Below are 72089 nucleotides of genomic sequence, written 5' to 3'. Positions count from 1 at the left end.
AGCTTTGCCTGGGTGATAATCTATAATGCAATCATAATCTTTCAGTAACTCCAGCCATCTTCTCTGTCTCAGGTTTAGCTCCTTTTGTGTGGGTAAGTATTTCAGACTTTTATGATATGTATAGATGTAACATTTCTCACCATATAAGTAATGCCTCCATATCTTTAGTGCAAAAACTATGGCAGCCAACTCTAGATCATGGGTAGGATAGTTCTTCTCATGTAGTTTTAGTTGTTTAGAAGCATAGGCAATCACTTTACCTTCTTGCATCAAAACACATCCAAGTCCATTGTGAGAAGCATCACTGTATATCTCAAATTTCTTGCCAGAAACAGGTTGTGTAAGTATAGGTGCTTCAGTGAGCATAGTCTTTAATATGTCAAAGCTTGCCTGACATCTATCATCCTAAACATGCTTAACATCCTTATGTAGTAATTTAGTCAATGGAGCTACTATAAGTGAAAACTCTTTCACAAATCGTATGTAGTACCTAGCTAGACCCAAGAAACTCTTGACCTCTGCAACATTCTTTGGTGGCTTCCAGTCCATAATAGCTTTAATCTTCTGTGGATCTACCTTGATTCCCTCTGCTGATACAACATGTCCCAAAAATGTTATTTCATTAAGCCAAAAATCACATCTACTGAACTTAGCATAAAGTTGCTTTTCCCTCAGAGTCTGCAATACTACTCTCAGATGCCTGTCATGGTCTTCTCTAGTTTTAGAGTATACTAGAATATCGTCAATGAATACTACAACAAACTGGTCTAAATATGGATGGAAGATACGGTTCATCAGATCCATGAATGATGCAGGTGCCTTTGTTAACCCGAATGGTATAACCAGGAACTCATAATGTCCATATCGTGTCCTGAATGCAGTCTTAGGCACATCTGTCCCCTTAACTCTCAATTGATGGTAACCCGATCTCAAATCTATCTTAGAGCAAATGCTAGCCCCTTTCAACTGATCAAACAAATCATCTATTCTGGGCAGTGGATATTTATTCTTTATAGTTACCTTATTCAACTGTATGTAATCAATACACAATCGAAGAGATCCATCTTTCTTTTTCACGAACAACACTGGTGCACCCCATGGTGAAACACTAGGTCGAATAAAGCCCTTATTAAGTAACTCTTGTAACTGTATTTTCAACTCTTTCAATTCTATAGGAGCCATTCTATAAGGAGCAATTGAAATAGGTGCAGTGCCTGGAATAACTTCTATAGCAAAATTCACTTCCCTTTCTGGAGGTAGCCCTGGCAACTCTTTAGGAAATACACCTGGAAAATGACATACTATGGGTAGGTTTGATACACTAGGACCTTCCTTCTTAGTTTCAATCACACTAGCTAGATAGGCTATACAACCTTTTCTAATCAACCTCCTAGCTGTAGTGGCATATATGACATTAGAGAGGTAATCTGACCTCTCACCCACAACTATAACCTTAGAACCCTCTAATGTTTTGAATGTAACTCGCTTTAACTTACAGTCAACTATAACATGATGTCTAGACAACCAATCCATACCTAGAATCACATCAAACTCTCTAAAAGGTAACTCTATCGAGTCACCTAAAAAGGTGTGACCTTGCACACATATAGGACAATCTTTGTAAACCCTATTCATAATCACAAGATGTCCTAAGGGATTGGTCACTGCTATGTCATGTTCCAAAGGTTCTACTTGAATTCCCTTCTCATTACTGATGGGTATGCTGATGTATGAATGTGTGGTACCGAGATCAATTAATGCATAAACATATTTGCCAAAGATAGAGAATTTACCAGCTATAACATCTGGTTTGTCTTGGTCTTCCTTTGCACGAATAGCATATGCCCTAGCAAGTGCTCTAGTGTTTGGTCTGTCTAGTGTCTCTGATACTTTGTGACTCTGAATATTACTGGATTCACCTCTACCTCTACCTTTGCCTATAGACCCTGTCGACATAGATCTCTCTATCTGCATAGGCTGCACTGACTGGCCTCTAGGACAATCCCTCATAAAGTGAACTGAGCTTCCATATAAGTAGCAAGCCCCAGTTAATCTCCCGCATACTCCGCCATGTCTCCTGCCACAATGCTCACATACTAGTGGCAACCCTCTACTTGGTCCTACTGTACTAGATACTGAGGTAGTCTGCTGTCCATACCTCATTACTGAACTCTGCCTAGGTCTCTGAATCTGCCTAGGTGGCCCTCTCTGCTCTGTCTGCTGAAATTCCCTCGGTCTTTTGCTAGTTGTCTGAGATGCAAAGGATTGTCCCTGATACTGACTCTGGCCCCTCTTCTATTGCCCTTCTGCTTTCTACTTTGCTATTCTTCTTAAACTCTATCAAAAAGAATTCTCAAGTCTATCGCTCTAGTCGAACTGTCTGTATTAATATTGTCCACCATTTATAGGCTTCATCTTTTAGTAATGATATTGCGCACATTAAACTCTTTACTGGTGAATACTGTAACTGCTGTAAAACCCTTTCTGTACTTTCTAACCAGAATTCTGCAGCTGAAGGATCATCTTCCTTTTTACCTCTAAAATCTATAGTACCATACTTCCTGAGTTTTTCTAATGGAGGTTTAGATTGTGCCTGGGCTATAACAGGTGGGGAAATCAGGACTGCTATAGGTGGTGGTGGTGGTACCTCTGGCACATTTTGTGTAACCCTCCTAAGCAACTCAGCTATTTGCTAAAACAATGCATCCTGCGCTGGTTCGCCAGCAACAACAGGTGCAGCTACCTCAGAGGGAGAATGACTCTCTACCTCTTCATTGACTACTCTCTGTGACTCAGATGACATCTTCTATCATACTTAAAGACACAAAGAAGAGATTTACATCAGAACCATGTTGTAACTCATTATGGCATGTACATATACGACACATATACATATACATACTATGACCTAGAATCGCCTAAACCTTTGCTTTGACACCACTAATTGTAACACCCCTTAGCCTATCAAAGTGTAGGCAGAGCAAGGACTATCACAAACTATACATTTTTAGACATATCAAGACTAAAAAATTTCTTTTATCTATAATTACCAAGTTATTAAGTAGTTCAAGTAAATTTCATAACATTCACAAGTAAACAATGACAAATTTTACTCAAATCTTCATGCACAAATAGATGTTATTTTCAAGCTAGCATATGCGAAAATCAAATATGATAAGCAAGCATGTGCGTAATTCTTACCGTTTAAGCAAGCATGTCAATTTTTATACATTCCAATTTGAGAGAACTGTATTCTGCCATATATTGCATAAATTTTTCAAGCAGTTTAGAGCTACAATTTGACTCTAAATTTCTTCATAACAAATATACATTTATGTCTTATCTTTTCAACAAGATATAATTCATGCAAATCTAATCACCCTAACTTAAGTTATGAATTTTTCTTTACAAGCTGCTCAATAAGGTCTTAAACAGTCAAGTATTGATACTTCTTTATAGTATCAAAAAACATATCAGATTCATACTGTAACATCCTCTGGGCCCACAACAGTAGATATTGTTCGCTTTGGGTTCGAGGGCCTTAGCCCAGCCTTCCCCTTACGGTTTTGTTTCTAAGGGTTCACGCAAGCGTCCTTCCCCTCAAAACGCGTCTACTGTGGTCTCTTGGGGCTTGCCCTTATAAGGCGTCCCCCCTCCTTACCTCTTTCCGATGTGGGATACTTTCAATCCACCTCATAGGGCTTCTACCCCCCATAAGGCCTGAGCGTCCTCGCTCAGCACACCGTACTCATGAGGCCCAGGCTCTTATACCAATTGTAACATCCTCTGGGCCCACAACAGTAGATATTGTCCGCTTTGGGTTCGAAGGCCTTGGCCCAGCCTTCCCCTTACGGTTTAGTTTCTAAGGGTTCACGCAACCGTCCTTCCCCTCAAAACGCGTCTACTGTGGTCTCTTGGGGCTTGCCCTTATAAGGCGTCCCCCCTCCTTACCTCTTTCCGATGTGGGATACTTTCAATCCACCTCATAGGGCTTCTACCCCCCATAAGGCCTGAGCGTCCTCGCTCAGCACACCGTACTCATGAGGCCCAGGCTCTGATACCCATTGTAACATCCTCTGGGCCCACAACAGTAGATATTGTCCGCTTTGGGTTCGAGGGCCTTGGCCCAGCCTTCCCCTTACGGTTTTGTTTCTAAGGGTTCACGCAAGCGTCCTTCCCCTCAAAACGCGTCTACTGTGGTCTCTTGGGGCTTGCCCTTATAAGGCGTCCCCCTTCCTTACCTCTTTCCGATGTGGGATACTTTCAATCCACCTCATAGGGCTTCTACCCCCCATAAGGCCTGAGCGTCCTCGCTCAGCACACCGTACTCATGAGGCCCAGGCTCTGATACCAATTATAACATCCTCTGGGCCCACAACAGTAGATATTGTCCGCTTTGGGTTCGAGGGCCTTGGCCCAGCCTTCCCCTTATGGTTTTGTTTCTAAGGGTTCACGCAAGCGTCCTTCCCCTCAAAACGCGTCTACTATGGTCTCTTGGGGCTTGCCCTTATAAGGCGTCCCCCCTCCTTACCTCTTTCCGATGTGGGATACTTTCAATCCACCTCATAGGGCTTCTACCCCCTATAAGGCCTGAGCGTCCTCGCTCAGCATACCGTACTCATGAGGCCCAGGCTCTGATACCAATTGTAACATCCTCTGGGCCCACAACAGTAGATATTGTCCGCTTTGGGTTCGAGGGCCTTGGCCCAGCCTTCCTCTCACGGTTTTGTTCTTGGATCAAGGGATTTGATACCCTTTCTTCCCAAAACGCGTCTACTGTGGTCTCTTGGGGCTTGCCCTTATAAGGCGTCCCCCCTCTTTACCTCTTTCCGATGTGGGATACTTTCAATCACCTCATAGGGCAAGCCCCAAGAGACCACATTAGACGCGTTTTGAGGGAAAGGATGGTTGCGTGAACCCTTAGAAACTAAACCGTAAGGGGAAGGCTGGGCCAAGGCCCTCGAACCCAAAGCGGACAATATCTACTGTTGTGGGCCCAGAGGATGTTACAATTGGTATAAGAGCCTGGGCCTCATGAGTACGGTGTGCTGAGCGAGGACGCTCAGGCCTTATGGGGGGTAGAAGCCCTATGAGGTGGATTGAAAGTATCCCACATCGGAAAGAGGTAAGGAGGGGGGACGCCTTATAAGGGCAAGCCCCAAGAGACCACAGTAGACGCGTTTTGGGAAGAAAAGGTATCAAATCCCTTGACCCAAGAACAAAACCGTGAGGGGAAGGTTGGGCCAAGGCCCTCGAACCCAAAGCGGACAATATCTACTGTTGTGGGCCCAGAGGATGTTACACATACAAATTCTAGCTTAAGTGTCTTCTATAAAGTTTTAGGTATATATTCATTTGGCACTGGTCTTAACAAATTTCACTAGGTACATAATTAGTTATGGTCTAATCAATACACTCTGTTCCGAATACACTATCACTGTGTCCAGTTTAGGTTTACTAGCAATTTACATCATCTTACCTACAGATTCAGAATTTGATCAATTCATGAAAATTTTAGCTCTTTGTCTCAGATTTCATTTGGTATATTTTAGGTCTAATTTCAATAACTACACAATAAGTTATGAAGTTACTAATACATGCTGCCCTGTTAAAACCTATCTTGTCAGGTTTGCACTTTTAGCTCTCATGTTAGGTTTCTTTACTTTAAACCTTTCAAACACCATTTTAACTTTCAAATAACATATTTATACAATCAAAGAAACATTTCCAGCAAGTAAAATCAATCCCTAACTTCACGTATCCATGAGAAAATCAAAGGAAAACATAAAATCATACAAACATCAAACCTTTCTTGAAATTCTCTTCCTTTTCCACTTCTACTCTCTAGGTATCTCCTTTCCCTTTGATGTTCCTTCACCTAGGTCAATTTATATCTTAGGGAACGATTGAATAAATTGTAAATTAAAGCTTTTTAATTCAAATTCATGCATGAAGAAATGAGAAGATGATATTTCGTGTACATTTCTAAGCTCACCTTTGATTTTCAAGCTTGGTGTATATGGAACCCTAAACTTTTCTTCTTCAATTCTTTCAATATTTGGCTCTTTCTTTAGCTATTGATTTTAGGGTGAATTTTGGTTAAATAAAAAAGTTGATTTTGTGAGATTTTGGCTTGGATTGGGTGGAAGAAAGACAAAACAAATTCTTGGTCCTTCAATGGTGTGAGCTACGGCAATGAGGTGGTGGAGAAGACAACGCACCTTTTTCACTTTACTTTGTCATTTTTTTCATGCATAGTCAGGTGACACATGGAGGGTTTCGGTGAAGAGGTGGAAAATATGAAGGACTAAATTGAATTTTGTCATTAAACTTTTCATATTCACACTTTAACCTACTAAACTCTTTACCATGTTTCAATTTCATTTTCAAACTTTCAATAAACATAGATTGACTGTAATACCCGGCTAGACTCCGGTGTCGAAATTCCAACCTTCCGACAGAATCTCTGTTGGAATCTGGAATCTCGGATACCGGAACCTCTGGAAGGGTAAAATATGTTTTTACAAATTGCTTTTCATGGTTTTAATGCTAAGTTTTTAAGTTAAAGTTTTAAAAGTGAAAAGAAAATATTTTTGAGGGATAAGCCCAGGCTTGGCCACCGAACCTCATGTTCGGCCGCCGAACATGGAGTTGCCGCGGGAGCTCTTTCGGCCCCCGAAGGTGGTCTAGCCAGCCACCTATAAGAGGCCCCCAGTCCGAAAACGGGCTATCTTTTCTCTCCATTTTTGGGCAAAGGTGAGTTCACGCCCTCACTTTGATGATTTTATGATTTTCTTTCAAATCCTTCAATGTTTTTACGAGTTTTCATCTTGTCTTGAAGTTTTTAAGCTTAAATCGAAGTTTGGAAGCTTTGGAGACCGTTTGACTCATCTCCACGTTGGGGTTGCTGTCACTCCTAGGTCTTCAAGAGGTAAGCCTAGATCCTTACCTCTCTTATGTTTTTAGTTAAGTTTTATGAAGGGTTAAGGAGTAAAGATGCACGTTATGGTTGGATCTAGAGCTATAGGGTTGGAGCTGGGTTTTTGATGAATGTATGCTCCCTCTTATGTTTTGTTGTTGTTTGTTGGGGTTTAGGTTAGTTTTTATGCCCCTTATGCATGTTGGAGTGAGTATGCATGTTTTAGGAAGTTGGGTGTGAGGATTTGAGAGTTTGGGGTTGAAATGCATGTGGCAGAATCGGGTTCTGCCATTCTGGCGAACTCAGGTTCGGCAGTTGAACCTGCATGGGAGGCAGCCTTTTGGCTGTCTAACATGCCCCCGAAAGCATGCACTTTCGGACCTGGAAGGGAGTTTTGGCCGCCGAACCCTCCCCCGAAAGTTCCTGACTTTCGGATCTGTGGAGGACTTTTGGCCGCTGAACCTGCCCCCAAAGGACCCCGACTTTCGAATCTGTAGAGAACTTTTGACCGCCGAACTTGCCGCCGAAAGTCCTCTGCCCAGCCTTTCTTTGCTCATTTTATATGCATGTTTTGTGATGTTTTAGGGGGTTTTTAGGGAGATGTTTAGAGTCTTGCTAGAGTTATATTTGGTCCCTCACTTGAGTCCATCAATGTAGGATCGGACCTAAGAGACCGAAGAGACCAGCAGTGAGTCAGCTGCTTCAGTGTCAGTCAAGCGTCAGCCTAAGGTGACTAGAACTAAACTATTCTATTTTTTTCAAAGAAATCAAACTTTTAAGCATGTTCATGCATCATGAATGCCATGTATGTAATAGGTTGTGTGCATTAGAATTCACGAATATGATGCATTGCATAATTTGCTGTTGATGTGGATGGATATTGGATGACCCACTAGCCCTCGATATGATATGTTATGATATGATATGGAAGTCCAGGTCGAGGCCCATTCTACGTCCTTGGCACGATGTAAGAGAAAGTCTAGGTCGAGGCCCATTCTACGCCCCTGGCACAGTTGGACATGTTATGTTATGTTTAAGTGAAAGTCCTGAGGAGCTCCGTCGAGGGCTGGGCACATTGGATATGTAGAGGGTTACTGGTGACAAGTCCATCCTTGATGTGTATTGTTTGTGTTGTGATGCATTCCATATGAGCATAGTTTATTAAACTGTTTTTACTATTCTGCTCACTAGGCTCTTGTAGCTTACCCCTTTCCCCTAACCCCCAAGTTTGCAAGATCAGAGTTAGAGCGGGAAAGTCACCAAGGTTGTTGGTATATGTTATGTAATAGAATAGTAGTGGACATGTATCATGTAATGGTTTAGTTTTGTGCTTTGCCCTAGTTTATGTTGTAAATCCCAATGAACATGTTTCTATGTAAAAGGTTTCATAACAAATTATGTTAATCCAAGCTTGAGATATTTGATGTTGACCATGCTAGAGCATTTGATGAGGGCTCTAGCGTAGGTTTTATGTTTACAGGTTATGATGTATGCTCAGGTCAAGTTTGGTTTATGAAAAGTTTAAATTTTTATGAAAATATATGTTCATGTATGGGATTTTATCAGGTACACAGGATGCATAGTAGGCTTGCTATAGGTTCCAGCGACCTTAAGTCGATCAGAATCCTAGCGCCGGTAGCGATCCGGTTTCCGGGTCGTTACAGAGTTGGTATCAGAGCTCTAGGTTCATATGGTCGGACCTAGAGTGTCGGGCTCATAGATGTTATAGGAGGGCAAGCACAATAGGAAAAATCATGTCCACTAGGATAGGATGTAGAGTCCTGTCTTGATGATGATGTGTAATGCCATGATAATATGCATATGCATTAATGATATGTTATGTATATGATGTGGGTTCATGTGTATCTGCATGAACATATGATGCTGATGTTTATATGTTGTATGTCGTTTTTTAAAAAATAGAAAGTAAGGCACTCGTCGATCTGCACGATTGACTGGAGTTCCACCTGAGAATGAGGGCATGGATGCCTTACCACCTGTTCTGCTAAGAGCAAGGTCAAGTAGAACCAGTAGAGGTGAAACATCAAGGACCCTAGAAGGTCTTTTGATGTAAACAGGAGGAGAACTGATCCGGGAAGGATGTCGGCGGATGTGAGGGAATCAGAGGAAGATGATCAGAGGAGGGATGGCAGTTTAGGTGTGAGTATGTTAGAGGATGGTATGGGAGAATCTCAAGGAGGCGCTCAGGCCTCGGGTTTTGCTTATCCATCCCAACACCCACACTATCCACAGGGACCGAGATATTCGACGGGAGGCACATCGGATTTCTCAAGTTATAACCCATACCCTTCCTTCATGCCTTATCCTCCCTTCTACCACCCATATTTGCAATACCCGGCTAGACTCCGGTATCGAAATTCCTACCGTCCGGTGGAATCTCGGATGTCGGAAACCTCTAGAAGGGTAAAATCATGTTTTTATGAAATGTTTTAATGTATTTTACGGTTTTAAGCAAGAAAGAAATTGAGTTTTGAATGAAAAAGACCAAGGAGGCATTTCCAGGTTTGGCCGTCGAACCTCAAGTTCGGCCGCCGAACATTAGATAGTTTAGGGGGGCAGGTTAGGCTTCCGAAAGTTTCAAAGGTTCGGCCGCCGAACTTGCATGAGTTTTGGAGGCACTTTAGGCTGCCGAAAGTGGCATGGCCAGCCACCTATAAAAGGGTCCCCATGTCCGAACGGGTGAGCTTTTTCCCCGTTTTCAGCCAAGGTGAGTTCTCCGCCATCCCTCATCGATTTTGAGCTTCTTCCTTCGAATCTTCATGATTTTCTTATGAGTTTTCACTTGGTTTGAAGATATTTGAGCAAAAGAGCAAGTTTGGAAGCTTGGAGACCAAAGAGTTGATTTCTCCCCATCTCCAAGCTAGGATCGTCTTTTCTCTCGATCTTCAAGAGGTAAGCTTAGATCCAACCTTCCTTGTATGTTTTAAACAAGTTTTATGAAGATCTTTGGGGTAGAAATGCATGTTTAGGTTATTGTTGAGTTTATGGGTTTATGTTATGTTTATGAGCAATGTGGGTTGTTTGATGTGTTTTGGTTGGGGTTTAAGTTAGTTTGAGACCCCTATGTGCTTGTTGGCTTGAGTTTGCATGTTGTAGACTAGGTAAATGCATGATGGAATGGATTGGGAGGCATTTGTGCATGAAAGAGGCTGAGTTCTGCCCTTTGGAAGAACTCAGGTTCGGCAGCCGAAGGGACTTTCGGCCGCCGAACCAGCCTGTGGAGGCCAACTTTCGGCTGCCAAACCCTGCCCCCGAAAGTGGACTTTCGGCTCTAGAAGGGAGTTTCGGCCGCCGAAGGTGCCGCCGAACATGCATGAGTTTCGTCTCTGGAGGGAACCTTCGGCCGTCGAAAGTGCCGCCGAAGGTGCATGACTTTCGGCTCTGGAGGGACTTTCGGCCGCTGAACCTGCCGCCGAAAGTGCCCTGTTCAGCCTCCCTTTGCATGATTTATGGGATTGTTTTAAGGTGTTTTAGGGGGTTTTTGGGGAGTATGTTAGAGTCATGTTTATGTATGTTTGGTCCCTCATTTGAGTCCACCTGTGTAGGTTCGGACCCAAGGAATTGAGGACCCCAGCAATGAGTCAGCTGCTTCAGTGTCTTGTTAGAGCTAGCCAGAGGTGAGTGGAATAACTCTTTATGTTTCAAACAAATAAGGAAAGTTTTGGCATGATTCACGCATCATGAATGCCATGAGATATATTAGGGTGCTTGCATTAGAATTCACGAATATGTGCATTGCATATTATGTTGTTGATGTGGATGAATGTTGAATGATCCATTAGCCCTCATATGTTATGACATAATGATAGGATATGGAAGTCCAGGCGTGCTTGCTTTACGCCCCTGGCACTATGTAAGGGAAAGTCCGGGCGTGCCTGCACTATGCCCCCGGCACTATTGGATATGTATGTTATGATATGGAAGTCCAGGCATACCTGCTCTACGCCCCTGGCATGATTAGACTGTATAGAGGGCTAAATGGTGACAAGTTCATCCGTGATGTGAATTATTTGTGCGGTGATGCATTTCATGATATCACATGTTTTAAATACAATGTTTTATTATTCTGCTCACTGGGCTCTAGTAGCTCACCCCACTCCCTAATTTCTCCAGGTTTGCAGGTACGGGATAGACTAGGAGGTCAGCTAGAGTAAAGTCATGTCTATGTAATAGTTAGAAGTGGACATGAAAATGATGTAATGAAAAGTGTAATTCAGTAATGTAATGTAATGATGTTAATGAGGATAGAATTGTGCTTGACCCTAGTATGTTGTTAATCCCTTTTCGGTTACATGATCCTTTAATGAAATGTTTTATGATGTTTATGTCAACCAAACTCAATATATGTTGTCACCCCATTGAAGCATTGATGAGAACTCCAAAGAGGGGTTAATGTTTATGAATAGTGCATGCACAGGTTGAGTTTGGTGAATGAATGAAAAGAAAAGTTCAAAATTTTTATGTATGTGTTGATCATGTATGGGATTTAACAGGTTTACAGGATGTATGTCAGGCTTGCTACGGGTCCCGGCGGCCTTATGCCGATCTGGATTCTAGCGCCGGTAGCGGTCTGATTTCCGGGTCGTTACAGATTGGTATCAGAGCCCTAGGTTCATATGGTCGGACCTAGAGTGTCGGACTCATAGATGTTCTAGAAGGTCAAGCACAATAGGAAAATCATGTCCACTAGGATAGGATGTAGAGTCCTGTCTTGAATGATGATGTGAAATGCCATGATTCTATGCATGTGCATTAATGATATGCTATGTATGTGATGTATGTGATGCGGGTTCATGTGATTGCACATGAACCATTTGATGCTAATGTTTATGTGATGTGTGCTGTTTTTCAATAAATAGGATGAGAGGAACTCGTCGATCTGCACGATTGACTGGAGTACCACCGGAGGATGAGGGCATGAGTGCCCATCCCCCTGCATTGCCAAGGGCAATGTCTAGCAGGTTCAGCAGGGAAAGAGTAGTGAGAGACCCTAGAAGGTCTTTGGATCTGGGTAGAAGCAGATCAGTGAGGGGAACAGTTCAGGGAGGAATGTCAGAGGATGTGGAGGATGATATGGATGTAGACCAGAGGAGGGATGGCAATCTCGGAGTGAGTATGTCGGAAGAGGGTATGGGAGAGTCCCAAGGAGGCACCCAGGCCTTGGGATTTTTTCAGCCACCCCAGTACCCACCCTTTTCTCAAAATCCTGGGTATTCGATGGGAGCTACATCGGATTACCCCAGCTTTAACCCGTATCACTCACACATGCCATACCCACCTTTTTACCCACCATACTCACAGTACCCTATGTACCCACCCCCATCTTTCTATCCAGGTACAGCAAACCCTACCCCAGGGGATGTTGCACCTCCTCCACCACCAGCAGAACCTACTGTCCCAGTAACCCAAATGCCTAAGCCTAGCTCATCTGGAGGGAGCAAGGTCAAGATGACCGATTACATGAAGCTGGGTGCTCCCCAGTTTGAAACAGGTGATGACCCGTTTGTGTACCTTGAGAGGGTCAAGGTGATAACAGATGAGATAGGAGCTGATGACAATAGAGCCATTCAGATGGCTGGGTTCACACTGAAATGCAAGAAGGCCCGAGAGTGGTTTAAAAACTATGTGAACCCGAGGTTGGACAGCCTATCATGGGAGGAGTTTGCAAATGAGTTTGCAGGATGGGCTTTCCCTGACAGTTCAAGGGAGTTGAAGATGATTGAATATGAGCAGTTGAGGCAGTCAGATGAGATGAATGTGGATGAGTATACAGACAGGTTCTTGGAGCTGTTGCCGTTTGCTGGGCAGAATCTTGACACAGATCAGAAGAAGTCAAGGAGGTATATCATGAAGCTTCATTCCAGGTATTCCTCCTTGATCTAGTCAGCAGAGAGGGAGAGTTTCCATGCCATAGTGGATATGGCTCAGAGGATGGAGGCTAGTGCCATAATCGAGGGAAGAGTTAAGCAGTCAGTGGCACAGTCTTCTGGTTCCAAGACCCCAGGTAGGAGAAAGTTGGATCCTTCTTCCTTGAGTTCAGCAGCTTCAGGCAGTAAGAAGTGGGACAGAGGCCACAGGAAGTCTAAGAAGAACAAGTTCTGGAGCAAGATCAAGTCAGGTCTGGGATTGGGAAGTGGCTCAAGCTCAGGTGCAGATAATGCAGTATGCATGAAGTGTGGGAAGCCGCACAAGGGAGTATGTCTGGTTGGGACAACAGCCTGCTTCAGATGTGGGCAGGAGGGACACATGGCTCGGGAGTGTCCTAGAGCAGCTTTTATGGCACAGTCTCAGCAGATAGCTTCTGGTAGTGTGGCTCAGCCAGCAGCTCCAGCCGCGACTCAGGCTAGTGGCAGAGGCAGAGGGAGAGGGGCAGCCTCTTCTTCAGCGGGTTTCAGAGGTGAAGGTCCATCAGCTCCAACACGGATCTTCACCATGACACAGCAGGAGGCGAACACATCTAACACCGTGGTGTCAGGTAATCTCATCATTGGTTGTTCAGATGTTTATGCCTTAATGGACCCTGGTGCATCTCATTCTTTCATTGCTCGAGGGCCGTCGAGAGGTTGGGATTGATGGTCTCTGGGTTAGATTGTCCCCTATAGGTCAGTGGACCCAAGTGCGACCCATCAGTGGCAGAGTCAGTCTGCCAGTATAGTCCAGTTTTTGTTGAGGGAAGGTGCCTTTCCGCCGACCTTGTGGTTCTAGATTTGACAGATTTTGACGTCATTCTAGGGATGGATTGGCTATCTACCCATGGTGCTACCTTGGACTGCAGAGACAAGGTAGTCAGGTTCAGTTGTCAGGATGGGTCAGAGGTCGTCTTCAGAGGAGACAGGGGGAGTACACCTAGAGGTTTGATATCAGCCCTTCAGGCTCGTAGGCTACTCAGGAGGGGTTGTCAGGGTTTTCTAGCTCATGTGAGAGAGCTGGATAGTCATGTCAGAGAGCCCGCCTCAGTGCCGGTGGTCAGTGAGTTTTTGGATGTGTTCCCAGACAAGCTGCCAGGTTTACCACCTGCTAGGGAGATAGAGTTCGAGATAGAATTGATGCCTAGAACTAGACCGATCTCTATCCCTCCCTACAGGATGGCACCAGCCAAAATGAAGGAGCTTAAAGAGCAGTTGCAAGAGTTGGTAGATAGAGGCTTCATCCGACCGAGTACCTCGCCTTGGGGTGCTCCAGTGCTATTTGTGAAAAAGAAGGATGGATCCCTCAGACTTTGTATCGACTACAGGCAGTTGAACAAGGTCACTACCAAGAATAAGTACCCGTTGCCAAGGATCGACGATCTATTTGACCAACTAGCCGGAGCAGGTTGTTTCTCCAAGATAGATCTGAGATCGGGGTACCATCAGCTGAGGATAAGAGAAGAGGATGTGCCGAAGACAGCATTCAGGACCAGATATGGGCACTATGAGTTCCTTGTGATGCCGTTTGGGTTAACCAATGCCCCTGTAGCATTCATGGACCTCATGAACAGAGTATTTAGTCAATACCTGGATCACTTTGTTATTGTCTTCATAGATGATATCTTAGTGTATTCCAGGAACGCAGAGGAGCATGCCCATCATCTGAGGTTAGTCTTGCAGACCTTGAGGGAACATGGTTTGTATGCCAAGTTCTCCAAATGTGAGTTCTGGCTGAGGAGCATTTCATTCTTGGGGCATGTGGTGTCAGAAAATGGAATCGAGGTAGACTCCAAGAAAGTGGAAGCTGTAGCAAACTGGCCTAGACCCACTACAGTGATAGAGATCAAGAGCTTCTTGGGTTTGGCAGGTTACTACAGGAGGTTCGTTCAGGACTTCTCTAAGATTGCAGCTCCCATGACCAGACTGACTAAGAAGAACCAGAGGTTTGTGTGGACCGACCAGTGTGAGGAGAGCTTTGAGGAGCTCAAGAAGAGATTGACTTCAGCACCAGTGTTAGCTCTGCCAACTAGTAATGAAGACTTCTCAGTGTATTGTGATGCGTCCCGTGTGGGACTGGGTTGTGTGCTAATGCAGAATGAAAGGGTGATTGCTTATGCTTCTAGGCAGCTGAAGAAGCACGAGTTGAATTACCCTACACATGACCTAGAGATGGCAGCGGTAATCTTTGCACTCAAGATGTGGAGGCATTACTTTTATGGGGTAAAATGTGAGATCTTCACAGATCATAAAAGCCTGCAGTACATCCTGAGTCAGAGAGAGCTGAATTTGAGGCAGAGAAGGTGGGTAGAACTGCTTAGTGACTATGATTGCAAGATTCAGTATCATCCGGGTAAGGCGAATATTGTGGCAGACACCTTAAGCCAGAAATCACTTGGCAGTTTGTCCCACATTTCAGCAGAGAGGAGGCCAGTGGTGAGGCAGTTCTTCGAGCTCATTAATGAAGGTCTACAGTTGGAGTTGTCTGGTACAGGTGCTTTGATAGCCCAGATGAGAGTGGCACCTGTGTTTCTGGAGCAGGTGGCTCAGAAACAGCATGAGGACCCAGAGTTAGTCAAGATTGCCAGGACTGTTCAGTCAGGCAAGAATGAAGAGTTCAGGTTTGACAGCAAGAGGATCCTCCGCTATGGGAATAGATTGTGTGTACCAGATGACGTGGGTCTAAATGGAGACATTATGAGGGAGGCTTATAATGCCAGATACAGTGTTCACCCGGGGGCCACCAAAATGTATCAAGATCTGAAGAGAGTTTATTGGTGGCCAGCTATAAAAAGAGAAGTGGCACAGTTTGTGTCAGCCTGCGAAATATGTCAGAGGGTGAAGCTGGAACATCAGAAGCCGGCTGGAATGCTTAACCCACTACCTATTCCAGAGTGGAAATGGGAGAATATAGCTATGGACTTCGTGGTGGGGCTACCGGCGGCGTCCAACAGACTAGACTCCATATGGGTGATTGTGGACAGACTAACCAAATCTGCTCACTTCATCCCCGTCAGGAGTGGCTACTCTGTGGACAAATTGGCGCAGGTATATGTTGATGAGGTTGTCAGGTTGCATGGGGTTCCTGTTTCAATAGTGTCTGATAGAGGGCCCCAGTTCACCTTCAGGTTTTGGCGGAGTCTGCAGAACGCAATGGGTACCAGGTTGGATTTCAGCACTGCTTTCCATCCATAGACGGACGGACAGTCCGAGAGGACCATCCAGACTATAGAGGATATGCTCAGAATGTGTGTGCTGGATTTTGGCGATTCTTGGAGGCAGCATGTACCTTTGGTGGAGTTTGCCTACAATAACAACCATCATGCTAGCATCGGGATAGCTCCATACGAAGCTTTGTATGGAAGGAAGTGCAGGTCGCCTGTTTGTTGGGAAGAAGTTGGAGAAAAGGCCTTGGTAGGGCCTGAGCTAGTAGAGATTACCAGTAGAGTGGTACCCATAATCAGAGAAAGGATCAAGACTGCTGCAAGCAGGCAGAAGAGTTATACAGATATCCGCAGAAGGCTAGTAGAGTTTCAGGAGGGGGATTTGGTATTGCTCAAGGTGTCTCCGATGAAAGGCGTGATTCGGTTCGGAAAGAAAGGTAAGCTAGCTCCACGGTACATCGGACCCTATGAGATCTTGCAAAAGATTGGGAATGTATCGTATAAGCTAGATTTGCATGCTTCAACATCCGGTTTTCCATGTTTCCATGTTAAGAAAGTTCGTGTCAGATCCGGGCAAGGTTCTCAGTGAACCTGATGTGGAGATCCAAGAAGATCTCACTTATGTTGAGCAGCCAGTACGGATCCTAGACACCCAGATCAGAAAGTTAAGAAACAAGGAAATCCCGATGGTGAAAGTCCTTTGGAATCACCACAACATCGAGGAGTGTACCTGGGAGACACAGAAGTCCATGCTCCAGCAATATCCTCATCTCTTTTAAAGTAAGTGTTATGTGTTTTATGTAATTGTTTATGTTTTATGCCATGCTATGTTTGTTTGGTGAACATTCGGGGACGAATGTTCTTAAGGGGGGAAGAATGTAATACCCGGCTAGACTCCGGTATCAGAATTACTACCATCCGGTGGAATCTCGGATGTCGGAAACCTCTAGAAGGGTAAAATCATATTTTTATGAAATGTTTTAATGTATTTTACGGTTTTAAGCAAGAAAGAAATTGAGTTTTGAATGAAAAAGACCAAGGAGGCATTTCCAGGTTCGGCCGCCGAACCTCAAGTTCGGCCGCCGAACATTAGATAGTTTAGGAGGGCAGGTTAGGCTTCCGAAAGTTTCAAAGGTTCGGGCGCCGAACTTGCATGAGTTTTGGAGGCACTTTAGGCTGTCGAAAGTGGCATGGCCAGCCACCTATAAAAGGGTCCCCATGTCCGAACGGGTGAGCTTTTTCCCCATTTTCAACCAAGGTGAGTTTTCCGCCGTGCCTCATCGATTTTGAGCTTCTTCCTTCGAATCTTCATGATTTTCTTATGAGTTTTCACTTGGTTTGAAGATATTTGAGCAAAAGAGCAAGTTTGGAAGCTTGGAGACCAAAGAGTTGATTTCTCCCCATCTCCAAGCTAGGATCGTCTTTCCTCTCGATCTTCAAGAGGTAAGCTTAGATCTAACCTTCCTTGTATGTTTTAAACAAGTTTTATGAAGATCTTTGGGGTAGAAATGCATGTTTAGGTTATTGTTGAATTTATGGGTTTATGTTATGTTTATGAGCAATGTGGGTTGTTTGATGTGTTTTGGTTGGGGTTTAAGTTAGTTTGAGACCCCTATGTGCTTGTTGGCTTGAGTTTGCATGTTGTAGACTAGGTAAATGCATGATGGAATGGATTGGGAGGCATTTGTGCATGAAAGAGGCTGAGTTCTGCCCTTTGGAAGAACTCAGGTTCGGCAGCCGAAGGGACTTTTGGCCGCCGAACCTGCCTGTGGAGGCCAACTTTCGGCTGCCAAACCCTGCCCCCGAAAGTGGACTTTCGGCTCTGGAAGGGAGTTTCGGCCGCCGAAGGTGCCGCCGAACATGCATGAGTTTCGTCTCTGGAGGGAACCTTCGGCCGCCGAAAGTGCCGCCAAAGGTGCATGACTTTCGGCTCTGGAGAGACTTTCGACCGCCGAACCTGCCGCCGAAAGTGCCCTATTCAGCCTCCCTTTACATGATTTATGTGATTGTTTTAAGGTGTTTTAAGGGGTTTTTGGAGAGTATTTTAGAGTCATGTTTATGTATGTTTGGTCCCTCATTTGAGTCCACCTGTGTAGGTTCGGACCCGAGGAACCGAGCACCCCAGCAGTGAGTCAGCTGCTTCAGTGTCTTGTCAGAGCTAGCCAGAGGTGAGTGGAATAACTCTTTATATTTCAAACAAATAAGGAAAGTTTTGGCATGATTCACGCATCATGAATGCCATGAGATATATTAGGGTGCTTGCATTAGAATTCACAAATATGTGCATTGCATATTATGTTGTTGATGTGGATGAATGTTGAATGATCCATTAGCCATTGTATGTTATGACATGATGATAGGATATGGAAGTCCAGGCGTGCCTGCTCTACGCCCCTGGCACTATGTAAGGGAAAGTCCGGGCGTGCCTGCACTACGCCCCCGGCACTATTGGATATGTATGTTATGATATGGAAGTCCAAGCGTGCCTGCTCTACGCCCCTGGCATGATTAGACTGTATAGAGGGCTAAATGGTGACAAGTTCATCCGTGATGTGAATTGTTTGTGCGGTGATGCATTTCATGATATCACATGTTTTAAATACAATGTTTTATTATTCTGCTCACTGGGCTCTAGTAGCTCACCCCACTCCCTAATTTCCCCAGGTTTGCAGGTACGGGATAGACCAGGAGGTTAGCTAGAGTAAAGTCATGTCTATGTAATAGTTAGAAGTGGACATGAAAATGATGTAATGAAAAGTATAATTCAGTAATGTAATGTAATGATGTTAATGAGGATAGAATTGTGCTTGACCCTAGTATGTTGTTAATCCCTTTTCGGTTACATGATCCTTTAATGAAATGTTTTATGATGTTTATGTAAACCAAACTCAATATATGTTGTCACCCCATTGGAGCATTGATGAGAACTCCAAAGAGGGGTTAATGTTTATGAATAGTGCACGCACAGGTTGAGTTTGGTGAATGAATGAAAAGAAAAGTTCAAAATTTTTATGTATGTGTTGATCATGTATGGGATTTAACAGGTTTACAGGATGTATGTCAGGCTTGCTACGGGTCCCGGCGGCCTTATGCTGATCTGGATTCTAGCGCCGGTAGCGGTTCGATTTTCGGGTCGTTATAATATCCACCTTACCCCATGTTTTCACCCTTACCCTTCTATCAAAATCCAGCAAACCCAAACCTAAACCCAGGGGATGTTGCACTACCTCCTCCTCCCCCAGTAGAACCAGGGGTTCCTGAAACCCAATCATCTAGACCCAAACCATCTGACGGGAGCAAAGTAAAAATGACCGACTATCTGAAGTTGGATGCTCCAAAGGTTAAAACAGGTGATGATCCGTTTGAGTATCTCAAGACAGTGAAGATGATAACAGATGAGTTGGGAGCTAGTGACAGTAGAGCCATTCAGATGGTAGGGTTCACTCTGAAATGCAAGAAGGCAAGGGAGTAGTTTAAAAATTATGTGGACCCGAGACTGGATAGCTTATCCTGGGAGCAGTTTGCTAATGAATTTGTAGGATGGGCTTTTTCGGATGGTTCAAAGGAGTTAAAAGTGATTGAGTTCGAGCAGCTGAGACAAACTGAAGACATGAGTGTAGATGAATACACAGACAAATTCTTGGAGTTGCTTCAGTTTGTGGGACAGGCCTATGATATGGATCAGAAGAAAGCTAGGAGGTACACCATGAGGCTCCACCCAAGGTATTCCTCCCTGATCCTAGCAGTAGAGAGGGAGAGCTTCCACACCATAGTGGACGCAGCTAGAAAGATGGAGGCTAGTGCCATTATTCAGGGAACAGTAAAACAGCAGGTGGTACAGTCCTCGGGTTCTAAAACTCCGGTTTCAGGAAATATTGATCTCTCCTCTCTGGGTGAAGCTGCCATAAAGGGTAAGAAGTGGAGCAAGTCCAAGCCCAAGAAGAATAAGTTCTGGAACAGGTTAAAGTTTGGTCTGGGAATGGGTGGTGGTTCGAGCTCTAGATCGGATAGCTTCGGGTGCATAAGGTGCGGTAAACCGCACAAGGGGGTCTGTCGGTTTGGGACTACAGCATGTTTCAGATGCGGACAGGAGGGGCACATAGCACGTGAGTGTCCCAATGCAGCTATGATGGCTCAATCCCAACAGACAGATTCTGGTAGCGTGGCCCAGCCAACAGCTCCAACCATGTCTCAAGGCAGAGGTAGAGGGAGAGGGACAACCTCTTCTTCAGCAGGTTCTTGAGGGGAAGGTCCATCAGCTCTAGCACGGATCTTCACCATGACTTAGCAGGAGGCGAACACGTCAAACACCGTGGTGTCAGGTAAACTCATCATTGGATGTTCTAATGTGTATGCTCTTATGGACCCTGGTGTTTCTCATTCTTTTATTGCTCCGAGAGCCGTAGAGAGGTTGGGTTTGATAGCTTTTGGGTTAAAGTGTCCTCTTTGGGTCAGTGGGCCCAAGTGAGATCCATTTGTGGCAGAGTCAGTCTGCCGATGTAGTCCAGTGTTTGTTGAGGGTAGATGCCTTCCAGCTGACCTTGTGGTTCTAGATTTGACCGATTTTGACATCATTCTAGGGATGGATTGGCTTTCTACTCATGGTGCTACCTTGGATTGCTGAGACAAGGTAGTCAGGTTCAGAGATCAGGATGGGTCAGAGGTAGTCTTCAGAGGGGACAGAGTAGGGATGCTCAGAGGTTTGATATCAGTCCTTCAGGCTTGTAGGTTGCTTAGGAGGGGTTGTCAGGGGTTTCTTGCTCATGTCAGAGAGCTTAACAGTCAGGTCAGTGAACCAGCTTCAGTGCCCGTTGTTAGAGAGTTCCTAGATGTTTTCTCAGACGAGCTTCCAGGTTTACCACCTGCTAGGGAGATAGAGTTTGAAATTGAAGTGATGCCAGGAACCAGACCCATCTCTATTCCTCCCTACAGGATGGCACCTACAGAGTTAAAGGAGTTGAAGGAACAGTTGCAAGAGTTGGTAGATAAGGGTTTCATCCGACCTAGTACCTCACCTTGGGGTGCTCCAGTGTTGTTTGTGAAAAAGAAGGATGGATCCCTGAGACTTTGTATCGACTACAGATAGTTGAACAAGGTCACTACCAAGAATAGGTATCCGCTACCCAGGATTCATGATCTATTTGACCAGCTAGCAAGAGCCGGTTGTTTCTCCAAGATAGATTTGAGATCCGGGTACTACTAGCTGAGAGTTAGAGAAGGGGATGTGCCAAAGACAGCTTTCAGGACCAGATATGGGCACTATGAGTTCCTAGTGATGCCGTTCGGGCTGACCAATGCCCCTGCAGCATTCATGGACCTCATGAATAGAGTTTTTAGTCAGTTTCTGGATCACTTCATTATTGTCTTCATTGACGATATCTTAGTGTATTCCAGGAATACAGAGGAGCATGCCCATCATCTGAGGACAGTGTTGCAGACCCTAAGAGAACACGACTTATATGCCAAGTTCTCTAAGTGTGAGTTCTGGTTGAGGAGCATTTCTTTCTTGGGGCATGTAGTGTCAGAAAAAGGAATTGAGGTAGATCCCAAGAAAGTAAAAGCTGTAGCTAACTGGCCTAGACCCACTACAGTGACAGAGATTAAAAGCTTTTTGGGTTTGGCAGGTTACTACAGGAGGTTCGTTCAGGACTTCTCTAGAATTGCAGCTCCTATGACCAGGCTAACCAAAAAGAATCAGAAGTTCGTTTGGTCAGAACAGTGTGAGGAAAGCTTTGAAGAGCTGAAGAGAAGGTTGACGTCAGCACCGGTGTTAGCTCTGCCTACGAGTAATGAAGACTTTACGGTGTTTTGTGATGCGTCCCGAGTGGGACTAGGTTGTGTGTTGATGCAGAATGAGAGGGTAATCGCTTATGCTTCTAGGCAGCTAAAGAAGCACGAGTTGAATTACCCTACACATGATCTAGAAATGGCAGCCGTGATCTTTGCACTCAAGATGTGGAGGCATTACCTTTATGGGGTAAAATGTGAGATCTTTACAGAACATAAAAGTTTGCAGTACATCTTGAGTCAGAAAGAGTTGAACCTAAGACAGAGAAGATGGGTAGAACTGCTCAATGACTATGATTGCAAGATCCAGTATCATCCTGGTAAGGCAAATGTGGTGGCAGATGCCCTCAGCCGGAAATCACTTGGCAGTTTATCCCATATTACAGCAGAGAGAAGACCAGTGGTGAGAGAATTTTATAAGCTCATCAATGAGGGTTTACAGTTAGAGTTGTCTGGTACAGGTGCACTAGTGGCTCAAATGAGAGTGACACCCGTGTTTCTGGATCAAGTGGCGCAGAAACAGCATGAGGACCCCGAGTTAGTAAAAATCGCCAGGACTGTTTAGTCAGGCAAGAATGAGGAGTTTCGTTTCGACAACAAAGGGATCCTCCGTTACGAAAACAGGTTATGCGTACCAGATGACGTGAGTTTGAAGGGAGACATTATGAGAGAGGCTCATAATACTATGTATAGCGTTCACCTTGGAGCCACTAAAATGTATCAGGATCTAAAGAGGGTTTATTGGTGGCCAGCTATGAAGAGGGAAGTGGTGCAGTTTGTGTCCGCTTGTGAGATCTATCAAAGGGTGAAGCTAGAACATCAGAAGCCAGCTGGGATGCTCAACCCGCTACCGATTCCAAAGTGGAAATGGAAAAATATGGCAATGGATTTCGTAGTGGGACTACCAGCAACGTCCAACAGATTAGACTCTATATGGGTAATAGTGGACAGATTGACCAAATCTGCTCACTTTATCCCTGTCAGGAGTGGCTACTATGTGGACAAACTGGCACAGGTTTATGTGGAGGAGATCGTCAGGCTTTATGGGGCTCCAATTTTAATTGTGTCAAATAAGGGACCCCAGTTTATCTCCAAGTTTTGGCGGAGTCTGCAGAATGCTATGGGCACAAGGTTGGTGACTCGCGGTTGTCAAAACCAGTCAAAAATAACCTTTCCGGTTATCAACAATATTACTACTACAGGTAGTGGTAAAGGATCGAATCCACATAGAATTGAAAACTTATCTATTTTTCTTAACAAGACCAAGAGAATTAACTGAATGAGAAACTGAAAGCAATTAACTGAAAGCAAAATGAAAATAAAGTGCAATAAAATTAAAATGGGGGGTTTTGAGATTGATTGATTAAGCAACTACTGAAAGCAATTAAATAGGCAAAATATGAAAATAAAAGTGAAATCAATATGAGAAAGATCTAGTTGAAGAGTTGGATCCACTTTGGTTGTTTGGATTGATCATTGAAACTTATGTTCTTTTGATTGATTCAATAGATTAGTTATGGAGATGGAAAATGATTCTCACCACCATGTCTCTCCTTATGATTAAACCAATTAGGGAATGTCCTCTAATTAATTACTAATTAACAAATTGCCAAGGAATGTCCTTGGGTCTTAGGCATCAAACAATTGTTAATTGCATGAAGAAAGAGAGAGATCTAATCCTAACTACTCAAACGCATGAGATGTTGCTAGATTATACAATTCCTTAGTTGTTACACCAAGTGTTCTTATGTTTGAACAATTCAAGCAATTACGGACTTAAAATTATCCAAACTAGCAATTAATTACCTTGCAATCAAGAATCAAGTGGCCAATTTGATCAAAACAGCAAAGTAATAATAGATTTCAAGTATGAACTGTATGAATATTGAATAACCAAAAGACAAACAATGTGTGTTCAGATCTCACAATCCATTAAACAACCTTAGTTTCAACCAATCTTCAACTAGAATAAAAGGTTTCAGCCACTCATGGCTGAACCAAAACCAGAAATAAAAGAAAAGAAGAAAGGTAGAAGAAGAAGATGAAGAGAAGTTGGAGCCGGATGAGCAGTTGGCGCAGAAGGTGTTGCAAAAACGTGGAGAGAGAGTCGGCTGGCCTTTAAGGGGTCTTTAAATAGGTTTTAGATGCTGACCTTGCTGCCCTAGAGGTACTTGCTGCCCAAGTTATATCTGAAAAGAAAAGATTCGCGTTCCAAAATTATTCAGAAGGAAAGAGGCGTGCGCTTGCTCTTCAGATGGAAGGTGGCGCGCGGAATGGACTGCAGAGGGAAGGTGGCGCGCGGTCATTGAATGCACAAGGGAAAGTGAATCTGTCCAGTCTTTCCTTTTTAGGTGGAGCCTTCGTTTGAATTTTGAATGCTGAATGCAGGAGAGGCAAGTGCGTCTTCATGAAATCTTGTTGCCTAAATAGGAAGATATGACTGCTGCAGTGTGTGCACATCTTTGAACAAGGAAAGAAAGATCTGCGATTTGAATTTCAAATAATCTTCTGACTGAGCTTTCCTTATTTGCTTTTGCTTCTGCACTTTCCTTAATTGAAAACTTTCCTTAATTGAAAACTTTCCTTATCTGAAAACTTTCCTTTTTTGGCACTTTCCATATTTGGCACTTTTTGGCAGTTTTAAGAGCATTTTCTCCAGATTGTCTCTTTACACCTAATATCTGCAAAACATGATTAAAATCACAAAATTAGGCAGAAAAGATGTAAATAAACATCAAGAACATAGTGATAAAATGGACTAAAATATAATCTATCAAATACCCCCACACCTAAACTTTTGCTTGTCCTCAAGCAAATAAACTTAGTCAAACAAGCTTTCTTTGCTACTTGATCCTTATTTCCAATTAAGCTCTTACTCAAGACACCTATTTTGAATCATTGCAGTGAAGAATATATGCATGAAGATTTCTCACCTTCTTTCCTTGTTTTCCTTTACTTACCATGACTAGGATTTGTTTTACTCAAGAGATAGATTACACATGCACATGTTTTTGTTCAGTTAAGACTTTTTCTAGCTTTCAGAGTGATTTGCCCTTACCTTGAAGTACTATATTCAGCCTTTTGCACTTAAGTTTTGCTTGAAAAATTCACCAACCTTTTGACGTGAAGGTACATATTGGTGATACCCACCCCCAGTTACTCAGTTGGTCACCTGTCCAAGTGGCTACTAGCTCTGTTCATAGTCTTTCAGCCATTGGAACAGTTTTCAATTGTGCTTATGAAGTCTAAGCCTTTACTGAATTTCTTTAATCAATGCATTGGACAAATCAACACCAATTGCTAAATCAAGTCATGTTAAGTTCATTCACACAAATTTCAATTCATTCTCTCTAATGAGTGTCATCAATACATTTTTCACTATGGCAAGCTCAAAGATTCAATTCAAAAGGTAATTCTCAAACATGAATATAACTCACTGCAATTGATTCAACATAAGTTTAAAGAGTCATCACATCAATGGGGTCATGGAAAGAGAACTGATCTGAGATAGTCTATCAATTTGAGTAGAGCAAATAAAAAAGAAGAAGAAGGTTGTGGTTGTGTGTGTAATTGAAAGCATAAATGAAAACAAACTGAAAGAAAACCTCAAAAATCGCATGAACTGAAACAAAAGGGAAAAATCGCAATAAACTGAAAGGAGAAAGAAAATTTTTTCGCAATACTGAAAGCAGTGTAAAATTGCAGAACTGAAAGGAAAAGAAGAAGAAAAGAAGAAGAAAAAGGAAGGAGAAGAAGAGAGGTATGCACCCTCACACCTAAATCATGCATTCTCCTCAATGTATAAGAAAAATAAAAGAACAAAGGAAACTGAGTACTCCCTGGGGTGTGGTGTGCATGGTGTGATTCTCTTAGGCTGACTGAGATGGTTGATGTAGTGGAATTTCTTCCACTACTTGTACTGCAAATCCTTCATAGAAAGGTTTCAGGCAATGGCCATTCACCTTGAAGATTTTTCCTGTCTCTTCACTGCGAATGTCTACAGCTCCATGGGGATAAGCATGCTCTACAGTGAATGGTCCAATCCACCTAGACCGTACCTTTCCTGGAAACTGTTTTAAATGAGAGTCAAAGAGTAAGACTTTATCACCAACCTCAAATTGTTTTCTTGAAAGCTGATTGTCATAGGAGCCTTTGGTTTTTGCTTTGTAGTTTCAATAATTCTCATATGCATCTTGCCTTATTTCCTCTAGCTTTTGCAGTTGCAGCTTGCGATGTTGTCCAGCTTCCTTAAGGTCCATGTTGCAATTCTTTACAGCCCAATAGGCCTTGTATTCAAGCTGAACTGGAAGGTGACAAGATTTTCCATATACCAATCTATAAGGAGACATACCTATGGGGGTCTTGTAGGCTGTCCTGTAGGCCCATAAAGCATCTTCCAAACGTGCACTCCAGTCCTTTCAGTTGGGAGAGACTGTCTTCTCTAGGATGGCCTTGATTTTTCTATTGGACACTTCAGCTTGCCCATTTGTCTGAGGGTGGTAGGCTGTGGATGTTCTATGGATCACATTGTGCTTTCTAAGAAGGCTTTCCACTACCTTATTACAAAAATGGGTCCCTCTGTCACTGATGATTGCCTTTGGTACTCCATGTTTGGCAAAGATGTTGGTATTCACAAAGTCTACTACTGCTTTTGCATCATCATTCTTTGTTGCTCTAGCTTCCACCCATTTGGACACATAATCCACTGCAAGGATGATGTAAGTGTATCCAAAGGATGGTGGGAATGGTCCCATGAAGTCTATGCCCCACACATCAAACACCTCACAGACCATGATGGGGTTCTGTGGCATTTGATTTCTGTTGCTCAGATTTTCAGTCTGTTGACACCTAGCACATGATCTGCAAAACAGAAAAGTATCTCAAAAAATAGTGGGCCAAAACAGGCCACTTTCAAGTATTTTATGAGCAATCTTTCTTGGACCAAAGTGTCCACCACAACTATATGAATGACAAAAAGTAAGCATAGAAGCTATTTCTTGGTCTGGAATACATCTCCTTATCATTTGGTCAGCACAATGTTTCCACAAATATGGCTCATCCCAAACATAGTATTTGGCATCTTTCTTTATCTTGTCTTTGGTGTGCTTTGGCATGTCAGAAGGCAAGTTACCTGTGGCTAGGTAGTTCACCATGTCTGCGTACCATGGCTCATTAGATTGGGCCTGGAAGATTTGTTCAAAGAGGCCATTCTCACATTCTTTAGATTCTGAAAGGTATTGCAAGGGTGTTTGCATTGACTGTCTCGCAGAACTGGTTTCAGGGGCATCCTTCTTCGCAGGACCTGTCTGAAAGGGAGGACTGGACTGCGTTGGAAGCTAAAAGGACGCGCCTGAGAGGCTTTCAGGTGCCTCTTCTTGCGCAGGAGTGGTCTACGCACCATTCTGAAGTGGTGCAACTGGTTTCTGTACTTCCTGTAGTTGTCTGCAGTTCACCTGCTGGATGCTGCAGAACGTTTCCTTCAGTTTTGGCTCTTTTTGGCTCTCTCTCTGTATCTGGTCAGTATCCCTGCAAAAATCATCGTTCAGAATATCATCTTGATTTTTATAAAAAATTTCCTGGCTCAAGCAGTCAACAATATCAAGACCATAAACAGGGGACATATCATGTGGATATTTCATAGCATCATAAACATTGAATTTAATGACTTCCCCTTCAAACTCCATAGTTAATGTACCATCATGCACATCAATCTTAGTCCTAGCAGTACTCAAGAAAGGACGTCCAATAAGGATGTCAGAACTAGTATTGCAACTGTCTTCCTTAGTATCAATCACATAAAAGTCAGCAGAAAAGACAAGTTCATCTACTTGAACTAACACATCTTCTAGAACACCTATGGGATAAACCACAAATCTATCATCTAATTATATCACAACTCTTGTGTCTTTCAGTGCACATGCATTTAAAGAATTATAGATGGAAAGAGGCATAACATTTATGGATGCACCAAGATCACACATGGCTTTCTTAATCCCAATATTCCCAATCTTACAAGAAATTGCAAACATACCTTTATCTTTACATTTAGTTGGGAGTTCTCTTTTAATCACAGCAGTGACAACTTCACCTATACTCACTTTTTCTCTTTCAGCTAGCTTTCTTCTATTGGTACACAGTTCTTTTAGAAATTTTGCGTACCTGGGAATCTGCTTAACAGCATCTAGTAGAGGTATGTTGATTTCCACTTTCTGGAAGGTCTCAAGGATCTCCTTTTCTTCTTTTTCTTTCTCAGTTCTTTCAAATCTCTTTGGAAAAGGAGGTGGAATCTGAAAACATACCTGGTGATCAGCTTTCTGCGCAGGAGTGGTGTTAGATGGAGCTCGGCTAGTCGGCTCAGGTGGGTGGTGCGCAGGAATGGTTTCAGCTGAAACCCCTGGCTCTTGCACAACTTGCTTCTCTTCCTCATATCTGGCATCTTGAAGCTCTTTCCCACTTCTCAAAGTAATGGCACTCATATTTTGTCTTGGATTAGTTTCAGTTTGAGAAGGGAGCATACCTTGGGATTCAGACTTGCTCATGTATGCGGTCAGTTATCCTAGGTGTTGTTGGATGCTTTACATAGAACTTGCCATTGTCTCCATCATTTTCTCAAGGTGCTGGTTGGGATTTGGAGGTGCTCATTGGGCTTGATTCCTTTAATAGCTCTGATAGTTCTGGTTGTTGTTGGCCCTTCCATAGTTGAAATTAGGGTGGTCTCTCCAACTTGGATTGTAAGTGTTAGAAAACGGATCATCTCTTACCTGATTGTTGTATCCTCCAATGGCATTCACTTGCTGGCTATCCTCTTGCAGTGTAGGACATTAATCAGTTGGGTGTTCTACATATGCACAGATCCCACATGGCCTAGTTGGCTAGGCTTGTTGAGGTTGGCCTATGAAGAAATTTGTCATGGCAGAGGTTAGTGCAGAAATTTGAGAGGAAAGATTAGATGTACTTACCTCATTGGCTTCTCTCTGCGGTTGCTTTTCTTCTCCATATTGCCTAGATGAGGCTGCAAGGGTGGAGATCAGTTCTCTCATTTCCCTAGGTGTCTTGTCTGCAATGGATCCTCCACAGGCTACATCAATGAATCTCCTTTCTGATGAAAGCAGTCCTCCATAGAAGAATTCTATGAGTGCCTTATCAGAAATATCATGCTGAGGACAACCTGTACACAACCTTTTAAATCTTTCCCAATAATCATATAAATCCTTAAATGGTTTCTGTCTAATACTTGAGATTTCTCTTCTTACACCAATAGCCTTATGAGTTGGGAAATATTTATTTAAGAAGGTTATTACCATGTCATCCCAAGAAGTAATTGATCCAGGTGGTAAGTAAAATAGCCAATCCTTAGCATAATCATCAAGTGAAAAAGGAAAAGCTCTTAACTTAACATGATCTTTAGAAATGCCTTGAGGCCTCATGGTTGAACAAACAATGTTAAATTCCTTTAAGTGCTTGTGTGGATTTTCATTCTCAAGACCTCTAAATTTAGGCAGAAGATGAATCAAACCTGTTTTCAGTTCAAAGGGAACTGTCAGAGGTGGATAAGTGATGCAAAGTGGTACTTGATCACCTACAGGTATTGCCAATTCTCTCATGGTTCTTTCTCTTGGCATTGGAGCTCTCATAGCTGGATTTTGGCGTATAATTTCTTCATGGACAACATGTTCATTGTGGACAGCAAGTTGTGCCACGTTTTCAGCCATTTCAGAAACTTGGTGGTGCGTGGGAAGTGTTTTAGATGATGGTTCTGCGCAGGAAGGCTCTTCAGGCGCAGGTTCGGCTTCAGATGGCTCTTCAGGCCGAATTGCTTGCTTTCCTAGTCTCCTGATGGTGCGTTCAATTTCTGGATCGTAAGACAGAGTGTCCCTACATTCAGATCTGGTCATGAAAGAAAAATAAACAAGTTAGATCAAGTCCCTGGCAACGGCGCCAAATTTTGACTCGCGATTGTCGAAGCAAGTCAAAAATAACTTTTTCGGTTATCAACAATATTACTACTGCAGATAGTGGTAAAGGATTGAATCCACAGAGAATTAAAAACTTATCTATTTGTCTTAACAAGACCAAGAGAATTAACTGAATGAGAAACTGAAAGCACTTAACTGAAAGCAAAATGAAAATAAAGTGCAATAAAATTAAATTGGGGGGTTTTGAGATTGATTGATTAAGCAACTATTGAAAGCAATTAAATAGGCAGAATACGAAAATAAAAGTGAAATCAATATGAAAAAGGTCTAGTTGAAGAGTTGGATCACTTTGGTTGTTTGGATTGATCATTGAAACTTATGTTCTTTTGATTGATTCAATAGATTAGTTATGGAGATGGAAAACGCTTCTCACCACCATGTCTCTCCTTATGATTAAACCAATTAGGGAACGTCCTCTAATTAATTACTAATTAACAAATTGCCAAGAAACGTCCTTGGGCCTTAGGCATCAAACAATTATTAATTGCATGAAGAAAGAGAGAGATCCAATCCTAACTACTCAAACGCATGAGATGTTGCTAGATCATACAATTCCTTAGTTGTTACACCAAGTGTTCTTATGTTTGAACAATTCAAGCAATTACGGACTTAAAATTATCCAAATTAACAATTAATTACCTTGCAATCAATAATCAAGTGGCCAATTTGATCAAAACAGCAAAGTAATAATAGATTTCAAGCATGAACTGTATGAATATTGAATAACCAAAAGACAAACAATGTGTGTTCAGATCTCACAATCCATAAAACAACCTTAGTTTTAACCAATCTTTAACTAGAATAAAAGGTTTCAGCCACTCATGGCTGAACCAAAACCAAAAATAAAAGAAAAGAAGAAAGGTAGAGGAAGAAGATGAAGAGAAGTTGGAGCCAGATGAGCAGTTGGCACAGAAGGTGTTGCAAAAACGTGGAGAGAGAGTCGGCTAGCCTTTAAGGAGTCTTTAAATAGGTTTTAGATGCTGACCTTGCTACCCTAGAGGTACTTGCTTTCCAAGTTGTGTCTGAAAAGGAAAGATTCGCGTTCCAAAATTATTTAGAAGGAAAGAGGCGTGCGTTTGCTCTTCAGATGGAAGGTGGCGCGCGGAATGGACTGCAGAGGGAAGGTGGTGCGCGGTCATTGAATGCACAAGGGAAAGTGAATCTGTCCAGTCTTTCCTTTTTAGGTGGAGCCTTCGTTTGAATTTTGAATGCTGAATACAGAAGAGGCAAGTGCGTCTTCATGAAATCTTGCTACCTAAATAAGAAGATATGACTGTTGCAGTGTGTGCACATCTTTGAACAAGGAAAAAAAGATCTGCGATTTGAATTTCAAATAATCTTTTGACTGAGCTTTCCTTATTTGCTTTTGCTTCTACACTTTTCTTAATTGAAAACTTTTCTTTTCTGAAAACTTTCGTTTTTTAGCACTTTCCATATTTGGCACTTTTTGGTAGTTTTAAGAGTATTTTCTCCAGATTGTCTCTTTACACCTAATATCTGCAAAACATGATTAAAACCATAAAATTAGGCAAAAAAGATGTAAATAAATATCAAGAACATAGTGATAAAATGGACTAAAATATGCTCTATCAGTTGGACTTTAGCACTGCCTTTTATCCACAAACTGACAGACAGTCAGAGAGGACCATCCAAACAATAGAAGATATGTTAAGAATGTGTGTGCTAGATTTTGGCGGTTCTTGCAGGCAGCATCTACCACTGGTGGAGTTTACCTACAATAACAGCTATCATGCAAGCATAGGGATGGCTCATTATGAAGCTCTATACGGGAGGAAGTGCAGGTCACCTGTTTGCTGGGAAGAAGTGGGAGAAAGGGCTCTAGCAGGGCCTGAGTTAGTTGAGATCACCAGCAGGGTAGTGCTCATTATCAGAGAAAGAATCAAAACAGTAGTGAGCAGGCAAAAGAGTTATGCAGACGTCCGCAGGAAGCATGTTGTGTTCCAGGAAGGGGATAGGGTATTGCTTAAGGTGTCTCCTATGAAGGGGGTGATCCGTTTTGGGAAGAAAGGTAAACTAGCTCCAAGATACATTGGACCCTTCGAAATCCTACAAAGGATTGGGAATGTATCCTACAAGTTAGATTTACCTGCTTCAATGGAAAGAATCCATCCGGTTTTCCATGTTTCCATGTTACAGAAGTTCGTGTCAGATCCGAGTAAAGTTCTTAATGAACCAGAGGTGGAGATCCTAGGAGATCTCACCTATGTTGAGCAGCTAGTGCGGATCGTAGACGCACAAATCAGAAAGCTGAGGAACAAGGAAATCCCGATGGTGAAAGTCCTTTGGAATTACCACAATATGGAAGAGTGCACCTGGGAGACTCGGGAATCCATGCTTAGGCAGTACCCGTACCTCTTTTAAAGTAAGTGTTTTAAGTTTTATGTGTTTTCTTGATGTTATGTGTGCTTGTATGTGCTTGAACATTCGGGGATGAATGTTCTTAAGGGGGGAAGAATGTAATACCTGGCTAGACTCCGGTGTCGGAATTCCAACCTTCCGACGGAATCTCCGCTGGAATCTAGAATCTCCGATACCGGAACCTCTGGAAGGGTAAAATATGTTTTTACAAAATGTTTTTCATGGTTTTAATGCTAAGTTTTTGAGTTAAAGTTTTAAAAGTGAAAAGAAAATGTTTTTGAGGGATAAGACAAGGTTCGGCCGCCGAACATGGTGCTGCCACGGGAGCTCTTTCGGCCCCTGAAGGTAGTCTGGCCAGCCACCTATAAGAGGCCCCCAGTCCAAAAACGGGCGATCTTTTCTCTCCATTTTTAGGCAAAGGTGAGTTCTCGCCCTCCCTTTGATGATTTTATTATTTTCTTTCAAATCCTTTAATGTTTTTACAAGTTTTCATCTTGTCTTGAAGTTTTTAAGCTTAAATCGAAGTTTGAAAGCTTTGGAGACCGTTTGACTCATCTCCACGTTGGGGTTGCTGTCACTCCTAGATCTTCAAGAGGTAAGCCTAGATCCTTACCTCTCTTATGTTTTTAATTAAGTTTTATGAAGGGTTAAGGAGTAAAGATGCATGTTATGGTTGGATCTAGAGCTATAGGGTTGGAGTTGGGTTTTTGATGAATGTATGCTCCCTCTTATGTTTTGTTGTTGTTTATTGGGGTTTAGGTTAGTTTTTATGCCCCTTATGCATGTTGGAGTGAGTATGCATGTTTTAGGAAGTTGGGTGTGAGGATTTGAGAGTTTGGGGTTGAAATGCATGTGGCAGAATCGGGTTCTGCCATTCTGGCGAACCTGCATGAGAGACGGCCTTTTGGCCGCCTAACATGCCCCCGAAAGCATGCACTTTCGGACCTAAAAGGGAGTTTCGACCACCGAACCCTCCCCTGAAAGTCCCTGATTTTCGGATCTGTGGAGGACTTTCGGCCGCCGAACCTGCCTGTAACGACCCAGAAACCGATACCCCTCTGTAACGGCCCGAACCGCCACCGGCGCTAGGATCCAGATCGGCTTAAGGCCGCCGGGACCCGTAGCAAGCCAAACATACCTCCTATCACTTGGTCAAATCCCATACATGATCAAAACTTTAACATAAAAACTGTAACATATGATGTAAAGACTGAGCTTGACCTGTATGCAACGTAACTGAAAACATTAAAAACCCCCCTACTAGAGCCCTCATGAAAACTCTAGCTGGGTCAACACAACATACATCAAGCCGGAGTCACATTCAAAGAACTAGAACCTTACCTGTGCATGCATCAAAACCATAAACATAAGACCTCCACTAAGGTCCTCATCAAATGCCCTAGTGTGGTAAACAACACATGCCACAAGTTTAGTTCAAACATAGCTCAACATCTAAAACATTACTTACATCTTGTATTAAACAGGGACAAAAAGCCCAGTGAGTAGAAACAAGAAAAACAGTTCATTAATTTCATGCTTTCATGGGATGCGTCACAACACAAACATTTCACATAACGGATGGACATGACTACCAAAACTCCCTCGATCTGTAACATAACATGGTGCCCGGCCCTTCGGGCTCCTCAGGACTTCATTATGCCCGGCCCTCAAGGGGCTCCTCAGGACTTCATTATGCCCGGCCCTCAAGGGGCTCCTCAGGACTTCATTAACATAACATAGCTAGGGCTATTGGGGTTGCCTTGGTCCATCCACATCAACAGTAAATAATGCAATGCTTCATATTCGTGTAACTAGTGCAATCAACCTATTACATATAAACATGATGCATGAGCATGCTTTAGGCATTTGAATTTCGTAAAATAAAAGATTAAGTTTAGTTCTACTCACCTCTGGCAGACGCTGGACTGACTCTGCAACAACTAACTCTGCTGGCCTCCTCGGTCCCTCGGGTCCAATCCTACATAGGTGGACTCGAATGAGGTGCCAAACACACTCTAAACAACTCATAAACAACTACCCAAAAACCCCTCTAAACTTCACTTAAACATGCATAGAAAACAACCATGAAAAGGCTGGACAGGGCACTTTCGGCGGCACCTTCGGCGGCCGAACCCTCTCTCCAGAGACGAAACTCGGGCACTTTCGGCGGCTGAACCTTCCTTCGGCGGCCGAAAGTCTGCTTTCAAGCCAAAACTCAACTTTCGGGGGCAAGGTTAGGCGGCCAATCCATGCACCCAAAGGCAGGTTCGGCGGCCGAAACTACCTTCGGCGGCCAAACCTGAGTTCTTCCCAGGAGGGCAGAACTCAGCTTCTTATGCATTCAAGCTTCCCAAACCTTCCAAACACCCCAAAACAAGCAACCAACTTCACCAAAACATGCATATACCTTTAACCATGCACAAAGGAGCTTAAACGAACTTAAACTCCAACAAAGAACATCATCAAGCATGCATAAATAGCTTATGACCCACATAAGCCAAAACCATCAAAAAAAAAAAAAACTCAAAACCTCACTTCCTCTTTCCCAATCATGCATACACTCTCCCGCATGCATAAACTAGCTTAAACCTTCAACATAACATCACATAAACAAGCATAAGCATACATTGGGCATAAAACCCACAAAAACCTAAACATGCATATCTACCCATTAATACTCCATTAAACTTACTTAACACTTCATTAAAACACTAGAAAAGCAAAGATCTACACTTACCTCTTGAAGATCGAGGGGTGGTGCGATCCCTAACTCGGAGGTGTGGAGGAAACTACTCCTTGGGTCTCCAAACTCCCAAAACTTAAATCTAAGCTTGAAAACTCTTCAAAACAACCATAAAACTCATGAAAACATGAAGGAGATGAAGAAAAACATGAAAACGGCCAAGGGAGGACAAAAACTCACCTGAGCTCGAGAATGGGGAGAAAACTCGCCCATTTCCGATCTGAGGGCTCTTTATAGGTGGCCTGGTCGAAGACCTTCGGCAGCCTAACGTGCCCCCTAAACTCATGCATGTTCGGCGGCTGAACCTTGGCTCGTTCAGACAAAACTTTCGGAGGCCAAAAGCGCTCCCGAAATCTTCCCATGTTCGGCGGCCGAACTTCACTTTCGGCGGCCGAACCTGGCAAATGCCTCCTTGGTCTTTTCTTTTCAAAACTCAATTCTTTTTCATTTAAAACCATGAAATCAGAAAACATTTTAGAAAACACATTTTACCCCTCTAGAAGACTCTGGCATCATCAAAATTCCATATTCCAACGGAGATTCCGCCGGAAGGTAGGGATTCCGATGTCGGAATCTAGCCGGGTATTACATTCTTCCCCCCTTTAAGAACATTCGTCCCCGAATGTTCCACAAATAAACAGGCATACATAAACAAGCAAGCAACAAGCAAGCAAAACCTAAAAAAAAAACCTCTCTCCTAAAAGAGAGACACAGGTACTGCTGGAGTACAAACTCCCGGGTCTGCTAGGCCCACTCTTCCATACTGTGGTGATTCCAACGGACTTACACCATCAGGATTCCTTGTTCCTCAACTTCTTGACTTGTGTGTCCATGATCCGCACTAACTGCTCAACATATGTGAGATCCCTTGAGATCTTCACCTCTGGTTCTTTAAGAACCCTATTAGGACCTGACACGAACTTCCATAACACAGGAACATGGAAATCCGAATGGACTCTTCTCCATAGGGAAAATCACCCTAACCAAAAGAAACACCTTAGCAATACCCAACCTTCTCCTGAACTCAACACGCTTCCACAGCGCTACTCTGATCCTTACTCTTCTCTCTTCATCTTACTAACTGGCTTCTTCTCTATACCTGCTCTTGGTAGCGACCTTGTCCAACTGCTTATAGTCGACACAGGGTCTCGAAGACTCATCCTGCTTTTCCCATTACAACACTGGAGCAATCCAGAGTGAGGTACTAGGTCGGATAAAACCCTTGTCTACCAAGTCTCACAACTGCTCTAACAACTCCTACAACTCTATAGGTGCCATCCTGTAGGGGAGAATAAAAATGGTTCTGGGTCCAGACACCACTCCTATGCTCAACTCCATTTCCCTAACAGATGGTGAACCTAACAACTCGCCTGGGAAAACTTCTAAGACTCTCTATAAACAACTGGCACTGAGGCTGGTTCCCTGACCTGACTGCTAAACTCTCAAGCAAGAGCTAGAACCCTCTGACAACCCCTCCTACGCACCCTACAAACCTGACAGGCTGACATCAGACCTCTAGGCATCCCTATACTGTCCCTTCCAAAGACAACCTCTAACCCATCCTGTCCTCAGAATCTGACTACCCTGTCTCTGCAGACCAAGATAGCACCACGAGTAGAAAACTAATCCAACCCTAAACTGACGTCCAGACAATCAAGTCTAGGACCTCAAAGTCGGGTGGAAGGCATCTACCCTCAACTGTCACAGAACTGAACCGGCAAACTGACTCTGCCACAGATGGATCACACTCGGGTCCACTGACCCAAAGAGAACACTCTAGCCCAGAAGCTATCAACTCAACCTCTCGACGGCTCCTAGAGCAACTAAAGAAAGAGAACCACCAGAGTTCACAAAACATACACATCAGAACATTTAAAAGTGAGCGTACCTGGCACCATTGTATTCGATGTGTCTGCCTCTTACCGCGCTTAGGTGAAGATCCGAGCTGGAGCTGACAGACCTTCTCCACGGGAACCTGAAGAATGAGGGACTGACCCTCTCCCTCTGCCTCGACCACTAACCTGCAACATGGCTGAAGCTGCTGGCTGAGCCGCTTTACCTGAAGTTGCTTGCTGGGACGGAGCCAACTGGGGCACAGTAGGACACTCACGTGCTATGTGTCCCTCCTGTCCGCACCTAAAACATGCTGTAGTCCCCGCCAGACAGACTCCCTTGTGCGGCTTACTGCACCTCAAGCATCTTGAACTGCCTGAGCCAGAGCTTGAGCCACCAAAACCCAGACTAGCCTTCAGATTCTGCCAGAACTTCTTCTTCGACCTTCTGAGGCCTCTGCCCCACTTCTTAGTGGTGTTTCCCCACCTTTTATCTCTTGTGGCAGCTGTACTTAGGGTGGAGGGATCAATCCCCCCTGAACCTGAGATTCTGGAATCCTGAGTCTGAGCATCCTCCTGAGAATCTCCCACGCCTTCCTCTGGCACTCTGATTCCCAAACTGACATCTCTTCTCTGAACATCCAACTCTACTTCCCTCATACTAGCTGACATCCTTCTTGGAGCCATGCCATCTCTGCTTGCATCAAAAGACCTTCTAGGGTCCCTTGATGTTCCCCATCTGCTGACTCCCCATGACTGCGCTCTTAGCAGAACAGGGGGAAAGGTATCCAAACCTTCCCTCTCAGATGGAACTCCGGTCGATTCCACAGATCGATGAGCACCTCGCATTCTGGCTCCTCTGAAGAACAACACACAAGCATACAAACAATCATTAGCATCATACGGTTCATATGAAAACACATGAACCTGCAACATACATAGCATATCATACATAACATAACATTAATGCACATGCATAAAATCATGGCATTACACATCATTAATCAAGACAGGACTCTACATCCTATCCTAGTGGACATGATTTCTACCTATTGTGCTTGCCCTTCTATGACATCTAAACCAACCTCGTTCCGATGTGGGATATCCCTAATCCTTGAGCATCTTTGCTCAACACACCGTACTGATGAGGCCCTATGCTCTGATACCAAAACTGTAACGACTCGAAAACCGATACCCCTCTATAATGGCCCGAACCGCCACCGGTGCTAGGATCCAGATCGGCTTAAGGCCGCCGGGACCCGTAGCAAGCCAAACATACCTCCTATCACCTGGTCAAATCCCATACATGATCAAAACTTTAACATAAAAACTGTAACATATGATGTAAAGACCGAGCTTGACCTGTATGCAACATAACTGAAAACATTAAAAACCCCCCTACTAGAGCCCTCATCAAAACTCTAGCTGGGTCAACACAACATAATCAAGCCGGAGTCACATCCAAAGAACTAGAACCTAACCTGTGCATGCATCAAAACCATAAACATAAGACCTCCACTAGGGTCCTCATCAAATGCCCTAGTGTGGTAAACAACACATGCCACAAGTTTAGTTCAAACATAGCTCAACATCTAAAACATTACATACATCATGTATTAAACAGGGACCAACCAAGTCTTAGGGCCAAGCAGAGTACTAATCCATAAACATAACTGCATTACATTCTCTTACAATACATTATAACAATCTATAATACATGTCCACACTAAAAGTACTAATCTACTCCTATTTCAAGACTTTTACCCTTGACGTCTTCCTGGCCTACCTCTGACCTGCAAAACTGGGGTTAGGGGAGAGGGGTGAGCTAAAAAGCCCAGTAAGTAGAAACAAGAAAAACAGTTCATTAATTTCATGCTTTCATGGGATGCGTCACAACACAAACATTTCACATAACGGATGGACATGACCACCAAAACTCCCTCGATCTGTAACATAACATGGTGCCCAGCCTTTCGGGCTCCTCAGGACTTCATTATGCCCGGCCATTCGGGCTCCTCAGGACTTCATTATGCCCAGTCCTCAAGGGGCTCCTCAGGACTTCATTATGCCCGGCCCTTAAGGGGCTCCTCAGGACTTCATTAACATAACATAGCTAGGGCTATTGGGGTTGCCTTGGTCCATCCACATCAACAGTAAATAATGCAATGCTTCATATTCGTGTAACTAGTGCAATCAACTTATTACATATAAACATGATGCATGAGCATGCTTTAGGCATTTGAATTTCGTAAAATAAAATATTAAGTTTAGTTCTACTCAACTCTGGCAGACGCTGGACTGACTCTGCAACAGCTAACTCTGCTGGCCTCCTCGGTCCCTCGGGTCCAATCCTACACAGGTGGACTCGAATGAGGTGCCAAACACACTCTAAACAACTCATAAACAACTACCCAAAAACCCCTCTAAACCTCAAACATGCATAGAAAACAACTATGAAAAGGCTGGACAGGGCACTTTCGGCGGCACCTTCGGCGGCCGAACCCTCTCTCCAGAGACGAAACTCGGGCACTTTCGGCGGCCGAACCTTCCTTCGGCGGCCGAAAGTCTTCTTTCAAGCCAAAACTCAACTTTCGGGGGCAAGGTTAGGCGGCCAATCCATGCACCCAAAGGCAGGTTCGGCGGCCGAAACTACCTTCGGCGGCTGAACCTGAGTTCTTCCCAGGAGGGCAGAACTCAGCTTCTCATGCATTCAAGCTTCCCAAACCTTCCAAACACCCCAAAACAAGCAACCAACTTCACCAAAACACGCATATACCTTTAACCATGCACAAAGGAGCTTAAACGAACTTAAACTCCAACAAAGAACATCATCAAGCATGCATAAATAGCTTATGACCCACATAAGCCAAAACCATAAAAAAAAAAAAAAAACTCAAAACCTCACTTGCTCTTTCTCAATCATGCATACACTCTCCCGCATGCATAAACTAGCTTAAACCTTCAACATAACATCACATAAACAAGCATAAGCATACATTGGGCATAAAATCCACAAAAACCTAAACATGCATATCTACCCATTAAAACTCCATTAAACTTACTTAACACTTCATTAAAACACTAGAAAAGCAAGGATCTACACTTACCTCTTGAAGATCGAGGGGTGGTGCGATCCCTAACTCGGAGGTGTGGAGGAAACTACTCCTTGGGTCTCCAAGCTCCCAAAACTTAGATCTAAGCTTGAAAACTCTTCAAAACAACCATAAAACTCATGAAAACATGAAGGAGATGAAGAAAAACATGAAAACGGCCAAGGGAGGACAAAAACTCACCTGAGCTCGAGAATGGGGAGAAAACTCGCCCATTTCCGATCTGAGGGCTCTTTATAGGTGGCCTGGTCGAAGACCTTCGGCAGCCTAACGTGCCCCCTAAACTCATGCATGTTCGGCGGCCGAACCTTGGCTCGTTCAGACAAAACTTTCGGAGGCCAAAAGCGCTCCCGAAATCTTCCCATGTTCGGAGGCCGAACTTCACTTTCGGCGGCCGAACCTGGCAAATGCCTCCTTGGTCTTTTCTTTTCAAAACTCAATTCTTTTTCATTTAAAACCATGAAATCAGAAAACATTTTAGAAAACACATTTTACTCCTCTAGAAGACTCTGGCATCATCAAAATTCCAGATTCCAATGGAGATTCCGCCGGAAGGTAGGGATTCTGATGCCGAAATTTAGCCGGGTATTACACTGCCCCCGAAGGACCCCGACTTTCGAATCTGTAAAGGACCTTTAGTCGCCGAACCTGCCACCGAAAGTCGTCTGCCCAGCCTTTCTTTGCTCGTTTTATATGCATGTTTTGTGATATTTTAGGGGGTTTTTAGGGAGATGTTTAGAGCCTTGCTAGAGTTATGTTTGGTCCCTCACTTGAGTCCATCAATGTAGGATCAGACCTGAGAGACCGAAGAGACCAGCAGTGAGTCAGCTGCTTCAGTGTCACTCAAGCGTCAGCCTGAGGTGAGTAGAACTAAACTATTCTATTTTTTTTCAAAGAAATCAAACTTTTAAGCATGTTCATGCATCATGAATGCCATGTATGTAATAGGTTGTGTGCATTAGAATTCACGAATATGATGCATTGTATAATTTGTTGTTGATGTGGATGGATATTGGATGACCCACTAGCCCTCGATATGATATGGAAGTCCAGGTCGAGGCCCATTCTACGCCCCTGGCACAGTTGGACATGTTATGTTATGTTTAAGCGAAAGTCCTGAGGAGCTCCGTCGAGGGTCGGGCACATTGGATATGTAGAGGGTTACTGGTGACAAGTCCATCCTTGATGTGTATTGTTTGTATTGTGATGCATTCCATATGAGCATAGTTTATTAAACTGTTTTTCCTGTTCTGCTCACTAGGCTATTGTAGCTTACCCATTTCCCCTAACCCCCAGGTTTGCAGGATTAGAGTTAGAGCGGGGAAGTCACCAAGATTGTTGGTATATGTTATGTAATAGAATAGTAGTGGACATGTATAATGTAATGGTTTAGTTTTGTGCTTTGCCCTAGTTTATGTTGTAAATCCCAATGAACATGTTTCTATGTAAAAGGTTTCATAATGAATTATGTTAATCTAAGCTTGAGGTATATGATGTTGACCATGCTAGAGCATTTGATGAGGGATCTAGCATGGGTTTTATGTTTATAGGTTATGTTGTATGCTTAGGTCAAGCTTGGTTTATATAAAGTTTAAATTTTTATGAAAATGTATGTTCATGTATGGGATTTTATCAGGTACACGGATGCATAGTAGGCTTGCTACAGGTTCCGGCGACCTTAAGTCGATCAGAATCCTAGCGCCGGTAGCGGTCCAATTTCCGGGTCGTTACAAACCCACTAAATTATGCTTTTAGCTTTAGAAGTCCTTTTTACTTAAGTAAGTATGACGGATTTAAACAAGCAAGTATGACGGATTTAAACAAGCACCTCCAGCAAGCACGTCGGGAAACCCTAAGCACCTCCTGAAAATGACTCGTTCCTGACTCGCTAATCACACTGTCTACTTTATTTCTGGATATGTCTGTTTCTTTATTTGACTTTTCTATGATTCAGTTATTATCAGTTTAAAGTTATGCTAACACCTTCTGAAAGTAGCTCGGGGTAAGCTAGCACCTCCCCTAATGCCACTTACTCTAGTAGTGAAATAGCCTAATCCTACCTAGTAATGTCACTACTCTAGCTATGGGTTTGAGGATGTTACAACTCTTCCCCTCTTAAGAAATTTCATACTCAAAATTTTACCTGCTTTGAATAACTGTGGATATTGTTGCTTCTTCACTTCTTCACTCTCCCATGTAGCTTCTTCTACCTTGTGATTTCTCCACAACACTTTCACTAGGGAAATCTTCTTATTTCTTAATTCTTTCATTTCCCTTGCTAAAATTTTTACTGGTTCTTCTTCATAAGTTAGGTCAGATTTTACATCAATAGTTTCTGCTGAAATGACATGTGACGAGTCAGATCTATATCTTCTTAACATGGATACATGGAAGTGACTGTGCGGTTGTCGAAATCGGTCAAAAATAACCTTTTGGGTTATCAACAATTTTACAACTGTAGATAGTGGCAAAAGGATCGAATCCATAGGGAATTGATACTTACCTATTTTCCTTATCAAGACGAAGAAAATAAATTGAAAGCAAAGTAAACTGAAGGTAAGTAAACTGAAAGTAAAATAAAGGGGGTTTTGAGATTGATTGAATTAAACTAATGATGAAAGCAATAAAGTAAAATGAATAATTAAAGTAAAGGAATTCAAATATGAGAAAAGCTCTAGTTGAAGAATTGGATCCACTTCAGTTGTGGGGATTAATCATTGATACTTAGATTCTTTTGTTTGATTCAATAAATTATTTATGCAGATGGAAGACGCTTCTCACCACCATATCTCTCTTTAAGTATAAATTAATTAGAGAATGTCCTCTAACCAATCACTAATCAACAAATTGCCAAGGAACGTCCTTGGGCCTTAGGCATCTAACAACTGTCAATTGCATTAAAAAAGAGAGAGAACTAATTCTAGCTACCCAAACGCATGGTGATATCACTGGATCATGCAATTTTCTTAGTTTTTACACTAAGAGTTACTTATGTTTGAACAATCCAAGTAATTACAGACTTAAAACTATCCAAACTAACAATTTATTACCTTGCAATCAAGAATCAATTGGACATATTGATTAAAATAACAAAGCAACAATGGAATTAAGCATGAGATTGCATGAGTATTGAAAAACAAAAGTTAAACAATATGTGTTCAGATCTCCCAATCCATAAAGCAACTAAAGTATCAACCAATCTTCAACTAGAAAAAAAAGGTTTCAGCCACTCATGACTGAAACAAAACCAAAAAAAAAAGAAAGAGATGAAGAAGAGATGTAGGCACTTGCAATCCCGTATGTATGTCCAAGGGAGAGTAGAAAAAGCATGGGGAGGCTCCTTATGTGTCTTTTTATAGTTGAAAGTGTTGCCCTAGGTCTCCTTGATGCCCAAGTTGATCTTCCTTGATGCCGAAGTTGGTCTTCCTTGCTGCCCAAGTTGCTGCCCTTGCCGCTCAAGTGCATTGATGAGGTGGAGCCTCTTTTTTAAATTTTGAATTTTGAATGTGCAAGACTTGGGGGGTAAGTATGTCTTCTTTGGCTTCCTTAACAAGCTGAATTTTGAATTTCAAATTTTGAATGTACATCTTCTTGAGATTTGACTTCCTCAATAAGGAAAGGAATTCTTGAAGATTTGAAATTTGAATTTCAAATTGCTCTGCTGACTGCACTTTCCTTATTTGCCACTTTCCTTATTTAGCACTTTCCTTTATAAGTTTTTCTTATTTAGCACTTTCCTTTATAAGTTGAATCTTGAATTTTGAATTTTGAATGCTCTTGGAGATTTGAAATTTAAATTTCAAATTGCTTTCCTTATTTATCTCCTCTTCAGTTACAACTTGGCATGCTTGCTCTCCTTTGTTCCATTTTAGGCAGTTTTAAGGGCATTTTCTACAAATTACCCCTTTACACAATTTTCTGCAAAATAAGAACAAAACCACAAAATTAAGCAGAAAAAGTGTAAATTAATATTAATAACATCATAATAAAGTGGTCTAAATTTGGACTGATCAAATACCCCCACACCTAGCCTTTTGCTTGTCCTCAAGCAAATAAACTTAGTCAAACAAGCTCTCTTTGCTACTTGATCCTTTATTTCCACTTAAGCTCTTTCTCTAGATCCCTACTTTGAAGCATTACAGTGAAAAGTGTATGCACCAAGATTACTCTCCTTCTTTTCTTGTCTCCCTTTACCTACCATGGCTAGTATTTGTTTTACTCAAAAGAGAGATTATTCATGCACATATTCTTGTTCAATTAAGGCTTTTCCTAGCTTTCGGAGTGACTTGCCCTTACCTTGAAGTACTATATTCAGCCTTTTGCACTTTAATCTTGCTTGAAAAAGTCACCAACCTTTTGACGTGAAAGTACATATTGGTGATACCCACCCCCAGTTACTCAATTGGTTACCTGTTCAAGTGGCTACTAGCTCTGTTCATAGTCTTTTGACCATTGGAATAGTTTTTCATTTGTGCTTTTGAAGTCCTTGCCTTTGCTGAATTTCTTTCTCAATGAATTAGGCAAATCAACACCAATTTCTAAAATAAGCCATGTTCAGTTATTCACACATCTTTCAATTTATTCTCTCTAATGAGTAATATATATTTTTCACCATGGCAAGCTCAAAGATTCAATTCAAAAGGAAATTCCCAACAATGAATACAACTCACTGCAATTGATTCAACTTAGGTTTAAAGAGTCACCACATCAATGGGGTCATGGAAAGAAAGCTCATCCAACATAGCCTATGTGTTTGAGTAAAGCATATCAAAACAGATAAAAGAAAAAAAACTGTGGCTACATGTGTGTGCATTGAAAGCAAAAATAACAAAAATGAAAAATGTGTGCAAACTAAAAAAAAATCAAAGCTAAAATGGACTTAAAATAAAAATTCAGAGATATATGCAGCCCCACACCTAATTCATGCATTGTCCTCAATGTATTGGAAAAATTAAAGTTCAAAGGAAACTGAATACTCCCCTGGTGTGGTTGTGAGCTGCGATTCACTAGGCAAGTTGCTTCCGCTGGGTTGCCTCCCAGTAGCGCCCTGGTTTAAGGTCACGAGCTGGACCTTCTCCATTTGATCAAGACTCAAGTAATTAGGGGAGGGAAAAGGATCCCAACTGAATTAAGTAAAAAGTGTAGCACGCCTTTTGTTTTGGTCTTAACCCATCCTATTTCTTTCATGTACTCATGAAGTAACATGATTAGGTTCTCCTCTTTCAGGTGAGGTGTGCCTCTAGCCCTTATGTTTGCATTTTTGAGATTATTGGGCAGCACTTCGAATTTCAATTCATATTTCTCCATAGGTGGCTGCAATTTGGTACTGAATTTGGGCAAAACAAATTCTACCTTATCCGGTGGTTTGGGCAATTTGACTTCCACTTTCTAAAGTGGGACGGGTGGTCCATGGCTTGTCTATGGGCTGAGCTGAAGAGGTGCGGGTGGACCTTTGCCTTTCTGCGTTTGGTCGCAATCCACCTGCTGAATGCTGCAGACTTTTGATTTTAGTTTTGGCTCTTTTTGGCTTTCTTCATCTTTTTTGCTAGCCTCCCTGGAAAAATCATTGTTTAGCATATCATCTTGATTTATATAAAAATCTTCTTGACTCAAACAATCAATGATATCTAAACGATCAACAGGTTCTGTTTGACCAGTTTGTTTGGACAAACAGTTTTCTGGCTGTTTTTCTTCAGCAGCTTGTTCTTGTACTTGCAAACTTTCATCATCAGCCATGACATTTTGAAGCTCTTCATCACTTTTTAACATGAGTACACTTAATGAGGTGGCCATTTGTCCCATCTGCGTTTGGAGGCTTTGAACAGAGTTTGCCAATGACTTCACCATCTCTTCAAGGTGCATGTTGGGGCTTGGAGGTGCCGCTGGGGCTTGGTTTCTTTGATAGTTCTAGTAGTTGTTAGCCCTAGCATAGCCGTAGTTCGGATGGTCTCCCCAACCTGGATTGTAAGTATTAAAGTAGGGATCATGTCTAGGCTGGCTATTGAATCCTCCAAATGCATGTACTTGTTGGTCATCCTCATGAAGTATAGGACATTGTTCAGTTGGGTGTCCTACATGTGCGCAAATCCCACATGGTATGATTCGCTGAAGTTGTTGAGCTTGTTGAGCTCGACCTATGACAAAACTTTTCACAATAGAGGTTAGTTCAGAAATTTGAGCAGTGAGAATAGATGTACTTACCATAGCCATGAATCAGTTTCTTGAGTTCAGATCTGGTCATGAAAGAAAAACAAATAAGTTAAAATAACTCCCCAGCAACGGCGCCAATTTTTTACTGTGCGGTTGTCAAAACCGGAAAAAAATAACCTTTTGGGTTATTAACAATTTTACAACTGTAGATAGTGGCAAAAGGATCGAATCCACAGGGAATTGATACTTACCTATTTTCCTTATCAAGACCAAGAAAATAAACTGAAAGCAAAGTAAACTGAAGGTAATTAAACTAAAAGTAAAATAAGGGGGTTTTTGAGATTGATTGAATTAAACTAATGATGAAAGTAATAAAGTAAAATGAATAATTAAAGTAAAGGAATTCAAATATGAGAAAAGCTCTAGTTGAAGAATTGGATCCACTTCAGTTGCCGGGATTGATCATTGATACTTAGGTTCCTTTGTTTGATTCAATAAATTAGTTATGGAGATGGAAGACGCTTCTTGTAATACCCGGCTAGAATCCGGCACCGGAATTCCTGTTGTTTGGTGGACTCCGGGGTGTTGGGATTCGATATAAGGGTAGGGGTTATGGTTTCTATGTGTTAGGAGGTGTTTTATGGTTTTACAGTTCTTTAGTTTTGAGTTTTGAGTTGCAATGACCTAAGGCAGGTGAGCCAAGTTCGGCCGCCGAAAGTAAGTTCGGCCGCCGAAAGTGTTTGGCTTCCGAAGGGAAGTTCGGCCCCCGAACGTTGCATGGTCTCGCATGTGATTGGGCAGCCGACGATGAGTTGGCCAGCCAGCTGAGTCATGTTTGTTTTGACAAGTGTTGGCCTCAGATTCTTGCCATGGGATAACCACGTCTCTTATGACTCATCTGTACATATTTTTGGTTGTTCTCACAGCAGTTTGAGGTGCTTGCAAAGGAATTGAGAGTTGAGAGAAACAAAAGTGAGTTTGAGAGAGTTTGAGAGTGTGAGAAGAGGTGATCCGTTTTCCCTTGTTAGCGTGTGTAGCTTCTTACTACAGGAGGTAAGTGATGTTCTTGAATATGTTTTCTGAAGGTTTTAGGGGGATTTGTGGAAGGAGATGCATGTTTAGGTTCTTAATGATAGTTTTGATGAGTTATGCATGTATACATGTGTATATGTTATGTTTGTTTTGTTGTTTGGGGTTATTAGCTAGTTTTGGACCCCTGTGATAGACTACGCCCTGGCAATGGTAAGTTCACAGGTGTTATATACACATATACATATATGACAGGAAGACCAGGTGCTCGATTCTACGCCCTGGCACAGAGTTACTGGGCCTATGTGGTGACAGGTTTACTCTTGATGTGGCTTGTCTGTGATATGGTGCATTCCATGAGATCATATTTTACTGAGATGTTTTACTGTTCTACTCACTGGGCTATAGAGCTCATCCCACTCCCTTAACCCCAGTTTTGCAGGTTCAGTGTACAGTGTACAGGGACAGTCCAGCAGAGTACAGGAAGAGTAAAGAGATCTGTAATAGCTTAGAGTGTGGAAGGAGATGCATGTTTAGGTTCTTAATGATAGTTTTGATGAGTTATGCATGTATACATGTGTATATGTTATGTTTGTTTTGTTATTTGGGGTTATTAGCTAGTTTTGGACCCCTGTGATCATATACATGAGTATATGTATGTTGAGGAGGTGAAGTTTGCATGGTTTGAGAAGTTGAAGGAAAGAAGGAGATGGTTTGCCGTTGAAACTGAGTTCGGGATGAACTCAGGTTCGGCAGCCGAAAGTTCATTCGGCCGCCGAACCTCCTGCATGGTGGCTTAGTTGCCACAGCTTGCCCCCGAGTGTTTTTGCATGTTTGGCTCTGTTTGGGGGATTCGGCCGCCGAAGGTGCCGCCGAAGGTGCTTGAGTTTCGTCTCTGGAGAGGACATTCGGCCGCCGAACCTGCCGCCGAAAGTGTCCTGTCCAGCTTTCTTTTACATGCTTTGCATGGATAGTTGAGTGAGTTTAAGGGGATTCTTGGGGAGTTTAATAGAGGTATTGATAAGTTAGTTTGGTCCCTCATTTGAGTCCATCTGTATAGGTACAGACTAGAGGAACCAGAGAGAGCAGCAGTGAGTACTGCTCCAGAGGTTCAGAGCCTGCAGAGTCAGTCAGTCCAGATAGCCAGAGGTGAGTGGAACTAACCTTAATTCTTTTACTTGCACAATGGAATGTTTTAGCATATCTCATGCATCATGATTATGCCATAGGTTGATTGCATTAGTAGTCACGAATGTGTTGCATTGCATTCTTATTTGGTGATGTGAGTAAATGCTGAATGATCCAATAGTCGCAGACAGGAAGTCCAGGAGCCTTTGACTACGCCCTGGCAAGTATAGCAAAGACCAGGAGCCTTTGACTACGCCCTGGCAGGTATATAGCAAAGTCCAGGAGCCTTTGACTACGCCCTGGCAATGGTAAGTTCACAGGTGTTATATACACATATACATATATGACAGGAAGACCAGGTGCTCGATTCTACGCCCTGGCACAGAGTTACTGGGCCTATGTGGTGACAGGTTTACTCTTGATGTGGCTTGTCTGTGATATGGTGCATTCCATGAGATCATATTTTACTGAGATGTTTTACTGTTCTACTCACTGGGCTATAGAGCTCATCCCACTCCCTTAACCCCAGTTTTGCAGGTTCAGTGTACAGTGTACAGGGACAGTCCAGCAGAGTACAGGAAGAGTAAAGAGATCTGTAATAGCTTAGAGTGGACATGTAATATTAAAGAGATGTAATAGTTGTTGCTTGACCTAGTGATGTATGTATTGTACATGATCTGTATATGTATATATGTTTTCCTGTATGTGAAAACCAGGCTTAACAGGTATGAGTTAACCCATCTAGAGCAAGCTCTAGTCAGGGATACAGAGTACAGAGTACATGAGTACAGAGTACAGAGATAGTGCATGCACAGGTTAAGCCTTGGTTCAGCAAAGAGTTTTATTTTCACAGAAAATGTATGATCATGTATGAGGTTTACAGGTACACAGAGAGTATAGCAGGCTTGCTACGGGTTCTGGCGGCCTTAAGCCGACCTGAATCCTAGCGCCGGTGACGGTCCATTTTGGGGTCGTTACACTTCTCACCACCATATCTCTCCTTAAGCATAAATTAATTAGGGAATGTCCTCTAACCAATCACTAATCAACAAGTTGCCAAGGAACGTCCTTGGACCTTAGGCATCTAACAACTATCAATTGCATTAAGAAATAGAGAGACCTAATTCTAGCTATCCAAACGCATGGTGATATCGCTAGATCATGCAATTTCCCTAGTTTTTACACCAAGAGTTACTTATGTTTGAACAATCCAAGTAATTACAGACTTAAAACTATCCAAACTAACAATTTATTACCTTGCAGTCAAGAATCAATTGACCATATTGATTAAAATAATAAAGCAACAATGGAATTAAGCATGAAATTGCATGAATATTGAAAAACAAAAGTTAAACAATGTGTGTTCAAATCTCCCAATCCATAAAACAACTAAAGTATCAACCAATCTTCAACTAGAAAAAAAAGGTTCAGCCACTCATGGCTGAAACAAAACCAAAAAAAAAAGAAAGAGATGAAGAAGAGATGTGGCCACTTGCAATCCTGTATGTATGTCCAAGGGAGAGTAGAAAGAGCATGGGGAGGCTCCTTATGTGTCTTTTTATAGTTGAAAGTGTTGCCCTAGGTCTCCTTGATGCCCAAGTTGGTCTTCCTTGCTGCCCAAGTTGCTGCCCTTGCCGCCCAAGTGCATTGATGAGGTGGAGCCTCTTTTTTGGATTTTGAATTTTGAATGTGCAAGACTTGGGGGGTAAGTATGTCTTCTTTGGCTTCCTTAACAAGCTGAATTTTGAATTTCAAATTTTGAATGTGCATCTTCTTGAGATTTGGCTTCCTCAATAAGGAAATAAATTCTTGAAGATTTGAAATTTGAATTCCAAATTGCTCTGCTGACTCCACTTTCCTTATTTAGCACTTTCCTTAATAAGTTGAATCTTGAATTTTGAATTTTGAATGCTCTTGGAGATTTGAAATTTGAATTTCAAATTGCTTTCCTTATTTATCTCCTCTTCAGTTGCAACTTGGCATGCTTGCTCTCCTTTGTTCCATTTTAGGCAGTTTTAAGGGCATTTTCTCCAAATTACCTCTTTATACAATTTTCTGCAAAATAAGATCAAAATCACAAAATTAAGCAGAAAAGTGTAAATTAACATTAATAACATCATAATAAAGTGGTCTAAATTTGGACTGATCAGAAAGACATTGTGTATTCTATCTAACTATGGAGGTAAAACTAGCCTGTAGGCTATTGGACCCACTCGCTCAATTATTTCATATGGACCAATAAACCGAGGGCTTAGTTTACCTTTCTTGCCAAATCTTAGCACTTTATTCCATGGAGAAACTTTTAAAAACACTTTGTCCCCAACAGCAAATTCTATATCTTTTCTTCTCAAATATGCATAGGATTTTTGCCTATCTGTTGCAGTTTTCAATCTTTCTTTGATAATCTTCACTTTCTCCTCAGTTTGTCTTACCAATTATGGGCCTACAAATTTAGCTTCACTAAGTTCTATCCAGCATAATAGGATTCTACATTTTCTGCCATACAATGCTTCATAAGGGGCCATTTTAATACTTGTCTGATAATTGTTGTTGTACACAAATTATACTAGTGGAAGATATTTTTCCCAGCTTCCTTCAAATTCAATTACACAACTTCTGAGCATATCTTCCAAAACTTGAATTACTCTCTCTGACCGGCCATCTGTCTGAGGATGAAAGGCTGTACAAAAATTCAATCTTGTCCCTAGAGCTTCATATAGTTTTTTTCAAAGTCTGGATGTGAATTTTGGATATCTGTCTGATATGATAAAGATAGGAACACTATGCAGTCTCACAATTTCATTAATATACAATTCTGCATACTTTTCTAATGTATAATCCATTTTGATTGGCAAGAAATGTGCTGATTTAGTTAACTTGTCAACTATTACCCAAATGGCATCTTTCTTCCTTGGTGTGAGTGGCAATCTTGTCACAAAATCCATGGTAATTCTATCCCATTTCCATTTTGGTATAGCAATAGGCTGCAATAGCCCTGATGGAACCTGATGTTTTTCTTTTACCTGTTGACATGTCAAACATTTTGTTACAATTCAACTATATCTCTTTTCATACCCGGCCACCAATAATGTACCTTCAGATCTTGATACATCTTAGTGCTACCTGGATGCATATCATATGGACTGTTGTGTGCCTCTATAAGAATACTCTGTTTCAACTCTCCAATGTTAGGTATACATATTCTGTTACCATAGTACAAGTAGCCATCATCACTTATCACATGCTTTTGCTTCCTTTCCTCTTGTACTTGTCTGGTCCATAAAGCTATCTCTGTATCTTCTTTCTGTGCTTCTTTAATGTGTTGTAGTAAGCTGGGTCTAACTTTCGGTTCTGCTATGATAGCTCCATCATCCGCTATAGTCAACCGCACATTCATTGCTCTTAATGAAAATAAGGATTTCTTGCTGAGTGCATCTGCTACCAGATTAGCTTTGCCTGGGTGATAATCTATAATGCAATCATAATCTTTCAGTAACTCCAGCCATCTTCTCTGTCTCAGGTTTAGCTCCTTTTGTGTGGGTAAGTATTTCATTCTTGTATGATCTGTATAGATGTAACATTTCTCATCATATAAGTAATGCCTCCATATCTTTAGTGCAAAAACTATGGCAGCCAACTCTAGATCATGGGTAGGATAGTTCTTCTCATGTAGTTTCAGTTGTTTAGAAGCATAGGCAATCACTTTACCTTCTTGCATCAAAACACATCCAAGTCCATTGTGAGAAGCATCGCTGTATATCTCAATTTCCTTGCCAGAAATAGGTTGTGTAAGTATAGGTGCTTAAATGAGCATAGTCTTTAATCTGTCAAAGCTTGCCTGACATCTATCATCCCAAACATACTTAACATCCTTATGTAGTAATTTAGTCAATGGAGCTACTATAAGTGAAAACCCTTTCACAAACCTTCTGTAGTACCTAACTAGACCCAAGAAACTCCTGACCTCTGCAACATCCTTTGGTGGCTTCCAGTCCAGAATAGCTTTAATCTTCTATGGATCTACACTGATTCCCTCTGCTAATACAACATGTCTCAAAAATATTATTTCATTAAGCTAAAAATCACATCTACTGAACTTAGCATAAAGTTGCTTTTCCTCAGAGTCTGCAATGCTACCCTCAGATGCCTGTCATGGTCTTCTCTAGTGTAATACCCGGCTAGACTTCGGTATCGGAAATCCTACCGTCCGGTGGAATCTCGGATGTCGGAAACCTCTAGAAGGGTAAAAGCATGTTTTATAAAATGTTTTCATGTTTTTAATGTTTTTAAGTATGAAATTTAATGAGTTTTTGCATGAAAAATCTTTGGAGGAAAACCCAGGTTCGGCCGCCGAAAGTCAAGTTCGGCCGCCGAACATGCATGCGTTTTGGAGGCACGTTAGGCCCCCGAAAGTATGAGTGAGGGAAGTCCAGGTTCGGCCGCCGAAAGTCAAGTTCGGCCGCCGAACTTGCATGAGTTGTGGAGGCACATTCGGCCCCCGAACGTGGCCTGGCCAGCCACTATAAAAGGGTCCCTTTGGTCCGCACGGGCGAGCTTTTTCTCTCCCATTGTCGGCCAAGGTGAGTCTCCGCCGCTCCTCCCTCAATCTTGAGTGTTTTCCCTAGATCTTTCATGGTTTTCACGAGTTTTAACTTCTATTTTGAAGATTTGTGAGCAAAGAGCAAGTTTTGGGTGCTTGGAGGTTCAAGGAGCTCAATCTCTTCATCTCCAAGCTAGGATCGTCTTCCCTCTCGTTTCTTCAAGAGGTAAGCTCGGATCCACCCTTATTATGCGTTTTAAACAAGTTTTATGAAGTTTTAAGGGGTAGAATGCATGTTAGGGTATATGTTGAGCTTATGGGTTTTTGATGCTTTAATGAACAATGTGGCTTGATTGTGTGTGTTTGGAGTGTTGTAGATGGGGTATATGTTTGTTTGAGGCCCCTAGGAGCTTGTATGCATGCTTTGGTTGAGTCATATGCATGATTTATGGTTTTGGGAGGCAGGAGGTTCATTTGAACCAAGTTTCTGCCCGTTTGGCAGAAACCAGGTTCGGCAGCCGAAGGAAGTTTCGGCCGCCGAACCCTTCTTGTGGAGGCAGCATTCGGCTGCCGAAGGTGCCCCCGAAAAGAGACTTTCGTCTCTGTCTGGCACTTTCGGCCGCCGAAGGTGCCGCCGAACCTGCCTGACTTTCGTCTCTGTCTGGGACTTTCGGCCGCCGAACCTGCCGCCGAAAGTGCCCTGTTCAGCCATTTCATGCATATTTTTATGTGATGTTTTCATGATATTTTAGGGGGTTTTTGGGGAGTATATTAGAGTCTTGTTTAAGTATGTTTGGTCCCTCATTCGAGTCCACCTGTGTAGGTTCGGACCCGAGGAACCGAGGACCCCAGCAGTGATAGCTGCTTCAGAGTATTGTCAGAGCTAGCCAGAGGTGAGTGGAATGAACCTAAATTTTAATTAATGAAATATGAATTTTGAGCATGACCCATGCATCATGAATGCCATGTGAATATAATAGGTTGCTTGCATTAGTTCACGAATATGTTGCATTGCATACTTGATGATGATGTGGATGGGCATTGAATGATCCTTTAGTCCTTGATATGTTATGATGAGACATGGTATGGTATGTTTGCCGGTTGACCCATTCTACGTCCCGGCCAGAATAAGAGAAAGACCAGGTTGACCCATTCTACGTCCCTGGCATATTGGAATGTTATGTTATGTATGTTATGTAAGAGAAAGACCGGTTGACCCATTCTACGTCCCGGCACTTTGGATTGTAGAGGACTAGAGGTGACGATACCATCCTTATGTGATTTGTTTGTGAGGTGTTGCATTTCATGTGAGCATGAAACTTTAATATAATGTTTTTCTCTATTCTACTCACTGGGCTTTCTAGCTCACCCCTCTCCCCTAACCCCAGATGTGCAGGTACAGGGTAGATCAGAAGGTTAGCCAGAGTACTGAAGAGATGTTATGTAATAGTTAGAATGTGGACATGACAAATGTTTTGATGTATTGTAAAAGTATTGAACAGTTATGTAATGTTATGTATGATATTGAGAATTAGAGATGTGCTTGACCCTATATGTATAGTTGTCCCTCTTATACACATGATCTATAGAGTTGTTTATGAGATATGATCTATGATAGTCCAAGCTTTATGTAATGATGAGACACCCCATGGGAGCATTTGATGAGGGCTCCAGTGGAGGTTTATGTCTATAGTTATATGCATGCACAGGTTGAGCTTGGAAAAGAAAGAAAAATGTTTACAGTTTTATGTATGCTGTTGATCAGGTATGGGACTATACAGGTATACAGGTTGTAAGTCAGGCTTGCTACGGGTCCCGGCGGCCTTACGCCGATCTGGATCCTAGCGCCGGTAGCGGTCCGGATTTCCGGGGCGTTACAGAGTGGTATCAGAGCCCTAGGTTCATATGGTCGGACCTAGAGTGTCGGGCTCATAGAGGTTATAGCAGGTCAAGCACAATAGGAAAAGTCATGTCCACTAGGATAGGATGTAGAGTCCTGTCTTGCTATGATAATGTGATATGCCATGATAATATGCATGTGCATAAATGACGTGATATGTATGTTATGTATGTGATGAGGGTTCATGTGTGCCCACATGAACCATAAGATGCTAATGTTTGCTTGTTATGTGTTGTTTTTCAGAAACAGGATGAGAGGAACTCGTCGATCTGCACGATTGACTGGAGTACCACCTGAGGATGAGGGCATGAGCGCCCGTCCTCCAGCATTGCCTAGGGCAATGTCTAGCAGGTCTAGCAGGGAAAGAGCAGCGAGAGACCCTAGAAGGTCTTTAGATCTGGGAAGGAGCAGATCAGTTAGAGGAACAGTTCAGGGAGGCATGTCAGAGGATGTGGGAGATGACATGGATGTGGAGCAGAGGAGGGATGGCAGTTTGGGGATGAGCATGTCAGAAGAGGGTATGGGAGAATCCCAAGGAGGCACTCAGGCCTCGGGATTTGTTCAGCCATCACAGTACCCACCCTTTCCACATAATCCTGGATATTCGATGGGAGGTACATCGGATTATCCTAGCTTCACCCCTTATCCCACACAGATGCCATACCCACCATACTACCCACCCTACACACAGTACCCCATGTACCCACCTCCACCATACTATCCAAATCCAGCAAACCCTACCCCAGGGGATGCTGCACCTCCTCCACCCCCAGCAGCACCAGAAACCCAAATACCTCAACCTAGCTCATCTGGAGGGAGCAAGGTGAAGATGACCGACTACATGAAGTTGGGTGCTCCCCAATATGAAACAGGTGATGACCCGTTTGTGTACCTGGAGAGGGTCAAGACCATTACAGATGAGATAGGGGCGGATGACAGTAGAGCCATTCAGATGGCTGGGTTCACCCTAAAATGCAAGAAGGCCCGTGAGTGGTTTAAGGCCTATGTGAAGCCAAGGGTGGACAGTCTTTCTTGGGAGGAGTTTGCAAACGAGTTTGCAGGATGGGCCTTCCCTGATAGTTCAAGGGAACAGAAGATGATAGAGTTTGAGCAGCTGAGGCAAACGGATGAAATGAGTATTGATGAGTACACCAACAGGTTCTTGGAGCTGTTGCCTTTTGCTGGGCAGAATCTGGATACAGAACAGAAAAAGTCAAGGAGGTATATCATGAAGCTCCACTCCAGGTATTCCTCCTTGATACAGTCGGCAGATAGAGAAAGCTTTCACGCCATAGTGGATATGGCTAGGAGGATGGAGGCTAGTGCTATCATTGAGGGCAAAGTTAAACAATCAGTGGCACAGCCTTCTGGTTCCAAGACCCCAGGTGGGGGAAGAGTGGACCCTGCATCCTTGAGTTCAGGCAGCAAGAGGTGGGGTACTACCTCCAGGAAATCAAAGAAGAGTAAATTCTGGAACAAGATCAAATCAGGTCTGGGATTGGGAAGTGGTTCGAGCTCTGGTGCAGATAATGCCGTATGTGCAAGGTGTGGCAAGCAACACTGGGGAGTGTGCCGGTTTGGGACGACAGCCTGCTACAGATGTGGGCAAGAGGGACACCTGTCTCGGGAGTGTCCTAGGGCAGTTCATACGGCACAGCCTCAGCAGACAGCATCAGGTAGTGTGGCGCAGCCAGTAGCTCCAGCTGCTACACAGGCCAGTGGCAGAGGCAGAGGGAGAGGGTCAGCTTCTTCCTCAGCAGGGTTCAGAGGTGAAGGTCCATCAGCTCCAGCCAGGATCTTCACCATGACACAGCAGGAGGCTAACACATCCAACACCGTGGTGTCAGGTAATCTCATCATTGGGTGTTCCGATGTGTATGCATTAATGGACCCGGGTGCATCTCATTCCTTTATTGCTCCGAGGGCAGTTGAGAGATTGGGGTTGATGGTCTCTGGGTTAGAGTGTCCCCTATGGGTCAGTGGACCCAAATGTGACCCGTCAGTGGCAGTGTCAGTCTGTCAGTACAGTCCAGTTTTTATTGAGGGAAGATGTCTCTCCGCCGACCTTGTGGTTCTAGATTTGACGGACTTTGACGTCATTCTAGGGATGGATTGGCTATCTACCCATGGTGCTACCTTGGACTGCAGGGACAAGGTAGTCAGGTTCAGAGATCAGAACGGGTCAGAGGTTGTCTTCAGAGGAGACAAGAGGGGTACGCCTAGAGGTCTGATATCGGCCCTACAGGCTCGAAGGCTGCTTAGGAAGGGATGTCAGGGGTATTTGGCTCATGTGAGAGAGCTAGACAGTCAGATTAGAGAGCCCGCCGCAGTGCCAGTGGTCAATGAGTTTTTAGATGTGTTCCCAGACGAGTTGCCAGGTTTACCACCTGTTAGGGAGATAGAGTTCGAGATTGAACTGATGCCTGGAACTAGACCGATCTCTATCCCTCCCTACAAGATGGCACCAGCTGAGTTGAAAGAATTGAAAGAACAGTTGCAAGAGTTGGTAGACAAGGGCTTCATCCGACCGAGTACCTCACCCTGGGGTGCTCCAGTGCTATTTGTGAGAAAGAAGGATGGATCCCTCAGACTTTGTATCGACTACAGGCAGTTGAACAAAGTCACTACCAAGAACAAGTACCCATTGCCAAGGATCGACGATCTATTCGACCAGCTAGCAGGAGCGGGTTGCTTCTCCAAAATAGATCTGAGATCGGGGTACCATCAGTTGAGGATCAGGGAAGAGGACGTACCAAAGACAGCTTTCAGGACCAGATATGGGCATTTTGAGTTCCTTGTAATGCCGTTTGGGTTAACTAATGCCCCTGCAGCATTCATGGATCTCATGAACAGAGTGTTTAGACCGTACCTGGATCACTTTGTTATTGTCTTCATAGACGATATCTTAGTGTATTCCAGGAATGCAGAGGAGCATGCCCATCATCTGAGGATAGTTCTGCAGACCTTGAGGGAACACGGCTTGTATGCCAAGTTCTCCAAGTGCGAGTTCTGGTTGAGGAGCATCTCATTCTTGGGGCATATAGTGTCAGAGGATGGAATAGAGGTAGACCCCAAGAAAGTAGAGACTGTGACTAACTGGCCTAGACCCACTACAGTGACAGAGATCAGAAGTTTCTTGGGTTTGGCTGGTTATTACAGGAGGTTCGTCCAGGACTTCTCGAAGATTGCAGCTCCTCTAACCAGATTGACCAGAAAGAATCAGAGGTTCGAGTGGACCGATCAGTGTGAAGAAAGCTTTGAGGAGCTCAAGAAGAGGTTGACTTCAGCACCGGTGTTAGCTCTGCCAAACAGCAATGAGGACTTCACAGTGTTCTGTGATGCATCCAGAGTAGGCTTGGGTTGTGTGCTAATGCAGAATGGAAGGGTGATTGCTTATGCTTCTAGACAGCTGAAGAGGCATGAGTTGAATTACCCCACACACGACCTTGAGATGGCAGCAGTTATCTTTGCACTCAAGATGTGGAGGCATTACCTCTATGGGGTAAAATGTGAGATCTTCACAGATCATAAGAGCCTGCAGCACATCTTGAGCCAGAGAGAGCTGAATTTGAGACAGAGGAGATGGGTAGAACTGTTGAGTGACTATGATTGCAAGATCCAGTACCATCCGGGTAAGGCTAATGTAGTAGCTGATGCCTTAAGCCGGAAATCACTTGGCAGTCTATCCCACATTACAACAGAGAGGAGACCGGTGGTGAAGGAGTTTTACCAGCTCATGGAGGAAGGTCTACAGTTGGAGTTGTCTGGTACATGTGCTTTAATAGCCCAGATGAAAGTGACACCTGTGTTTCTGGAGCAGGTGGCTCAGAAACAGCACGAGGACCCAGAGTTAGTGAAAATTGCCAGGGCTGTTCAGTCAGGCAAAAGTGAAGAGTTCAGATTTGATGATAAGGGGATCCTCCGCTATGGGAACAGACTGTGTGTACCAGATGACATAGGGCTAAAAGGAGACATTATGAGAGAGGCTCATAATGCGAGATACAGTATTCACCCTGGAGCCACCAAGATGTATCAAGATCTGAAGAGAGTGTATTGGTGGCCAGCTATGAAGAGAGAAGTGGCACAGTTTGTGTCAGCCTGCGAGGTATGTCAGAGGGTGAAGCTGGAACATCAGAAGCCGGCTGGAATGCTTAACCCACTACCTATTCCAGAGTGGAAATGGGAAAATATAGCTATGGATTTCGTAGTGGGGCTACCGGCGGCGTCCAACAGAGTAGACTCCATATGGGTGATTGTGGACAGACTCACTAAATCTGCTCACTTCATTCCAGTCAGGAGCAACTACTCTGTGGATAAGTTAGCGCAGGTGTATGTTGATGAGGTTGTCAGACTGCATGGGGTCCCAGTGTCTATAGTATCAGATAGAGGGCCCCAGTTCACCTCCAGATTTTGGCGGAGTCTGCAGAGTGCTATGGGTACCAGGTTAGATTTCAGTACTGCCTTCCATCCCCAGACTGATGGACAGTCAGAGAGGACCATCCAGACAATAGAGGATATGCTCCGAATGTGTGTACTAGATTTTGACGGTTCTTGGAGGCAGCATCTACCCTTGGTGGAGTTTGCCTACAATAACAGCTATCATGCTAGCATAGGGATGGCCCCATATGAAGCTTTGTATGGGAGGAAGTGCAGGTCACCTGTTTGCTGGGAAGAGGTTGGAGAGAGGTCCTTAGCAGGGCCTGAGCTAGTAGAGATCACCAGCAGGGTGGTGCCCATGATCAGAGAAAGGATCAAGACTGCTGCAAGCAGACAGAAGAGTTATGCAGACATCCGCAGGAAACAGGTAGAGTTTCAGGAGGGGGATCTAGTGTTGCTCAAAGTGTCTCCAATGAAAGGGGTGGTTCGGTTTGGTAAGAAAGGTAAGCTAGCTCCACGGTACATCGGACCCTTCGAGGTCTTGCAAAAGGTTGGGAATGTATCATACAAGCTGGACTTGCCTGCTTCAATGGAGAGAATCCATCCGGTTTTCCATGTTTCTATGTTACGGAAGTTCATGTCAGATCCGAGCAAGGTTCTTAGTGAGCCTGATGTGGAGATCCAAGAGGATCTCACTTATGTAGAGCAGCCAGTACGGATTCTTGACACACAGATCAGAAAGTTGAGGAACAAGGAAATCCCGATGGTGAAAGTCCTTTGGAACCACCACAATATGGAGGAGTGCACCTGGGAGACACGGGAGTCCATGCTCCAGCAATATCCCCATCTCTTTTAAAAAAGGTTAGTATCTATGTGTGCTATGTGTTTAGTATGTATGATATGCTTTATGCTCTGTATGTACTAGTTGAGGAACATTCGGGGACGAATGTTCTTAAGGGGGGGAGAATGTAATACCCGGCTAGACTTCGGTATCGGAAATCCTACCGTCCGGTGGAATCTCGGATGTCGGAAACCTCTAGAAGGGTAAAAGCATGTTTTATAAAATGTTTTCATGTTTTTAATGTTTTTAAGTATGAAATTTAATGAGTTTTTGCATGAAAAATCTTTGGAGGAAAACCCAGGTTCGGCCGCCGAAAGTCAAGTTCGGCCGCCGAACATGCATGCGTTTTGGAGGCACGTTAGGCCCCCGAAAGTATGAGTGAGGGAAGTCCAGGTTCGGCCGCCGAAAGTCAAGTTCGGCCGCCGAACTTGCATGAGTTGTGGAGGCACATTCGGCCCCCGAACGTGGCCTGGCCAGCCACTATAAAAGGGTCCCTTTGGTCCGCACGGGCGAGCTTTTTCTCTCCCATTGTCGGCCAAGGTGAGTCTCCGCCGCTCCTCCCTCAATCTTGAGTGTTTTCCCTAGATCTTTCATGGTTTTCACGAGTTTTAACTTCTATTTTGAAGATTTGTGAGCAAAGAGCAAGTTTTGGGTGCTTGGAGGTTCAAGGAGCTCAATCTCTTCATCTCCAAGCTAGGATCGTCTTCCCTCTCGTTTCTTCAAGAGGTAAGCTCGGATCCACCCTTATTATGCGTTTTAAACAAGTTTTATGAAGTTTTAAGGGGTAGAATGCATGTTAGGGTATATGTTGAGCTTATGGGTTTTTGATGCTTTAATGAACAATGTGGCTTGATTGTGTGTGTTTGGAGTGTTGTAGATGGGGTATATGTTTGTTTGAGGCCCCTAGGAGCTTGTATGCATGCTTTGGTTGAGTCATATGCATGATTTATGGTTTTGGGAGGCAGGAGGTTCATTTGAACCAAGTTTCTGCCCGTTTGGCAGAAACCAGGTTCGGCAGCCGAAGGAAGTTTCGGCCGCCGAACCCTTCTTGTGGAGGCAGCATTCGGCTGCCGAAGGTGCCCCCGAAAAGAGACTTTCGTCTCTGTCTGGCACTTTCGGCCGCCGAAGGTGCCGCCGAACCTGCCTGACTTTCGTCTCTGTCTGGGACTTTCGGCCGCCGAACCTGCCGCCGAAAGTGCCCTGTTCAGCCATTTCATGCATATTTTTATGTGATGTTTTCATGATATTTTAGGGGGTTTTTGGGGAGTATATTAGAGTCTTGTTTAAGTATGTTTGGTCCCTCATTCGAGTCCACCTGTGTAGGTTCGGACCCGAGGAACCGAGGACCCCAGCAGTGATAGCTGCTTCAGAGTATTGTCAGAGCTAGCCAGAGGTGAGTGGAATGAACCTAAATTTTAATTAATGAAATATGAATTTTGAGCATGACCCATGCATCATGAATGCCATGTGAATATAATAGGTTGCTTGCATTAGTTCACGAATATGTTGCATTGCATACTTGATGATGATGTGGATGGGCATTGAATGATCCTTTAGTCCTTGATATGTTATGATGAGACATGGTATGGTATGTTTGCCGGTTGACCCATTCTACGTCCCGGCCAGAATAAGAGAAAGACCAGGTTGACCCATTCTACGTCCCTGGCATATTGGAATGTTATGTTATGTATGTTATGTAAGAGAAAGACCGGTTGACCCATTCTACGTCCCGGCACTTTGGATTGTAGAGGACTAGAGGTGACGATACCATCCTTATGTGATTTGTTTGTGAGGTGTTGCATTTCATGTGAGCATGAAACTTTAATATAATGTTTTTCTCTATTCTACTCACTGGGCTTTCTAGCTCACCCCTCTCCCCTAACCCCAGATGTGCAGGTACAGGGTAGATCAGAAGGTTAGCCAGAGTACTGAAGAGATGTTATGTAATAGTTAGAATGTGGACATGACAAATGTTTTGATGTATTGTAAAAGTATTGAACAGTTATGTAATGTTATGTATGATATTGAGAATTAGAGATGTGCTTGACCCTATATGTATAGTTGTCCCTCTTATACACATGATCTATAGAGTTGTTTATGAGATATGATCTATGATAGTCCAAGCTTTATGTAATGATGAGACACCCCATGGGAGCATTTGATGAGGGCTCCAGTGGAGGTTTATGTCTATAGTTATATGCATGCACAGGTTGAGCTTGGAAAAGAAAGAAAAATGTTTACAGTTTTATGTATGCTGTTGATCAGGTATGGGACTATACAGGTATACAGGTTGTAAGTCAGGCTTGCTACGGGTCCCGGCGGCCTTACGCCGATCTGGATCCTAGCGCCGGTAGCGGTCCGGATTTCCGGGGCGTTACATCTAGTTTTAGAGTATACCAGAATATCGTGAATGAATACTACAACAAACTGGTCTAAATATGGATGGAAGATACGGTTCATCAGATCCAAGAATGATGCAGGTGCCTTTGTTAACCCGAATGGCATAACCAATAACTCATAATGTCCATATGATGTTCTGAATGCAGTCTTAGGCACATCTGTCCCCTTAACTCTCAACTCATGGTAACCCGATCTCAAATCTATCTTAGAGCAAATGCTAGCCCCTTTCAACTGATCAAACAAATCATCTATTCTGGGCAGTGGATATTTATTCTTTATAGTTACCTTATTCAACTGTGTGTAATCAATACACAATCGAAGAGATCCATCTTTCTTTTTCACGAACAACACTGGTGCACCCCATGGTAAAACACTAGGTCGAATAAAATCCTTATCAAGTAACTCTTCTAACTGTATTTTCAACTCTTTCAATTATGTAGGAGCCATTCTATAAGGAGCAATTGAAATAGATGCATTGCCTGGAACAACTTCTATAGCAAAACCACTTCCCTTTCTAGAGGTAACCCTAGCAACTCTTCAGAAAATACATCTGGAAAATGACATACTGTGGGTAGGTTTTACACACTAGGACCTTCCTTCTTAGTTTCAATCACACTAGCTAGATAGGTTGTACAACCTTTTCTAATCAACCTCCTAGCTATAGTGGCAGATATGACATTAGAGAGGTAATCTGACCTCTAACCCAAAACTATAACCTCAGAACCCTCTAATATTTTGAGTGTAACTCGCTTTAACTTACAGTCAACTATAACATAATGTCTAGACAATCAATCCATATCTAGAATCACATCAAACTCTCTAAAAGGTAAGTCTATCAAGTCACCTAAAAAGGTGTGACCTTGCACACATATTGGATAATCTTTGTAAACCCTATTCACAATCACAAGATGTCCTAAGGGATTGGTCACTGCTATGTCATGTTCCAAAGGTTCTACTTGAATTCCCTTCTCATTACTGATGGGTATGCTGATGTATGAATGTGTGGTATCGGGATCAATTAATGCATAAACATATTTGCCAAAGATAGAGAATAGTCCTACTCTTCGATTCTCGCTTGAAATTATTTTCAAGTAAGCTACGGTCTAGGTGGATTGGGCCATTTATTGTGGAGCATACTTATCCCCATGGAGCCGTAGGTATTCGCAGTATAGAAATAGGGAAGATCTTCAAAGTGAATGGGCATTGTCTAAAATCATTTTATGAAGGGTTTGCAATACAAGTAGTGGAAGAAGTTCCATTAAATCATCCTCCATAGGAGTCGAGCTTATTGTAAAAAAAAAAAATAGAGATATGTGTTTGTTTGCCCAAACAAGCAGGGCAAACCAGATGTGCAGAAACCAGTGCCATAACCCACTTCTAGGTTTTAATTGCTTTTGCAGGTGGAAAACTGTTTGCCCAAACAAATTGAGCATAAAGCGAAAACAACTCAGGAAAACCTTCGGTGGACAGCACGCAGTAGCAGAACTAGGATTGTTTGACCAGGCCCGATTGGACCAACCACTGGACGAACACCAGGCCCGTGCGCGAGGGGACTGCCAGACCACACTAAAGATCATTGTTCGACCACGTTGTTTGCCCAAACAGTTGGGCAAACAACCGAGGTAGAAGATGCGACATAGAAGAAACTTAAACAGGGCAGTACCTTCTTCATCTAAATTCAGTATTCTGTTATGCCCTTTCCATGATAAATCTTCTTCTTCTCAAGAACTTCTTGTTGCTGCACAAAGTGGACATCATCTCTTGTATTTATCCTGCAAATCCAGTCATTTCGAGGCATGACAGAATGCCTGGGCGACAGCCCAGCACGCGGCAGCAGCACAACAGGCCTATCAGCAAGCAGGCCAGAAGCACCCCAAGCGGCAGACCCTTCACCAGTCCCACCGCTAGCACCACAGCCCGACCAGCAACCTCCAATAGCTGACCAGGCAGAAGCGGCATGCTTGGACAGGATAGAGGGCAGGATGGCCCACATGGAAAGCATGCTGGAATTGCTGATACAGCATATTTTGCCACCTGCAAGTAAAAACACCTAATTTGAGCCAACTGTTTGCCCAAACAGACTGGGCAAACAACCACACCAGGGAAGTACTCAATTTCTTTTGATCTTTAATATTTTCAATATATTGAGGACAATGCATGAGTTAGGTGTGCGGGTGCATATCTTTGAATTTTGATGCTTCATGCATTCTTTTTACTTCTTTCACATCCTTTTAAGCTTTAATTTTTAATTAGCACACATTAGGTGAATTTTTTTCATTTTTAGTTATTTTTGTTTTCAATTCACACACATATCCACGTAGCCATAGTCTTCACACACATGTAGCCACAATTTCTTTTCTGTTTTGATATGCTTTACTCAAACACATAGGCTATGTTGAATGAGCTTTCTTTCCATGACCCCATTGATGTGATGACCCTTTAAATCTAAGTTGAATCAGTTGCAGTGAGTTATATTTATTCTTAGGAATTTCCTTTTGAATTAAATCTTTGAGCTTGTCATGGTGAAAAATATATGACATTACTCATTATAGAGAATAATAAAGATGTGTGAACAACTAAATATAACTTATTTTAGCAATTGGCAATTCATTGAGAAAAAGAAAAAGAAAAATTCAGCAAAGGCAAAGACCTCAAAAGCACAAAATAAAAACTATTCCAATGGTTAAAGACTATGAATAGAGCTAGTAGCCACTTGGACAGGTGACCAACTAAGTAACCGAGGGTGGGTATCACAAATATGTACCCTCGCTTCAAAAGGTTGGTGACTTTTTCAGACAAGGATAAAAGTGCAAAAAGCTGAATAAAGTGCTTCAAGTAAAGGCAAATCGCTCCAAGAGCTAGGAAAAGTCTAAACTAAACAAGAATATGTGCATGTATAATCTCTCTAATGAAGAAAACAATTACTAACCATGGTAGGCAAAGGGAAACGATGAGAGAGGGTAACCATGGTGCATACACTCTTCATTGCACTGCTTCAAATTAGGAGTCTAGGGTAAGAATTTGAGTGGAAATAAAGGATCAAGTAGCAAAGAGAGCTTGTTTGACTAAGTTTATTTGCTTGAGGACAAGCAAAGGGCTAGGTGTGGGGATATTTGATCCAGCCAAATTTAGACCCATTTTTTATGTTGCTATTTATGTTAATTTACACATTTTCTACCTAATTTTGTGGTTTTGATCTTATTTTGCAGAAAAATGGTGTAAAAAGGTAATTTGGTAAAAATGGTCTTAAAACCACCCAAAAGAGAGTAAAAGAGAACAAGTCTACTTTGCCCAAAGTTGTTTGCCCAAACCAAGTTGACTCGCGGTTGTCAAAGCCGGTCAAAAATAACCTTTCTGGTTATCAACAATCTTACAACTGTAGATAGTAGTGAAAGGATCGAATCCACAGGGAATTGAAAACTTACTTATCTTCCTTGTCAAGACCAGGAGAATTAACTGAAAGCAAAAAAACTGAAAGCAAAATAAAAATAAAGTGCAATAAAAGTAAAAAGGGGGGTTTTGAGATTGATTGAACTGATCTAATGCTGAAAGCAATAAAAGAAAGCAAATAATAAAATAAAGAGATTTCAATAATGAGAAAGATCTAATTGAAGAATTGGATCCACTTCAGTTGTTGGGATTGATCATTGACACTTAGTTTTCCTTGATAGATTCAATAGATTAGTTATGGAGATGGAAGACGCTTCTCACCACCATGTCTCTCCTTAATCATAAACCAATTAGGGAACATCCTCTAATTAATCACTAATCAACAAGTTGCCAAGAAACGTCCTTGGGCCTTAGACATCAAAACAACTGTCAATTGCTTTAAGAAATAGAGAGATCTAATCCTAGCTACCAAACGCATGGTGATATTGCTAGATTATGCAACTTCCTTAGTTTTTACACCAAGTGTCCTTGTGCTTGAACAATCCAAGCAATTACGGATTCAAAATTATTCAAACTAACAATATATTACCTTGCAATCAAGAATCAAGTGGCCACATTGATAATAATAATAAAGCAATAATGGAATCAAGCATGAAATTGCACAAATATTGAATAACCAAGAGATAAACAACTTAAGTTCAGATCTCACAATCCATAAAACAACCAAAGTATCACCTAATCTTCAACTAGAAATAAAAGGTTTCAGCCACTCATGGTTGAAACAAAACAAGAAAATAAAGAAAGGAAGAAGAAGAGATGGTGCCACTTGCAATCCCGTATGTGTGTCCAAGGGAGAGTAGAAAAAGCATGGGGAGGCTCCTTATGTGTCTTTTTATAGTTGAAAGTGTTGCCCTAGGTCCTTACTTGCTGCCCAAGTTGAAGTCTTGGCTGCCCACAAGCTGCCCATGCCGCCCATATCTTGCATTAATGAGGTGGAGCCTCCCTTTTGAATTTTGAATTTTGAATGTGCAAGACTTGAGATGGCATGTGTGACTTCTTTGACTTCTTTGACAAGCTGAATTTGAATTTCAAATTTGAATGTGCATCTTCTAAAGATTTGGCTTCTTTAATAAGGAAAGGGATTCTTGAGGATCTTGAATTTCAAACTGCTCTGCAGACTACACTTTCCTTATTTGTTACTTTCCTTATTTAGCAATTTCCTTATTTAGCAATTTCCTTAATGAGCTGAATCTTGATTTTGAATTTTGAATTCTCTTAAGTATTTGAAATTTGAATTTCAAATTACTTTCCTTATTTGACTCCTTTAAAGTTGCACTTGGCATGCTTGCTCTCCTTTGCTCCATTTTAGGCAGTTTTAGGGGCATTTTCACCAAATTGTCTCTTTACACCATTTTCTACAGAATAAGATTAAAATAACAAAATTAGGCAGAAAAAGTGTAAATTAACATCAATAATATCATGATAAAATGGTCTAAATTATGCTCTATCACAAGTTGAAGTTGAAATGAGAGAAGAATGATTTGTTGTTTGACTAGACTATTTGTCCAAACAGGCTGGGCAAACAGACCTACAGGACAAAAGTATTACGCAGACAGCAGGCAAGACAGACTGTTTGCCTGAGCTATTTGCCCAAATAACCCGGGCAAACAAGGTCTACGACAACAGACAGCAGAGAAGTGGAAAATTCAATTTTTAAATCTTCAAGAGATCTTTTCCTCCCCAAACACGTGGATACAGCTCAGCAAATCTTCAAGATACCTCAGCCCCCAATCCCACATATTTAGGAAGTCAAATCTAAAGAAGATACACTTGCCTTCCAAGAATTCAAATCCAAATAGGAAAAGAACTCCAACAAATCAAGAAACTAAGGGCTGCACATATTCAGCTATAAAAAGGGAATCAAACCAGCAACAAAGGGACTCTCCATCTTCGGCAAATCCACACCAGCAGCTACGCGCCATAGTCGCCGGCCCTTCTCCATCTTCTTCTTGTTTTCTTTCTTTATTTTCTTGTTAGTTTCAGCCATGAGTGGCTGAAACCCTTTTTTTCTAGTTGAAGATTAGGTGAAACTTCAGTTTGTTTATGGATTGTGAGATCTGAACACATGTTTTTTATCTTTTATTTATGAATATTTATGCAATTTCATGTTAATTTCATAGTTGCTTTGTTATTTAGATCAATAGGGCCCTTGATTCTTGATTGCAAAATAATAATTTGTTACTTTGGATAGTTTTAAGTCCGTAATTGCTTGAATTATTCAAATACAAGTAACTCGTGGTGTAAAAACCAAGGAGATTGCATAATTTAGCAAGAGCATTATATGTTTGGGTAGCTAGAATTAGGTCTCTCTATTTCTTAATGCAATTGACAGTTGTAAGATGCTAAAAGGCCCAAGGATGTTCCTTGGCAACTTATTGATTAGTGATCAATTAGAGGACGTTTCCTAGTTAATCTATGATTAAGGAGGGATATGGTGGTGAGAAGCGTCTTTCATCCCCATAACTAATTTATTGAGTTAAATAAAAGAATCTAAGTGTCAATGATCAATCCCAACAACTGAAGTGGATCCAATTATTCAACTAGAGCTTTTCTCATTATTGAATTCTCTTTATTTCATTATTTGCTTTGCTTTACTATTTTCTAGTTTAGCTCAACAATCTCAAAACCCCCCGTTACTTTATTTTCAGTTTATTTACTTGGTCTTGATAAGGAAAATAGGTAAGTATCAATTACCTGTGGATTCGATCCTTTGCCACTATCTATAGTTGTAAAATTGTGGATAACCAAAAATGTTATTTTTTACCGGTTTCGACAATCGCGTAGTCACTAAAGAGCTCAGAAGAGTAAAGAGAGTAATATATTAAACAATAATCTAGGTATACAGATAAACATACACTGAGATAGAATACCCGAAACTATTAAGTATCCACAGGTTGTCATACACAATAAATCCAAGTCAAAAACAGAAAACAGAACACAATAAATAAACACAAAGGCAAGCATACAAAAGAAAATGTCTTTATTTATTCATTGGAATGAGTTATTGACTGTGCGATTGTCAAAGCCGGTCAAAAATAACCCTTTTGGTTATCCACAATTTTACAACTGTAGATAGTGGTAAAAGGATTGAATCCACAGGGAATTGATACTCAACTATTTTCCTTATCAAGACCAAGTAAATAAATAGATAATAAAAGTAAAATGGGGGATTTTGAGATTAATGAACTAAACTAAAATTAAAAGCAATAAAGTAAAGCAAATAATAAAGTAAAGAAGATTCAAATATGAGAAAAGATCTAGTTGAAGAATTTGATCCACTTCAGTTGTTGGGATTGATCATTGACACTTAGGTTCCTTTATTTGATTCAATAAATTAGTTATGGAGGTGGAAGACGCTTCTCACCACCATATCCCTCCTTAAGTATAGATTAACTAGAAAACGTTCTTTAATTAATCACTAATCAACAAGTTGCCAAGGAACATTCTTGGGGCTTTTAGCATCAATCAACCGTTAATTGCATTAAGAAATAGAGAGACCTAATTCTAGCTACCCAAACATATGGTGATATCACTAGGTTATGCAATCTTCTTGATTTTTACACCAAGAGTTACTTGTGTTTGAATAATTCAAGAAATTACGGACTTAAAACTATCCAAACTAATAAATTATTACTTTGCAATCAAGAATCAATGGGCCCTATTGATCTAAACAACAAAGCAATAATGAATTAAGCATGAAATTGCATAAATATTGATAAACAAAAGATAAACAATATATGTTCAGATATCCCAATCCATAAACAACTTGAAGTTTTACCTAATCTTCAACTAGAAAAAGAGGTTTCAGCCATTCATGGCTGAAACAAAACACAAAAAAATAAAAGAAAGAGAAGAGGGAGAGGAACCGATCAGTGGAAAGGAGAGAGGGGCATGCGGCTCTTCAAATCTGAAAGTGTCCAAGCTCCTCTCTTGCTTGTTTGTAATCCTTTTATAGCTGAAAGTGTTGCCCTAGGTTTCCTTGTTGAGATGGAGTTCTCTTTTGAATTTTGAATTTTGAATTCTTTGAAGGCAAGTGTATCTTCTTGAGATTTGGCTTCCTAAATATGTGGGATCGAGTGCTGAGGTGTCTTCACATTTTTAATAAGGGAAAGACTTCTTGAAGATTTAAAATTTGAATTTCTCACTACTCTGCTGTCTGTACTTTCCTTATTTATCTTCACTTCAGTTGCAACTTGGCTTGGGCAAATAACTTGGGCAAACCATACTTGTTCTCCTTTATCCTCTTTTAGGCAGTTTTAAGAGCATTTTCACCAAATTACCTCTTTACACCATTTTCTGCAAAACAAGATCAAAACCACAAAATTAGGCAAAAAATGCGTAAATTAACATTAATAACAACATGATAAATGGGTATAAATTTTGTTTGATCAGTTACAGATACAGTAGGGGAAAGGAAGCCCGAACTAACAAGATCGTTCAAGAGCTTATCTACAGTATCCTCTCCCTGAGGTCCAGCTGGCGGGGGAGGAGCTTTCCAGGGCAGGGGATTATTGTCCTCTCCATAGCGTACCTCCTTGCCGTTGAAGTCGACTTCAGGGGCTCGCAGGACCGCCAACGGAGTGGAAGGAGCATCTCTAGCTGCCTTCAGACCTTGATTATAGTTGGAAACGTACATACAGAAGGTCTCACAATACACTCTCTCCTTCATTTCATCGGAGGCCTTATACTCTTTAAGACGGGCTTCACAGGCTTGCTGAATCTTGGCCTTCAGATCAGCAGAGTCCTTATATTCCTGGAGGCGCTCCTCACAAGCAAACTGGACCCTATCCTCTGCAGCCCGGGCATCCTTCAACAGGACAAAACACCTCTCCTTTAAAGCACTGACCTCTTGGCGAAGTTGTTATTACTGAAGGCGAGAATCCTCCACCACCAAGGCCATGCCTTTCAAATCCTCGGCATGCTTATTGAGCTCCTGTTGGAGGACAACAACATGGGCTAAAGCCTCATTGCGCTGGTCCCGGGCCTCATTGCGCTGGTCCTGGGCCTCATCACGCTGGCAGCTGGACTCCTCCAAAGCAGACAACTGCGCCAAGGCCTCGTCCCGCTGAGACTTTGCCGTAAAGGCCCACTTGGAAGCCTTGCCGACCTCTTCCCGCATATCCCCCAAGCGCTTGGTGCGTCCTCAATTTGATTTTTTGGCCGCGATGTTCTCCTCATGACGGGCTTCATCGATGAGTTGGTTCATCGAGCTCTGGACGGACTGATCTCGAGCTTCGATCTCCATGTATATGCCTAGTGCCTGAAAGAAAAAGGGGCAACAAACAGAGAATAAGAAAACAAGGAAAATAAAATATGCCTAAGGAAAGTCAAAAAATTCACCATGAGGAGCATCTCTCTGAAACTGTCCCCAGGTCCTCCCGAGACCGCGAGCGGAAGGCCATCTGCTGTTTGGTAGAGCAGGCCAGATGGCTAGCGAGAGCAAGAAAAAGCAGGTCAAAAACATCAGAGACCCCTCCAAATATCTTCTCGCACGGCATCTCAGCAACAGAAGCTGGCGCGGACCCAGGAGTCACCTCAGCAGCGTTGAGGACCTCGTTATCGGGGGCTAAGGTCAATTGCCCTATGGCTTGCTTCCCTTTGTCAGTGGGGGAAAAAAGAACAGCCTCTGGAGGCCCTGCCACACGCACCCTCTTGACAGCCTAGCCCTCGGAGGAGGCCTCAGAAGCCCGGGCTCGCTTGCCAGCAGTACCACCAATTACAATGGCAGCAGCAACCTGGTGAGATTGAGTTGCAAAAGGAGTGACCTCGGTCCCCCCCTTGCAGCCACTCTTTGTGGACTCATTGATGGTAATGGGCTCTCAAAAAGCCAGAGTAGAGGTGGATTTGGGCCTTGAAGCCATCGGAGACTTAGAGGAGCCCACAGCTTTGCCCTGAGTGGAGGCCCTGGAGGTCGCAGAGCAAGAGCCTTTGGACGTGGGCACCAACGCTTGGGAAGAAGCAGGGGCAGTAGTTTGGCCTGCCACGGTGGGGGAAATGGCATGGAAAACCTTGCGGGTCACGTCCGCCACTAATCGGCTAGCCTTGAAGGCCTCTAAAGTAGCCTTCATGTTCTCCCTAAACATGGTAAAGTACTTGGGAGGCATGATTTTATCCATTGGCATAGAAGAAGCTGAAAAAACTAAAACGACTTAAGTTAAAGCCAAACACAATGAAAAGGAAAAAGAAAAAGGCAGAACATTCATTAAGGAATAATAGCTTTCTAGCAGTTCCGGAGACTGGACACGAACATATACTTCTCGACATCATACTTCCTCAAGACAGAGGTCAATCGAAGAAGGTAGATCTGGTTTACCAGGGGCAGTCGAGAAAGGTCGTTACAACCCTGGGGAACCTCCCTCTAGGAGAGATCAACATCCCAGTCGATCCTAGAGCCTTCCTTCAACTCTACCACTACAAAGGTCTCAGCCCAGCCTTTT

The sequence above is a fragment of the Manihot esculenta genome, chromosome 7, assembly GCF_001659605.2.
Source record: "Manihot esculenta cultivar AM560-2 chromosome 7, M.esculenta_v8, whole genome shotgun sequence".
NCBI classification, from domain to species: Eukaryota; Viridiplantae; Streptophyta; class Magnoliopsida; order Malpighiales; family Euphorbiaceae; genus Manihot; species Manihot esculenta.
This window is presented reverse-complemented; position numbering follows the sequence as displayed.